The sequence below is a fragment of the Opisthorchis viverrini genome (assembly GCF_000715545.1).
Source record: "Opisthorchis viverrini unplaced genomic scaffold opera_v5_73, whole genome shotgun sequence".
Lineage (NCBI taxonomy): Eukaryota > Metazoa > Platyhelminthes > Trematoda > Opisthorchiida > Opisthorchiidae > Opisthorchis > Opisthorchis viverrini.
This window is the reverse complement of record NW_008751729.1, coordinates 429,192-501,280: the sequence shown is the minus strand read 5'-3', so window position 1 is coordinate 501,280 and position 72,089 is coordinate 429,192. Positions and strand designations below refer to the sequence as shown.

Here is a 72,089-nt window from a genome sequence, read left to right as displayed (position 1 = left end):
ACTCTTGCTCTCGAAGTCCTGGGGAAAAGAATGGAGGAACAGTAAATGCATTTGGAGAGAACACAAGTATTAACATATCTGCGGATGTAGTTGAGGAGAACAGAAATACTCCTCAGTCTCATAGCATAAACAACTCGACTTGGAAGTCCACTGAGCGTTGCTTAGATATGCTGGGACCAACTGAGGTTAACTGATAGGATCACACCCAGATATTTCACATCAGGGGTTCCGGGGAACTGGATGCTGACGACAATAGGGACTGATAGTTACTGAGTAGGTCACTGTAACGTTGACCGGGCATATAATGACAGTGAGCACTGACGACCTTTAGGCAATTACATCATGCGAGTGTACAAAATATCCCACCTGTACACAATGTTGGCGAACGTCTGGATAACTGATTTAACAAGACCTTGAAGACTGTGTGGTACTGGGCCACGAAGTATCAGTCTTGACACAGCACCATAATTTCAACGTGATCACCTAACATTGTCACAGAATGCAACTTACGGAAGACTGCTGGTCAGCAGATCGTTGGTCCACTCGTAATTTTCGGGCAGATTGAGACAGCTCACACATCCATCACGTATCATATTGGTCAGGCTGGTGAGTGAGTCCATCACCAAATAGCGTAGCGTGTCCTGCATGCAGTATTTCACCAGTTCCATGAGCTTTTTCAACTTGGACTGAGTGTACACGTAGAAATCCGTTTCGTATATGTTAAACCATCCTTTCCCACTGTCCCTCAAACAAGACCGAATGTATTTGCGCAAGTTGTCAATCCACGTGTCCTGTGTTTGGTATGATATAGACAGGGATAAAGTGGTACGAGTGCTTGGCAGTGAAAAAGCCACAGGGATTTCGCTAAATCGTCCTCACCAAGCAGTGGTTACATCAAGATAATTTGTTTTCGCAATAATTTCAAAGAAATATTAGGGGCCGGTAAGCCCAGCAAGGTTTCTACGTTCGAGTTTCGATGTACGCGGCACGCATGTTGAAGCCAGTGTAGCTTACGATTAGCTATTTGTGTAGGGANCGAGTGCTTGGCAGTGAAAAAGCCACAGGGATTTCGCTAAATCGTCCTCACCAAGCAGTGGTTACATCAAGATAATTTGTTTTCGCAATAATTTCAAAGAAATATTAGGGGCCGGTAAGCCCAGCAAGGTTTCTACGTTCGAGTTTCGATGTACGCGGCACGCATGTTGAAGCCAGTGTAGCTTACGATTAGCTATTTGTGGAGGGAAACACCATAGTTACGGTTTTTTGCATGTATTGGTGAATGCACTGTTTTGGCCCATGAAGCCTTTCTTCATTGAACCACGACTCCACAATGACACGACGTTTTTTACTTTGACCGGAAGTTGTGGATTTTTGTGTTACATCAATGTAACCTGTATACGGTTGTGCACTTCAACATCACACCATCAGTCCCTCCTAGTGTTCAGGGAGGCTGAATGTAAAAATTTTCTACAACGAACCTATCAAAAAATTGGGCTTGTAGGAAGGCTATTGAACGCGTCAGCATTTCCTAACTTTGTTCAGCAGACACTAGATAAGAAAAATGAGCGGATCAGGTTGACCATTAGTAAGCCTCTTGATGTACAAAACAAACTTCCGATTTCTGTAAACGGCATCTCGAAGGATTAGGACGCTTTAGTATATCATAGTGAATCAGTCTACTGGAACTGCAACATATCACTACAAGCCTAGTAACGTGGATCAGAGAGCGCCTAACATTGGTTCTTTAAACAGCCTTTGGTTGCAAAACCTTCCAGTCTTTACTCCAAACTATCGGTTTGTTTGCGAGGTTGCTGAGAAGTTTAAAAATCTCTAATCTTGCTCAGACTGACAACAATTATCATGATCTGGTCAAGAATAGAATCACGTGTTATCTAAATGGCTTCCATAATCTAGAGGCTAGAAAATTGGGTTAGATAAAACGCAAATGAACTCATATACAACCGGTTCTTACCTTCAGGAATACAGCCACTTGATTTGTAGTCATCGATTGCGTTTGTTCAAATTCCTCCAGTCTTGTATGTTTTGCCATGGGTACATGGAACATCAGTCTGGATCGTGCTTCCAGACACTCAAACTGTGCTTTGCAAAGAGCCACAATCGCCTCTGGCTTGGTCAGCATCGACCGCGAGGCAAACTTATCAAACATGTCGTCGAAGTCATAGCTTGGAATATCAAGCGTTCCTTGAAAAAGGGAAAGCGGGGTGTAAGAGCTATTGTACGATAGTCGGTTGATTTGCAAATACCCTATTCTCGTTCTTTCGGACATCTCCTTGGTATTTACTACCTAAATTTGAGTGGACAGTACGGTGCTCCTGTTCAGTTTGTTTGCTTGTAGTACTGATCAGAGTAATACGATTAGCACAAGGACGGCCAAAGCTGAATAAAATACGGAGTTGGGGAGATTCGAAACCCAGTATGCTATGCCAGTGCATCTCATAGCTGTTTGAACGTAAGGTGTTGGTCGTAGGCGTACAGCCACCTGCCATCGATGTTCCAATTCCCACTTATTCTTCGAAAGAAACACCACAGACGTTTGGAGGTAAATGTCCATCTGTTTCACTCAAGCCATTGAGACTTCTTGTTAGACACAGCTTTCTGCGTCCCGAAAGTAACTTATTCACGTGCAATGATAAAAACGAAAATAATCATCATGTCAAACGCCAGGCTCCATGGTGGATGCATCAAAGTGCGACTGACGTCTTTCTTATTGCTCTCTTATGTGCTCGTCTCTTACTCGAATCTCCTTCTGTAAACTCTCCTAATTAGACGGTGAAATTGAAATGTGCCAAGTCACTCGTGGCCACGCCAGATGAGTGAGTCAGTTGGTATTACAACCAGGAAGAGTCGGAAGCATTGCTTCACGTCTCATTAATCAGTCCGTATGTTTGACTAACGTTCACCCTCCGAGGCAGACACGGCATCGAACCGCAATTGCCTCGCTTGACAGTGGTTTCTTTTGCTTCTGCTTTGTCACACCTGTTGTTAAGTTGACCATTGCAACCGAATGTACAAGACTGTTGAGAAAAATCACCGAGTAAAGATGGCTTTGATCGGACGTCTATTGACGCGTTTGGAAATTTCGGAGTGAAATGCTGATAAAATTGGATAGATAAACAGAGACAATGCGTGTTTACGGACGAAAGGCTTTTGCATGATGCTTCCCACGGATCACGTCAGAGGTTTGAAAAAGCCCGGAACTATAACACCTGACAGTATTCAGCTCAAGATCAAGCAAGAGCGGTATACTATTTCGCGCCGGGTGTTAGTATGAAAACCAGGAAAGCTAACAAAATGCCTGTGCTGATTTTCAGACTATTTTTCACCCTGTTAACCGACAGGCCAGTTTACTTTTGACTGGCAAGTTTTACACATTTGGGAGTTATATATATGTAGCTACGCTTCCTCGCTCGTTAAATGTAAGGATAGATTGATTGTTTGAATAAGTATTCTGGCAGTAAGAAGGTCTATTAGATTTTTTCTCAGGAAAACCCGACAAATAGGTACTCTTGCTAGAGTCGTGCAAGCGATAAGTAAGTTCATAGGGGATGTTAGTTAAACCACTACTGTTCGGTGAGAGGACGGTTCTCCACCTTCCCGCACTCGAGGTAGACACAAATCAAAACGTGGAAGTAAAAATTATTTGGTCAGGGAAGAGTTCCTTCCTTGTGCAAATGCGATTTCCTTCAGGGTAGTCGAAGCATTGTACCTGCAGAACTAGATCGAGAACAATTCAGGGTTGGTCACCGAAAATCATGAACAAATGTGAGATTTTCTAGAGGGTCTTGGAATAAAGAAGGCTATTTGCTGCAGATGTGCGTGTTTGCGGTAGCGGAAGGTTGGAGGACACTATGAATATTTGGCTCATGATGATTATGCAGACAAAAGCAAAATATATCACACCAGCGGAATATTTTGTTTGGAATGAGTTGTGCAAACATTTATTTAGAAAGTTGTTTTTGGAGACTCCTAGTAGATGGATGTTGCCTGGACAACACAGCACTCATCAGTAAGCCGTTTCTGTTCAACCACAGATGGGTGTAGTGTCCTCTTGAGTCATTATAACCTGCACAATTTCTCTCCCCATCGGTCTGTGAGCGGTGATAAATATTGAACGATATAACACAAACAATATCTAATCATGTAATCTTTGAATCCATACTAGATTTCCCGTTCATATCTAGCATAGGGTGCGCAACACTAATAAGACCCCTGTTTCTTAACCATTTTGTTCCCACTAAAACTAGAAAGTACATTTTTCCAAGTAATCACTCGAGGAGGTTTCGCCTGCTGATTTGATTATCAGTGTTGAGTTGGTACGCACCAAACTCATACGAAATTACGCTGCATGCTGAGGATGTGCGGAAGACTTATAGGGTCACTCCACTGATTCGCGCTCGCCTTCCAGGAAGGATACCGCATGATCCTCAGTGTGCCTGGTTGGAGACACTACAAGATATGGCTACCAACCGATGTCAGTGGCGTTCTCGTTTCCAGTTTCTATCCACATCGCCTGAGTGAAGGCCTGGAGATATACAGACTTCGGAATGATTGTGGTAAGCTAGCACTAAGTCCCTTCCCAGTCGACCTTCACTCTTTTCTTTCCAACAAGGCTTGCAAATAAATCATGGTTGTACGGCAGTGAAGCATCGGTCTTGAACACTGATGTCATGCTGTCGATGATGATGATTGATTCGCGTGATTAATGTACTTGGGCTGCATTCGAAATGCGCTAGGCGTTATCAGTCATATTCATGATTGCAATGTTCCCATTCTTGATTACTAACAATTGAGGAGATATACTGCAGCTATACGCACAGTGTTACTACAGTTGCTTTGACTGAAGGATAGCAGTCCTGCTGTCTTTATCGTTGGCGCATACATGGATCACATACGTCAGTGGAGGTGTTGGAAGAAGCAGCTTATACACCAAAGTGACAATTCCCGGATGAGTTTTCTGGCTTCTGAGTCTGCGTCGGTTTTCGGACAAACCAAAAAGGTTACCATAAACTCTGTATGGCAATGGCAAGAAGAGCGGTGTACAAAAAACTATGTTTACCAGAAGTCGCCTAGTTTAGTTGAATTTAGTTTATGTCCAACAAGTGTTCTGAAGCCCATAAGTGAATCTGACGGAAACTCGCAGAGGCCTGCTGAGCCGACCTCATCAGAATGGCACTAGAGTGGGCACTAGCAACGCATTGAGCGATGGGGTTCTCGTATCATCGGTTGACTAAATTAAGCTTCTCTGGCTGTGGAACTACTTGGGGTTGCAGGTTTGATGTGTGTGATGCGAATTAGACGAGTAGAAATTGGACGCCAAAGAAACCACTTGCCATTCACGATGTGCGAAAAAGAAAACAGTCTGATTAGCGAAATACACTCATTTGCACACCAATTTGGTTCTGATTAGAGACTCACCTGAAGCCCAGTTGAATCTCTCGTTTGTGACGTTTTTAACCCAAATAAAAAACTACCCGATATTTTTGCTCAAGATTAACTGCACAAGCCATCAGCCAAGCTTTTTGAAATCAGTAAGGCTTGAGGCGAGCCTAGCGCTAGGTTTTGCAAAAGTTGTCATTCAGATAGCAAATGACCTCGCTGGCAAACACGGTGAAAAACAAACATATATGATCTAGAAACCAATCACAATGTTAAATTCTGAGCAATTCTTCAGGTGTCGCCTTCAGAGTTTCCGTCAAATTATTGGATAATTTCATATGGAGAAAAGTTATCAGTGAACGTTTGTGATACCCCTGTCCACTTCGCGTCGTCTACACCATTATCGCGTCGGTATTTTGCCGCCATTTCTCAAACATGTGTTTTTGTTACAGCCGACTGGTGATCCGAGTTGCGCTTCAGCCGCACTCAAACGGCATCACTTCTTGCCGGTCCACTATCAGTAGAATCAATTTACTTCGGAATTTGACATTGGGCAGGTGCTTCCTCCAGTTCCCATGTCCCATTGAGCGTGACCTACGGACGCTACGCGTCTGTGTGATCTGAGACAATCACGGATGTACTTGCGTCGTCCCGGCCGTCTACGCAGAATGGCACGTGAGATTGGGGCACAGGCTTCCCAGACCTGGAGGCAGCTGTCATGCTAGAGTACACTGGCTATCGCTGGCCTGGTTTCGACAGGCCTCTTCGCAGTGGGCTTGTCGCACTCAGTTGACCATTTGCAGACTTCAGAGAATGGGCGTTCAACACCGTCGCACAATGCTCTTAGCCGCAAAGCCTTTGCAGGTGGAATAAAACTTTTTACTTCAAAATGCTGCATTTTGTTGTGTATGTGCTCAGACCAAAAACCACCATAATCTACGTTCGTATTTTTGCAGCCCACCAAATTTCACTGTCCACTGAAGCAATCATACCTCTGACGGAAAAATCCGGGTAGAATACATTCTTAGCATCGCTGGGACACCTTGGTTCCTAGGTGGGGGCTCAAAAGTTTGGACTGGTACTCTGAACTCAATTGCCTGTCTGTTTTAGTCCATCAGGGACACGTTGTAGCTTTCGGAAATTCAGTTCCATTGTGTGAATACTGGGCGCCCTTTGAAAGCGCTTGCCACCGGATGTCTTGTTGATGTTCTGGTTACTCAGGTGCGCGCACATCGTGGTCCTCGAACTGCGCGTGCCGACGATCTTTTACTGAGAGAACTGAGCATCACGAAATAACATGCTCCGTCTACTCCCAACGATGATCGAGATTATGAATGCGTTTGGTGCCTCAATGAGGCACAATAAACAAAATTTTTAAATCTTATTTTAGATTCACGCCACCGAGTGCTTCAAGTTGGAAACTGTTCGCACTGTGCACCCAATCGCTGCGGTCTTCACTCACGCTCCCGTTCATCAGAATGGGATGGTTAGAATGATTTAAATAGCTGCCAAAGTAAGGTTTATTTGTAGAGTTGATCAAACTAAAACGTAAAACTACTTGGGGCCTAATAACAAAGTATGGGGGTACAGAATATAATGATAACCAGCTGATTTTAGGTTTTTGAGTCTGTTGCTAGGTTAACAAACCCAAGCCGATAAAGATGCATAGTAAATAGGGTTATATCTAAAACACTGTTTATGTTTTTCGACTACTGGGTACTCAGAACAAAGTAAATTTGCTTTGTTGATGATTGATTTGATTGTAGTGTAGGTTATACTAGATTCAAAACAAGGCTCAGTTAAAACGGTGCGTCACAAGCAGTGTACCTTAGAGATGCGAAATACCATCAGAAGCATCAATGGTGAATTAACGGAACCACCGCCCGGTCAACAAAAACGGTGATTATCATTACTTATAACTGAAGCTCATGTGCTGAGTGATGTTCGGTTGACAGATCCGCTTCAAGGATAAATGTGGATGGTGAGTGATACTCTGTCGGTCCCTGTATCAAGAGCGGGACAATGGGCCACTTAGTTAGGCAAAACTGATGTTTCACTGGGAAGCCGGTGTTTCATTAGGGTCAAGTATTTGTCCATAAGCACTCGGAACTTAATACCCACAGGATCGTCAAGAGAAAATGATCTCGGAAGATGCCGTCCTTACCAGATGAATTTAACGACAAAGATGCATTGGGTAAGATTTCTGACACATCGCGGGAACAACGTCCATCTGCCACCTCAGAGTGCTTTAAGCTTACAGAGATCCCTTAACTTAAAGACAAGAGTGCAGCACGTCTGACAGCTAACACGGTATGCACCATATCCGAAATTTACAGGTGACAAAAGTCCCTTGCGTAAGTTGTGAATGTGTCCAAAAGAGAATAGACCGCACTATCTGTAACTTTTTTTGTAAGCATGTGATTACTGGTGACGAAAGAACTTTAGCTTGAATGGATCTGATGGAGCAGCGTACCACTACGGGACACGAAAAATATGGTTTTGGAAGAGACGGTTCAGCGGGGGGGGGGGGCTAAGTTTTCCGAATTACAAAACTCGGTCGATTACTCTGAAGTACTGCAAACTTTGGGCGCACAACGTCAAGACAATATTTAAACATTTTCAGAGAGAACGAAGTAATGTCAGGTGGATGATCAAAGCAGTGGTTAAACCAATAAGCCACGCTTTTCCCATGGGAGAGAGAGAGCACTGTTAAAAACACAAGAAATTCTGAGTGGTGAAATCAAGTTGTTTAACAACTTTAGGTTGGTCATGCTGATGAGAAAACGACGGATGGATTTCGCTATCCACTGCGGATTCCAAAAATGGCTAAACGGTATCAGCTAGTAGAGGTTGAATGTAGTGGGACTGGAAAGCAAGGAAATAAAATCCATGGGGTTTGATACGCTCTTCAGGTTTGAGCCCTCACGCATTTGGAGTCAGTCTCTCCTAGAAACCGAGAAAATCCAGCACCTAATTTTACGTTCACATGTAATTCGCACTCAAACGGGCATATATTATTTGCACTTTGATGAGCCATTAAAACTTGGCCAATCAAATAAAAATGTCTTAGCCAAGCGCTTCCCGTTTAACCATATGTTCTCATTTACTTTTGTTAACCGTAGCTTAGCTTCCTAGTTTTATAGAACAGGATAGTATAGTATAGTACAGTACAGGATAGTACAACATCGCGTGAGTGTGTTATAAGAAAACACCCAAAGGCAACAGGAAAGCCGTCAACTACAGACGCAGTTCCTGATAAGAAAAGCATACCTTTCCAGGGAACTTCTCGCTTTTTGACTTCTACGGGCCGTATAAAACTGTACTGAGCCTTGTTTTTCTCGACCAATTCTCGAAGGATCAAATCATTCATGCCTCTCCAGAAATCAAACATCACCTCTTTCTCCAGTGCTTGTGTAGCTTCTTCCAACCTGAACGGACAGGACAAAAAGATAGTCAAGCAAAAACAGGAAAATGTTTGCTCACCCTCTGTAGTTTTTCACTGTGCAGGTATCATTCTTTGCCAAATGGACTATGCGTTTCAGAACAGGGTTACTGAGTTCCGCAATGCCCTCCGTAGGCATACAGTCCAAATAAAGATGATAACGAAGTCCAGCTTCGTGGGCTTTTCTGTCGCGATAGGCCGCAGCAATCCGTTGGGCAAACACATCTGGATTCTCAGCGATAAACATAACCTGAAGACGTGGAATCCAGTATTGACTGCTTAGTTCAGAAAACGTTCCATTGGGAAGTAGTCCTCCGTTGACGATAGGATTACCGTACTCATCCAATAAGCGTCCGTTCTCATCTACCTTTTGAACCAGCCACAATTTTGACTTTTTATCATAGTCTAGTACGCCAGAAAGTTGCCACTTCCATACAATTTCCGGATCACGAATGTCAACTGAAAGGACAAAAGCAGGTGGTAATGTGGTGAAATATTGGTAGCTCGGGTGAGTTTATTGGTTGTTGATCAGGTGGCTGCTGATCAACAACCAACAAAAGCAGGTGTTTATGTGGCCGAATGCAAAACAAGTTTGGAAGTTATACAGGATATCTGCACAGAATGTGCACACTATACTTAAACTGGGGTCAGTGTATTTGACTCGGAGAGTAGAAAACGTACTTTTCAAACGTACTTTCGTTCTTTTCTAAGAAGAAATTCTATAATAGAGTAGACCTTTGATAGACACCCATACTGAGTCCTAATATATTACTCCTCAAAATACGCCATCAAGATAGGAAATCTAGTGACCCCCAAAGAAAAACTACTCAACAATAATGGGCCAACTGAAAAGGTGATCTTTATTGGGAGATGGAGTCCTCTATTATTCGTACGAGCTAATAGTACTCTACCGTATTTGGATATACCCAAGCAGTTGCCAAGACGTTTTCGTCTTCGTGCTCAAACGAAGGCCTATAAACGTAAGTGCCAAGTCTAGAAATTTGGCTGGTCGAGCAATGAAAGAAAAATTTGACTACCCCTTTTTTACTTGTTTTGTTTGATGGCTAACAATCCAGAAAGGGGACTTTATGCGTTACGAATGTCGGAGATGAGCCATGATGTCTAAGAGGTTTGTGAGTGGCGGCTCAATGATTTAGGATGCTCGTTGAGTACTCAAATGTTAATTTAACAGATTCTGAAGGCTGTATGATGAGTACGCCAGGATTTTTGGAATAGGCCAGTCGGTTTGCTTGTCGTGCCAATTTGGAGTTTAAGCACACCCTAGTTGCTGGTTTGTGAATGCTGAGATGTTTTGAGTGAGGCTTACCGGGTGTCGTTTAGTTCCGGTCGTCTGTGGAAATGTGGGTATAAGTGAGAGTACTTGGGCAAAGTTTCTGTATTTGGATAACAGCCCATTGATCTAAAGGCTACCTTCGTGTTGGTCTTCAAAATACATTTTGAGTTGCGCGGTGTATTGCAGCAACCATCTGGAGATACTTGCTGCCCGTTACTTGAGTGTTCAGTACAGCATTAATTTTGAGAGTTTTGGGGAAGTTTCAGTCACTGTATCGTTGATTCTAGTTAACCGAGTGGTTGTGGCACAACCACTAACCCGCCGCTACGCACCACTACGTTCCCCAATAACGCACTGATGATGTCATCTCGATTGGTGATGAAACGTTTTCAATCAAGTTGTCCAGCTCAGCTATCATATATACGTTGACATGGTAGGTTTCACCTTTCGTCTTACTACACAATGCATCTGAAAAATTATGGAGCGATTGATTATGGTATGCTCGAGCGGGAATTCCAGTGACTTGCATGAGTTTCTGCATCAGAGATAGAGTCTGAACTCTATAAACGTAATTGTTTAGATGGTGAATACCACATAGTGGCGAATTGCAGTCTTGGAAATGAGAAATCCAAATACATGCAGCATAAACATGAAGTCACATGAAGTCTGAGAATGAACTCAAATCACCGACCTTCCGGTTACTGGACGGTTGCTCTGCCAACTGAGTTACAGGAATGCTTGCTCTCCATAACGTCTACGAACACGAACTACATAGCTAATTCATCGCAACTCTGCTCGGTGGGCGAAAAGTTAGTGACATTAGTGATCTTGTGGAGTGGGTTGCACATCTGGCTGGACGTTGATATCGTCCGGGTAACAAAAAGACCTCAGCTCACAGGTCACAGTGACGGGCATCCATTGGATAGAGCACATCGGCTGTAAGGTTTAGGTGCATGAATGTGACGGAGGATGATAGCATTTGACAGCCGGTACAGCACCCGCCCGACCAACCGGAGGTCAGTAATCTAAGTCCTTCGCATGTACGTCTTTTTGTTCATGTTACATGCACTCAAACGGTTCATCTAATAATCCATCAAATCGCTTTCTGCTCATCATGGAAGTGCTTTATGGCTTGAATTGGTGAACTTTGTGATTATTCTGGCGGGTGACAAATTTATGTGCCTGAGATTGGTGGGTAGTCAAAGATGGACCAAACGCCCGGGAGGTAGAAGTCATAAGATGCTGAGGAACAGATAAGACTAGCGTCATTCAACGTAGGGAATGAAATTGCCCTTCGGAATAGGCCACTGACGATAGGATTGTTTGGTTCTTGTCCCGCTAGACATGTTTTGCGATAGTTTGCTGTGTGTTCACATAAACTCATTTGGAGTTTACCAGGAGCAGCATGGAGCCATTTACAGCAAGTCTTCCACTTGTTCTCCTCTATCATTCAGTATAAATGGGACGATCTGTTTGGGTTAGCAAAATATGAGTTTTGGATTTCTACGCCATTTAACATGAAAAATGCTTACTCACGGACGAAACTTATACCTAATAATGCACATTATTGTTTGCAATGGTGTACTGTCGACCAAAAAACCTCCGTCACCCGTGGAAATTTCTGCTTTTTAGTGGATTTTGTGAGACATATCTTAAACTGATAGTTAAATTCCCTTTCTTTATTCTGATGAATCTGAAGAAAAAGACGAATCAGCCATGGTTTAAAAAGGTCTTGAGAACAATCAGTAGCCTTACTGCTAGGAAGAACTTTAGATTAGTCGCGTCAGAGCATTGTGTACGAAAGAAGTTGATCATATAATGACCCAAGTTTGGGTAAAGCGCATGACAGTGAATACCCAATTAATTTGAGTAAGTGGCCAATAAGAACATTAGCTATAGCATCCAGGCATAATAAGAAGAGGCAAGAGTGTTTGTCCATACAAGGCAGGAACATCCGAACGGTCCTAAACAGAGCCCAAACTAGAGGGTTATTATAGAAAGAAAAAGAGTTACGCTCAGGTTGGGTGCAACAAAACGGTGGCTATTCGGTTGAAAAGAGTAGAATGTGTATATGGAGCCAAATATAATGACTGCGCTAAAGTCCGCACATAAAATACAGTCAAGTGAAATCACACCATAATTGATGAGCACACGAGGAGAACAAACAAACAACAAAAACGAAAGTGACTATTAGACGCTGGCCAAAAAGATGGCAATGACGAAACGAGCCAAACCTGAAAGATGTAAAAGTTCTAAGATGGACAGTAAGCTTTACAATATGGCAGTTGATGGTGGAGACAGTGGGAATTGCTAAGCATCTTAGTGTTAACAGAAAACATGAAGTTGGTCATCGTATGAAATACGCCTTTGACCAAACGGAATGATGATGTGCGGCCATCAGTCAAGTAAAATTATCATCATCATCATCATCATCATCATCATCATCAGTCATACCCAAATTCAGGCAATTCTTCTCGGTTATCTATTTGTCGGGAGGCTCACCCACTTACTTAGGTTAAAAAGAAGTGCGGACGACAATAAAGAGAAGTCCTCAAATAAAATTAGCTGAAAGAAAAACCCAAGACCTGGCCGAAATTCATGTGGATTTTCTTCTATCCTACAGATAATAGTATCTGCTATCTCACATTAAAATTTTTTTTTCTGACGTCAAACATTAATTTGGCTTATAGGTAAGGAAGTTTGCCGATTTGTTCTCCTGCCATAAAACTTCACCGGTCATGCAAGCTAGCCGCTTGGCTAGACAAGGCTTTTGTTAATAAGGTGAAATTTTTTCAGCATTCTACCAGTTGCCTTCCAGATGATTTCATAGAGAAGACTACCGGATAGGCTTCAAGCGCTTTTTATTCGATTGAGGGATGAGCCAAAGTCACAAGAGGTTTCAATCTGGCCTTGACCTGTATAACAACTCAACTGTCGATAGACACCATTCATAGAGTTTTGATTAGGTGATGTGCTTAACCTTTGTGACGGTTTCCTTAAAGATAAAATCAAAACAATCCATAATTAATATGCGTTTTTCTCTATTGTTTGATAAGTGACTCAACAAACTAACTGATAAACTAGCTGGCTATGCTTCTTGGGTGTCTGTGATAAAAACATCGTTAGACAAGTTCTTTTCCAACGAAATTTGCCTGTAATATGTTTAAAGCCTTTTGCACTAAGCCTACCTTATGACTAAGCCGACTGCGTGCCTCTAAGTAACGGAATTAGGTGCGTGTTAAAAAACAAACACTCATAAAACCACTTGTCTCTTTTCAACTTAACAAAAGTGAGAAATGATCTGACAAATCACCCAAAAGAAAAAGTAAAACAGTTCACAGTGCCATTTGATGATCGCATCATTCAGGTAGAGACTTATTTAACCGAAAGTCGGAGTTCTTCCGTCAAAAGCTTTTGACACAAAACTAGTTTAAGCAAGTATTTCAATAATAAAAAAGGAAGAAAAGTATCTGAAAATGCCAAATATGTCATTTTCCAAACAACAGTTAGATAACTTGTAGGAGTTTGTGGGCTGGAAGACGTTCTACTATCTGTCGTACAGTCAGATTATCGATAAGGCAATGCATCGTAATTCTTTTACATGCTATGTGCAATCAGGTGGCCACAGGAAAAAAATATAAAATTTGGTAATTAAAAGGCACCCCGTGTACATATAGCTGATTGCCAAATCAAATTAAAGAATAATTGCTGTACAAGCCTTAGTAGAGAGTAGAAAACATCTATTGTAGATGTAGCCTACCAGATAGACTTGGAGAGGGCACTTTTTAAAACACATAAGGCAGCTACTGCAATCGCAACATTAGCCAAATGCACTCCGCACCTAATGAGTCAGCGTCAGAACAGTGTAAACAGTATAAGTTCGGAACCAAAAGAAATCCAGATCACAAATGAAGGTTAATGTACCATGGGCCTACGGAGAACGTCGTAAATACTAACGACACGCAGTGAGCGTACTGCGTAATTAAGACCGACGGTATTGAAGTATGGTCTAAATTATTTTGATGTTTCTTATTACACCAGTGCGTGAGAATACTGCTTTAAATTTTATGAAAATGTGACATTTTCACACTTTGTTTAGAGTAATCCTTCGAAAGCAAACAAAGCTGATAATTTGTTACAGACACCGTTTTACACCAGTATATGCGTAATAGACTCCATTAAGCCGGGGATCTCGAAAAGCAACTTTGCCAACGAAAATTAGGGTCATTACCAAAGACACATATCTTTGAAGGCGACCAGTTCATATATGTCTAGACTAGTTAACGGACAAAAGAGTGAAAAAGATCCGCATTCGTTCTGAACAACCAAGTAAACCACCTAGTCTAGCCAGAAAAAGCTTTCCTGTAATCCTCCAAAATACGATAATGTGACACCCCATGCCAGTGAACGCCCAAGCATTTGCATCCTCTTGGATAAACTGACTGGATTAACCGAGGTCATACAGCAATGGGTTGTTATTTTGGAAACGTAGCTCAATCAAAACGGCAGGCGAATAAAGTTTTTCATTACCGGTCCCTACGCGACGAGTGGCTGTAACCCAAAGACATTCAGTCAACCGTACCATGGTCTTACTACAGCCGTACCAAAAATCTTACAAAGGTACCTGTTTATTTTATCAAATTATCATGAAAATGCAGTAATATAGTCATCTTACTCGTACAAACCCTTGGATGTCACAACGTCTGTTGCAAAGCATCAATATATCTTTAAATGTTACAAACCTCCCGGGTATTGTCTAGAAACTGGAACGTCATGCTGGCCAACTGGCTATCAACAGCATCATGAATTCTCAGTTAACATGAGAAAACATTTAGCTTTCTGAGATCAAAGGGAAACTTTTCGAGTTGTTATTTACAAGGGCTCTAAGAAACCCGGGCTTTCTGAATGTATTTTCGTATATCGGAAATACCAATAATTATTTAACACAATAAAGACGGATATTGAGTGCAATAGGCTGCCAACTCCAACATAATAAAGATGCAATACTCCTGACAGTCAAGAGTACTAAGGAAAATACAGGTGCAGACATCGTATAAAATAGATTTAAGCACAACAGCTTCAGACAAGTTAAACAGTCACCAAAATCAAGTGTACATTGCAGGTAAATAAACTACAGAGACTATGATGATGTGGTCAGGCCTCCCGGAGCTCGCTCAGCAAAGTTCCCGGTCAATACAAAATCATACGGACCCAAACCACAACCGCCACAGAATGCAAACACGACCTACCTGAGTGGTAGAGGGCCTATTCTTCCCACAACACAACAAGCAATGAATTCTGTTATGTGAGTCAATAATCCACAAAAATTGCGCTTGTCATGATGAGTCAGATTATTTTCTGATATGAACAGGTGAGATTTCCTGGTAAACTTTCTCTCGTAGTACTTCATTCACACGTGACTCACGAAACGCCGTCACCAAAGTAAACCAATAACATTTTTCTTTTATAATATAATATTTAAAGTATCCACTACGAAGAAAACCCATTACAATTAAGTCATAAAGCACCAAGGGCTACAGAATATCGTTCATATTTGAGATTTGATGGATTTCCTTGGTTCACCAGTAAACAATCTGCGGTTGGAAGGATCCATTAGCCAGTAACATGTCTGGTGCGCAGGCTGCAATTTTTAACCATAGGATGAGATGACTGCTTCAAATATATTCGCATCGTGAAGTGATTTTGTCCGGTAGACTGCATTTTATTTTGTCAAAAGTAGAACTTGAATGAATAAGGACAGCAAAATGGGGCATAACATTAGTTAGAAACATTGTCAGGCAGCATTGTCACGCTCTTAATGATGCTCTAAAATTTGAGCTGTTGAGTTAAACGCATAAACCTCTCCATATCACCCAAACGAAAAGTTCACAAACACCACTGTATTTATGCATCAATTATATCAGTTACCACCTGCAATGCGTGGCCATCCACACCTCCTCCCCAAATCACTGACAGACAGAAATGTGACAGCCGTGACCATCGTACAGCAAGCACGCGGGTTTTTATATATGATGATGGAGGTAACACCCTGATAAAGCGTATTTTCTACCCCAAGGCAAACCTTCGAATTTCGATGGACGAAAACAAAATGACCCGCTGTCACGAATATTCACAAAACTACATTTCCCCCCACAAAACACATTGAAAACCTTCTCCTTATCTGGTGCTGGGCTTTGCAAATTAGCTACTTTATATGGCTTTCCGGTTACCTTGTGGATAGTGATGCACACCCGAAAGCCGAACAATCTCCATTACCTGCCAATGATCAATGTTTCAATACTACATACAACTTTACAGTAATAATGTTGGTAGTCGTGGCGATAAACAGGAAACAGAATGTACTTACGATGTTGTTGGTCATCTCTCTCTGGCAAGAGACAGAGTGCTGGCACGGGCTTGCGAACTCCGTCTTCAATACCCATTTCCAACCAATCTTCTGGAGTTCTACAGTCGTAAGTTTCATCATCGAAATTCTCCAAAGGTAAGTATGTCGTCCATTCACCATTGGCATCCTGTGTGCCATCCAAGAACCTAGCTATCAAATCTTCCGTTCGTATATGGTACTCATTTTCCAGAATTCTCTGTAGTGAGAGACTCTGATACCTCCGTTTCCGTCTGCGGGAAACACAGTCAAGTAAGCATTAAGAGAATCACCTCTCAATCTGTAGCTTGCGAGGGCACTCAGTAGGGGGAGTATAGAATGGTACCTGAACCTTCGGATCAAAAGAGTGGCGTGGAAAATCCTGAGGATTGAAAATAAGAAAACTCAGACACATACAATTAGGAAATTGACCTCGCTTGTTGGTCCATGGGCCGCAATATGATCCGCTATGTAGGCCGGAAGCTCAACGTCAACTGCACTCAAGTTACAAGTTTTTAGAAAATAACATTACCATTTGGTGTATACTCCTCTCTTCGCAGTAATGAATCAAATGACTGCTCCGCGTATGGAGGTTTGCACAAATCCTAAAATAGGTATACTCAAAGTCATCATACGGACACAAAAATACGCTGTTCGATGCAGATGTGTCCCCAGTAAACCTCTCTGAATAGTACCCAGGAAGTTTTGATTCTGCATATTTCCCTTCCATTTCTAATAATCTTTTTACACCCAGACTGGCCTTTCCATTTGCTGTCAATTCAAAAACGCTACTATAGAATTGCTATGACGACAGACAAGAGAATCTGTGAACTAAATGACACATTGAAAGTATTCACAGTTCATCTGTTCGGTTCGTCAATTTTACGGGTTCGAGAAGTGAAAAGTTTCCCTGGATGCCCGACAACGAGTTCCTTCATGTTTCTAATAACGCGAACAGTTTATTTTTTGCCCACAATGGCACGTGCGGTAGCACTTTTTATACTTTTTATACCTTAACATCAGTGGGGACTCTTTTACACCAGATTTTTTGGTACTACAAATCAAGGTGGCATCAGCCATTTATTCCTTTCCGGACTTCATATTTTGCTGGTCCAGGAAGTGCTTGCTTTTTTCCATGCTGATGTAATTCCCGGAGACTAATGTTTCCTTCCTCAAATGACAGGTTATGCCACTTTCATCCTGTTTCATTCACAGTATTATTCCTGTGCACAAAGCTTGTCTATCTCAGGTGCCTTCTCAGGTTGTTAGGTGTCGTTTGAAAGTTTTCCCACCACTAGAAGCGAAGCAAAATCGATTTCGCCGAAACTACCGGGTTTAGAGTTTGGGAATTTCGCGGAGTTTTTGTCCATCTCTCCTGCATGTTTATGCGGCCGATCCCGGGAAGCACATACCAAAATTCTCTGAAACCGTAATTTGAATTAAAGGAAGCAATGCGTAAGGTTTTCCACATTTAGTGGTATCTATTGAGTACCCAAAATGCTTTCGGTAATTTCCAGCTTCCCGAAATTCTCTTAAATATACTCACGGAATACTGTGCATGGAATTCACAATTCTAATGGCTGCCGTGGTTTGGCATGATAAATCCAAGTGGACGGGGGGAGAATTCATGGAAAAGTTGATTTGTCCATATCTTTTTCCCCTTGTATCGAATTTAAAAATATTTGGAAAGTGTATATGAAAAATAATTACGTCGTCTTTGTTCGGACAATCTCAAAATACAGCATCCTTTCGCGACCCGTGTAGGAATGTTTCTTATCGTTGCAGAGGGCATTCCTCTGGGCGAATCCAGGGAATTTGACGCAGCCGATAAGTTTGGCCGATATTCTACTATAACACAACCTGTATAGGGGACTGCAAGATTTTATTGTTACCATTATACTGAACCCCCGATAGAGCCGTTTGAAGAGTCAGTTGTTGTGCGGGCAGCACTAGCAGTCGCTACTATATGTCGGACAGTGCTTTGGAGCTGTGCCACAAGTTCGGTGGATTAAGAGGTTATTGTGGGCTCACGTAGCATGCTCGGTCAGAAATATTAAAGACCAGGCCAGCTACGAGCAAGACAGACTGGGCATGGCAGTCGCGGTAGTCAACGTTACGTCTGACTTGGGTCTGTGGACATATTCGTATGTGAATACCTTGGGTGTCATTTGGGGTTGTTGTGAATGTTATGCAATCCATGGAAATCGGGACAAAGTGAACTGAGCACAAGCAAGGAAGGTAGTCAACGTTACGTCTGACTTGGGTCCGTTGACAGATTCGTACGTGTCAAAAGTTTCTTCTGGAGTGCATTATGGTTCGAGCTACGCTGCAGCCTGAAAAAAAGGTAGCTAAAAGCGATTCATTTTGTAACTAGTGTAGTGAGGCGAATTTATTGTATTTAAAAAACGATGATCAATATTCAGAATGTAGTATTTTGGAATAGTGCGGTGCGGTCGTTGGGAACGGGTGCCGTCATTTGGGAATGACGAGTAGCACTGAGTGCTGTTTTTCGTGCCCATTTCAGAGTGACATAAGGAAGTCATAAGGATATGAAAGGGATTTTTTTGTGCTACTCGCCTTACGGAAGCGCTCACGCAGGAAGTGTGCAGTGGAGCTTACTGGAAGATAGATTGCCAGTGCTGTTTTTCGTGCCCATTTCAGAGTGGCATAAGGAAGTCAGTAGCCAGATCCTGACTTGGCATAAGGATATGAAAGGGGGTACAAAACTTTGGATGCTGTTTGTGCTACTCGCCTTCCGGAAGCGCTCACGCGGGAAGTGTGCGATGGAGCTGACTGAAAGTTAGATTGCTAGTAATTGGCTGAATCGACCAGTGGGTTATCGGCTGATGAAGTGGATGGCTTTCTGATATCCCCTAGCACGCTGGAAAGGGTGCTTACCAACTCTGAAGGTTGGGTAAGTTTTGACGAATTAGTAGTTCAGAGTGTGCAGGGACGGGAGACGGACAAAAATGCGAGGTCTACCGCTGGGTCGCATGTTCGTGGGACGAGGTGACCCATGCATGGCGCACTACAGTCTAGGAAAATGCTTTGAGGCTTTGCAAAACGATGCACTCCAGAGGCGTCACACCATGCGAATTTGGTAAGTCTTTTAACTAACACGTTAGTGCTAATTTTTCACTCTGCTGTGAACCAAAAAGGCATCACGGCTGAACGAAAATATTAATTATTATCTTATGCCACAACCTCCCCGAGCTTGATCCGAAGTCGGAAGTGGACGACAAAAGCTTATTACCCTCTATTTTCCGTCCCTTTCATTGCAGATGGAAAAGGATGATCAGGGTGTTTTGGGAGGAGGGCAGATAGTTGAAAGGATGGATGTTGACCACGTAGTCGTACGCATAGTTGGAAATAGTAGGAGAGAAACGTGTAGATGTGGTACAGGAGGGGATTGTGGATGTTCAGGGCTGGGTAGCAGCCAGCGAGACCTACCTGGAAGGACCGCTCCGGATGGCCAGGCAAGACGTACTGATGGGATAGACGATAATTGGTCAGAATCCATAGGTAGCTTAAAGCACAACGACTGGATTCGCAGGAATGTGGCAAGGTACGTCGCTTGTATATGGGTTAGAAAATATTTTTTCGTGGAGCAGTGTGATGAGATAAGACTTGCAGTTCCTAGTCATAGAATCATAATCGGAGACAGATCGTATGCAGGGCCTGATAGAGCGGGCAGCCCTCAAAATATTAGCCGTGTCTGAGAGTAGAAAGCTTTTTAGATGTCACCGGATGATGAGCGGAAACAACGGGACAGATGTGCGTTGTCTAAGAACGTCCCGCCTAGTCGAAGACAGTACTAATGCGGATGGGTATGAAATTGTTACAAGTTATGATGAGGACGGCAGAACCGTTGTTTCCAATGGGCTACAGGGTGAGTGTGGGAAGCAGGAGTAGAATGAAGTTAGGTTATAATTCTTCAAATGAGGAGATTTGACGCCAAGTGCCCGTTCACTCGCTGTGGCTTCATCCAAGAATAGACGCTTGTAGACACATGAGGTCCCTGAATCATAAGAATCAGCACTTCAGCTGGCGGCTGTGCTGTATACACCTTTTAAGCCATAGCTTCGCTGGGTCAGCGTACATATGCCACGCCTTGGAAGCACAATGCGTTTTTCTGAGAAACATTTGCAGGCGAAATAGAACTTTTTAACCCGAAATATCGCGTTTTGTTGCGTACGTGCTCGGACTAATAATGGCCCCAATCTGCCACGAATTTTGGAATTTGTTTTAGTTTTCCTCCCCCTTAATTTTTCGCGCTCATTTGACTTTGAACTGGCTGTGCAATAGCTTTGGAAGTGGCTTCGCATGCGTGTGTTGAGAGATTTGGGGCCGTATCCATTTTATTATTCAGGTTATTGTAGAAGGCGTTTAATCAACATATAAATAGTAACTATATGATATTTGTGCGTTAATCCAGTATTGAAGCATCAGCGCCGTTTGGCGCTATGAATGGGTGTGCTATAAATGCAGCAGATGATTTCCATGACCAACGAAGAGTAGGGGACCCGGGAGAAGCTAGTAAGCTGAGCGTATATGCTAATAAAAAATCAGTACGCGAAGCACTTGCTATCTAGTGCGGTTTTGTCTACGTAGGCAAAGGAATCACCTGGTAGTTACCACTTATTTTCGTAGTCACAGACACAAGTCGCCAAACTTTTGTACGATCGGCTTCCGGTTAATCGACGGCTAACCGAAGATGAATTAGGCACCTGCAGGGCCCTCTTGAAACATGGAACGCCATGATGTGAGGAGTGGCAGTTTGTGGCGGGTGAATTCTGCAAGATCCTTTCCATTCAGGATATACGCAAATACCACCGGAGTTGTCGACCGCTTCTCCTGAGTAGGTGCCGCACATCTGGGTTTAATCGTGACAGACGATGTGCCTTCGGCCCTGGCAAAACTTCGGGAGGCCGGGTCAGTGATCGTGTGGTAGTAAGAGGAAGGTAGCGTCCCTCCCATTGGCAGAAGGCAATGTTGTTTTAACACTATTCAGATGTGGAACGCAGGTGATAAACCGCTTGGCGTAAAATTTTTAAAGCATTAAGATTCCGCTTGTAGATACAAGCTTGACGGGCGGCATGAGTACTGGGATTCCGGTTGTGTGAGTCCACAGAAAGCTAGCAAGTTGCCCCTGTGCTTCAACTGTCGGACTTATCCAAGGAAATTGTGGGATAGGTGGTAGGTTCCATATGGTCAGTCGATAAGTCATCGTGGACCTCTGGTCGTGTGCGTCAACTGGGGTTTTTCGACTGTCTGCTATGATCGACGTAGGTTCCACATGTGGCTATTTGATCAGCGTCATGCTCTTCCTGGCATATTCCGCAAGCTACAATGGAACATTGGTGTTTACCAACAAACTCACGATTTTTTGCCAATACTAAAAGTGGCTTCCGCAACTGTAGTTATCCAGTGAAAATTATCCACAGGAGTGTCACCTCTGCATAATTTGCATCTACAATGATCATGTAGATCCTGGAATGTAGGGAATTGGGTGGGGAAATATTTCACCTGGAAAACTCTCTTAAGGTTCCGTCCACTGTAAGCAAGCCACCTTGTTATGTGCAACAGTTATTTCCACTCGTTCCTGATACCAGAAAAAGAACTCACCTAAAAGGAACACAAAAGCTTTATTGCAACAAGCGAACGTGTGCGGGTGCGAGAGTTACAACGGCCCCGCCTTATTTAAAGGACACTTTCTGACATTGATTCAGACCGTCCCATAGGTGTTTAGTGAACACTCATCAACATTGATCGTGCTTCTATGAAATGCCTGAACGCCTACCACATTCGGTTATGCTTCTGTGGCATGCATGAACACTCATTGGCTTTCGCTCGATTGATTGAATGAACGACTGGCCTGGATTCATGCCGGCTTTCTGACTGAGATCCTGGTGGAGATTTAGAGCACCAGTAGGTTCGGACGTTCTGGGGTTAATTTCAGTAATCCGACCTTTCTCATACTTCTTTTGACATAATTCACGGTTTGTTATCACTTCAGACGACATATTCACAGTTGGTGGTGTTTATATTGACCTTGAAAATTCAATCACTTAAACAAGCACCAAATAGACTATCTGCAAAATAAATATACATATACATTATACTTGGACATTCTACACTATAAAGTAGCAACCCTCAAAATGTCACAGCTTTCGAGGAATCAATTCCGTTGTGCAACTGCTGGGCGGCGTACACATACGGTTTTTTCATCATCGACTGTAGGACTGATTAAGGTGGAAGACGCTTGCCTGTATAACAGTAAGTTGTATGAAAATTATTATCGAAGTCACAAACGAGATTAAATCGAATGTTCACATTTCTTTTCACATTCATCGCTGGATTTACCTGCTTCAAGGAAAACGAAACTGAGTTCCTATCCAGTCATTTCAATAAACAGAGCACATTTTCCCAGTGGCTGTTTTATAGTTTTTAATCGCGGGCATGGCGTAGAGGCAACGCTCACAGTTAGACTGATGAAGGCGGTAGTTAGTCATTGTAGTTAGGTTACCATCCCTTATTCAAGCCTCATTATCAGCGTCGCGCACAGCCACGGACACAGCAGTTATTACATTAGGCCAGCGTGAGTGAGCGGATAAGTTTATGATGAGGAAGGGTTGGTTGTTGATCAGATGGCTGTTTATGATGAAGGGTCGTCAGTGGCCATCGCATCAGAATATCATGCATGGTTACGGCCCTATAATCAGCGGCCAAATGTTTTACCAGAAGTAGCCAACATAAGCGACAACAAGAACAGGTATCAGCATAGGTATGGGTGCGCAGGGTCGTTATTGGCTGTTGAATTGGGCTACGATGCATAGTTAAGGCCTCGGTTGGCGTCGCACACAGATAAGAGCCTTGCGGTTCGGAAAATAAATCGGGTAGGCGATAGCTCCTGCAGACATCATGAGGAGATGCAATGTTTGACAGTTTTTTGGCGATGTCGTTGGGGTCCTGGCGTATTGCGGCTGAAAGATGTCACTGTTTCAAACGGGAAAGTTATCTGTTTTGGCAGTTCACATGACCAGCCGTGCATATCTCAGAATGGGTATCACCCACGAGGGTGCACGCTCGCACTGCTACTGCACAATGCATCAAACTATTCTTTGATCATATGAAACAAAAGGCGAATTACCCAAAATTTGTTTTGTGACGAACAGCTTCATCCAGTTTGTTACGTTTTGCCAGCGTGACGCATACAAACGTTATTCAACTGATTGTGTTGATGCAATTTGCATCGGATATTCTCTGTAAGGTAGATTCTTTTAAAAGAACCCTGCGGAGCATTAAAATATGGTAAGAGCTGGTCTCTTTCTTTACCTCGTCAAGTGAATCGGCGGTGGTTGTTGACCTTAAAATTTGTTCACTCAAAAATGCTATGAAGAACCTATCACTAGAACGTTCAAGCGGGTTACACTTACTCCACACAGTGTTCGATACTTCAAAAGCCCAGTAGTTAAGGCAAATTATTTTCAGTTTCCTTCCATCGAGCGCCATTTCGGCTGTATTGTTAATGACTGTTTGTTCGTGTGAGCAAACCTTGAAATACGCCATACGTTGGTGATTCACAAGTAATAGCCAAGTTACCAAATAAAGCAGAGGACTAAATCGTGGAATATTTTAATTGTCTACTGCGCTCATAAAGTTGGAGATTATGTTTACATAATTCCCAATATGAATTCCACGCAGGCAGATGACTGAATAACGCCTGGATCCGTTTTACTCATCTGATGCAAAGGTTTGGACGAACTGTCTCACAGAAGTTTGGCACAACAATGTTGTCCGGAAAGCTAGCCTTGGGTAGAAAATGATGAACTGATATAAATTGATTGGTTGTTTAACAGTGATGTGACTATGCACAGCTAAGCGTGATCCCTACTCTCAATTACGACCTACCTGTCGGGAGATAATGCAGCTTCTTTTGAAAATCTGCATCTGAGTTGTGGCCATTCTCGTGTGGGATCTTTTGTACTAGGCAGCATAAATTCGGTATGCTCGATTACTTCGGGAAGAAGGGAGCTGGAGCCAAAGGTTGCCATTCGTAACCGTAAATACACGCGTCATCGCTCACCTTGGCCTCTTATCGTAAATCATAAACCCGTGCTATGCAAATGGTTACCTATTTGACGTACCAGCAAGTTAAAATTATAAAACCATGGATGGTGGATTGTGCTTATACTCATTGTTTTCACCGGTAGAGTCCTAGTGGATAGCAATACGGTTTTGCATGTCGGAAAGTGATTGTCACTAGAAGAGGATCTTGAAATGAAAAATGTGCAATCAGTCCAATCTTGTGTATATCTAATGGAAAGTGTTGAAGGCATACTGACTTATCGCCCGTCCCCGCACCATCTATCACGAAGCGGCAAATTTTATATGCTGTAAAAGAATTCGCCCAAGAAAATTTGTGCCGTTGGCAGTTTCAAAGCCGGAGTAGTATCAAAACAGGGTGCTTAAGACTACCATAGTGGGATCCATCACCATCAGTCACACATTTAAAACGATCGTCGACCTATCGTCTACATTATCAAGAATGACGAACATGACAATAAAAAGATGCACCTGACGTATAGTTGTTGATGAGTTCGGTGGTCAGTGCCTTTCAAAATTCATATGCAAAGCACTGTCTTGCTTATGCGGACAGTGCCCCACTCATCGGTAGCACATTACACATGTTCGTTTCATCAAATATCAGCTATATGGTGACTGAAGGGTGACAACAAAAAATCTGCCTGTGGGGTCATTGGGCTCAAATAAAAAGGAAGTTACCATCAATTAGTCATTATACCAGGGAAGAAAATCTCTCTGGGCAGTCAAAAAGTCAGCCATTGTACTGGCAAAATCATTACAGTCATTAAAATATGAATCACACGCCATGAATGGATCTTCGATGCGCTCAAATAAATTCACACATAGTTGCCTGGGAGGGCGGCACACTAGAAGGAACGCCACCGCTGCTAAAACCACATATACAGGTTCCGTATTTCAAACAATGGTTTAAGAGAAGTTTGGGGTATACATTTAAAGACCGGTCGAAACTCTTACCATGCATAACTCGCGTACAACTTACGCACGCTTTGATGTTTTCTGAGACTAAAAACAACCTGAACATGGAAATTCAAGGTCTTCAGTTACCATACCATAACAATAAATTCTTCAGCAGCTGCACTCTGCGGCTGCTGTTTCACTATAAATGGACACTTTCGCCACAGAAATTATTCAGCATTCTCAATACGTAGTAATATATCGGCCGTGCACTATTCGCTAATGAAGGTCTCGAAATCTGCGACGTTTTTGAGGTTGCCACTTCGTAATGAAGAATATCTATCTGTAATGAATTATTCTGCTCTGCATCTGAATGAGTGTTTTTTAAGTGAGTGAATCTCTAAGGTTATCGGTTACCATCGACTGGTAAGACCTAGCTTAACGTGTCAAGATATCGCGAACTGCGGCAAAGTATGAATCGCTTTCAACGGACGAAAGTTGCAGGCAGTTCTGCAGCTGAAATAATTCACTGGGTTATCAAGGAACTAAATAACCCTTGCGGATTCAAAGGATGCGGAGATGCCGCTCCCGCAAATGCGTTTTGCCCTTTATATTTGCTTGACTGTTCAAATACCTAGCAATTCGTTCGGGGATCTCCATAATTGCTATTCCGAGTTGAATTCGCGGAATCCGCAGCCATTACTGTTGAATGAATCGTCCCAGTTTGGAAGAACTTAAGGCATGCAGCTGTTGGTGGCGTATGCAAGTTTGTTGTCAAACAGCAGAGTTCTGGCACAATACGACAGAATGATGCAGGGTGCACATTTTACTGTGGCACCATCAGCAGCCGCTTTGTTGTTCGCTGCTCTGGTTTGCAATAGTGAGCGCCGAGCAACGTCAGTTCACAACCACCTGAATTTTTCAGCCGTACGCTGCTAATGACACTCAATGAAAATGAAACGGCGTTGGAGTACTTTCCGATTTTCCGGCGTCGACTGGATTAATTTACAGGATTAAATTTCAATTAAAAATCCCTGAATTTTCTCATACTACCAACAAGCTATAGGCTGCTCAGAAGGAAGAGGAATTTACACGAAGACCGAAAATTTAATTCCAGAAGATATTGCTCCCGAGGCAGTCAAGATTAAGATGAGTGGCATCAGTGGAGATGAGTGGCATTTTGTCCATTCCGATGCGAGTTTGTTGGCTGCTTGTGATTACTTGATCCTGCCTGACTTCCTCTGTTGCCATTTTTCTAAAATAATCCAGAATGGTGGCTTCAGATAGGATTGGTTTCCGAATATTTCGTCGTCGAAGAGAACAGTAAAATGGGACCCGCCTGGGTTCTTAAAATGCCAGAGATTTTTCCCGAATGAATAAGGCCATTCAAGCGTTAAGACCCGTAGTATGCTGCGCAAAATTCTGGTACCGCGAGGGTCCCAGTGCGACGCAGTTTGTTCATGTAATCTGCCGGTTAACTGCAAAACTGCAACAGTAATGGCGAATTTCATGGTTTCCATAATTGCGATATCATTGTTATGGTGTATCACACCCGACTTACTTGATCGCGGAGATAAATTATTTTTCCAAACCGGTGAAGCGATTGCAATTACTCGTGCTCAAATGGGTTGGCGGGCTTGGGTGCGCACCATGTCCGGCCTTGTCGGGCTCATCTCTTTGCGTACACGTAAGTTGATGTGATGCCCGCAGATAAGAACACTCGCCGGCGGCGCGGTGAGGGGGGTAGTGAATATCTGATAACAGCACTTTTGTGGAAAAAAGTCAATATCATACTGGCAAGCAAAGCATGGTAGTGATGCCGTATATGATTGATCAAACGAGTGACGGATCCTTAGACGGCCTTTTAATTTACATCATCCTGCGTGTCATTCACATGGAGAGGATGGCTGGTCCGCAAGTTGCGGAATTCCCCAGCTTAGCTAAGTGTTACTTAGCCACGGCTATGTAGGCCAAGATGGATGAACGGACTTGGCTTGAGTATCTCAACTCATTGTTGACAGTAACATATGTTACCTGAGAAATGCCTTCTGAGAGCAAACAGGCGCTGCTAAGAAAATTGGTTTGAGAAAGTAGAATTATTTTTGAAACAAACTTTGGACGTTCGTGACAGCAGTCAGAAAATTTGAGAGTGGAGTAATGAAGAATACCACAACTGCGCTGTGGAGTATGTTTCTTTCCGTATAGATGGAAACATTGTTAGGCAGAGCCAGAGTGCAAGGGTGATATGCAAGACCACAGAGAGGAATGACTGGTCCTGAAAGGACGAGGGAAGGTAGCCGTAGAGTGATGGTAGAAGAGAGTAAGTTACTGATACAGAAGTGGTAGGTTAATAATGCTATTAAAGTAGTAAGAGACGCTGGGCATCTGATAGTGGAATAATGATGTGCCCCCTTCAAAACTCGTAGATTGGATACCGTTCATGGCAACACCGCCGTGTTACACTAAGACAACAGATGAACAAGGGAATACTGATTTTGCGGAGAACTAATAGATATGAATGATAAATATGAATAATAACACGCCGTAAACTGAGAATAAAATTCTGAGGTGGAAAAACATCTCTAGCGCGGGTAAATTGGATGTGGAAAGCCAAATAACTGAAAAGGCTGGGGGCCAAACGTCTACGAAGAATAGCGGTGGTTAACACCGACCGTTAAAAATGCTAGCAGAAGTGGTGAATCATGCACATCCACACGCAAAACTATCGGCTTACATCTTAGTTCCAAGATGTGTGGCTCTCCTTATTCGACCCAGATTGACTGACATTCCGACTAATGAAGGCCCGTCTTCGGTTAGTCCGTAGCTCGGACGTAGCGCATCCGTCCAATCGATCTGATGTTCAGATACTTTTGTTCCCTTGGAGGGGGTGTTCAGTTAAATTAGGTGTGGCAGTGTCTTTCCACAATTATATTCGCACGACTCGACGCCTTAAGTAACTCGGGCGGTAACGGATGAAGGGTCTTGATGACTGCGATAAATGTCTCCAGTTCTATGGCCAGGGACTTTTGCGGCAGCCTAGGACGTCACCGTGAAACTCTCGTGGTATTGAGCTCAGCTAGAGGGCTGCCTGGATGGCCAGTGCAAATCAGACAATCAGCACGTCAGGCGGGGCAGACAAGACGAGCGGACAAGTCAACCAAACAGGTTACAGATGGAGGAGGGAAGATCAGTTGGGTCTGCTCCATGATTACATACTGAGTACCACGGTCTATAAATAAAAATTTCAATGATCGCCACAGCCAGGAGGGCGACCCCAAGTCTTTAAATGAACTTAGACAGGAGGTAAGGTAATTTTAGCCAAACAGAGGATCAATGAATGGCTCCGCTCAGTAGCCTGCTACGAGGATGTGAACAATCCAAAAAGTCTGCTTTCCGAAGTCTTTTATTAGAAAACATCAACCAAGCAGTGACAAGCTTTTGAGCAAGAAAGCAAACGTCCATATTGTAGAAGAACGTTCGTATATTGTGTTGTAATCGTCCTGTCCGAGGCTGAGTCCGCGATGGAATTTGATAGGATAAATCTTCAAATGGCCGAAACCAAGACTTCACTCTGTTAACAGTGTCAAGCATTTCAACTTACAACTGAGTTGTACAGTGTACAACTCTTGAAAATGTGTCACGCCGACTACTTGATAGTCCTTGCCTAGCCTTCAGAAAGCTGGAAACAGCTAGAGTCTGGATTGCGTGCGTTGTCGACTTCTTGACGGAAGTATTGAAGCCCGCGCAACAAAATCTTCCGGCGGCTGGGAATGCACCGCAAAGTTCACCTGGTAGCGGGTACCACTACCATATAACGACGAATCATTTCGCTCTTAGGTATTCGTCATCACCGACTTTTCCAGGCCGAATTCCAGCTAGATGCTTGCTCCCCTCCATGCGGGTGGCCACTTTGTTGGCGTTTTAACACTCGCGTGTATCGAATACCCCAAATAACCTTTGAAATGTTGACCACATTACATTAAAAGCCATGGGTGCCATAGAGGTCGCTGCATCCCTCACTACCTAACTTCTAGGCTAATTGTAACGCAGTGACGCCTCCGCTGAAGGGCCCCCCGATTCTCCCCAAAAAGCCCTGAGAAGTTCGTTTAAATAAATCCGTTAACCGCTACGTAGCATTCCGTGATTAGCATAATTTTTGAGACCTTCACCCGTCCACGCCCCACGACCAACCATCCTAGGATTGCTGATCTGGTGGCAGCCCTTCTTATCGGAGCACAGACGCATTCGCAACTACGACCCCTTTCTTAGTGCCACCTTTCCGTTGCTCAAGCCACGCTACTAGGCCAACCCTTATTTGCGACACTAAAATTGCAGTATTTCTGGGATTGTAGCACTTATAAACTGCTATTTTTCATGCTCACTATCATCTTCCTTTTCCCTATCAACACCAGTCGCAGCGCTGTACAAAAGTTTGTTTTTACTGAAATACAACCGTAACCGCCCGCGTGTTGTGCCCAACATGACTTTGAGGCTTTTGCTGAGCGACTGCCGGTTGGCTATAATTGGCCGCTACTAACCCTATACGTGAACAAAAATTTTAGCTGCAAACGGTGGACTAATCTATTCACGCCTGTGGATTATCATTGCGATCACAGGAGAATCGAGATACCAGGAAGGTGGAACTTCTTTTATTGTGGTGGTTAAACGGACTACGGAATCTCCTATTTTGAACTGTCATCAAGATTTACTTGGATTTTTCTCCTTGTGACTTTGTATCTGGCTTACTTTGTTAATTTGTTCTGTTCACCAGAGACTCCTTAGGGCCGTTAACCACTACAAGACTTTTATCCTCCTTTTAGAGCATAACTCTTCTCCGTCACTCGGCCACGGCCAAGGCAGTGGCTGTCTTACCTAATCCAAAAACGTGCATTTTAAGATCCGCCTCTGACCACATATTTGCCAAGGGTTTCCATCCTTAGCTATGGAAGCCTAGCCTTTGCACCATCAGAATTTTCTTCCACTTAAGCATCTGCTGGTGTTTTTTTAAACGTCGAAGTTTTCTTCCACAGGGCCAAGTAATTTAATTCAAATGTAGGCGATCGTGAGATTTTCCAACGCGATCGAGATTTCTCTAGACAGATACATGTAGAGCGACGGCCTCAACTAGCTGAGCACCACACAATAGATGCTATGGCTGCTTACTTTGTCTGTCACTGGGAGTCTGCAGGCTCCCGCTGACATTTTCATGGTGGTGATCATTAGATCTCTACCCGCAGCCAGATTACTCCTTTTGTGTTTACACCCCTTCAAGATTTCCTTGAATCCCGTGGCATCTGACTCCCTTGACAGCGCCTCTGTACCGCTAAGCTGGGGGTATGTTTTCCAGTAGACTTCACCGAAGCACGACGGGTAACTTTTTAGCCAAGCTTCTCAATCCTGGAATCACTCAGCCTTCTGGCGCCTGGAAAACAGGGTGGCTATTCCTCTGGGAAGTAAACCATGATAGTGCTACATCCCCTCCCGAGGAGCGGGTGACTTCACCTGGTTTTCAAAAGCACTAACTGTTACTGCTTTTTGAGCTTGAGTGAGGCGCATCAATTCAAGAAAGGACCAAGAAATCCTATTTCAGATGCCACAGTACTCTCGCAAGGATAATAATGCACATATTCGACAGACCTTAATGGAGTCTCCTTCGCAGATACCGTAGGAGTTACCAAGCAGCGCCGCACAACCAATAGCCTGAGGATAAATCGAGGGTCAATTCAACACAGAATCGATATTGTCACTGCATCGCACAAAAAGCTTAAAAATTACTCCCACCCAATCTCCCTGAACTCAGTTGCATAAATTCAAATGCCCCGCCCAGCCCTGCCTGATATTCATTGACATTTTATTATTACCGCATCATCCCACTTCTATCTCATCCATTAAAACATTGCGTTGCACAAACTATGAACATGTTCTTGGTTCCTCACATAAACCGTATTATTATTATTTGTTTAAATTCACATTTTTAGCGCTTTCAGAATTGGTTTCTGACGCATAATACTCGTCTCAGTGTCTGCCGTTCGTCTAACTGTCGGTTGATAACTATCAAGGTTTGTTGTACATTACTTGATTTATTGATGTTTTGTCATATAGTACAGCACATTTTCACCGGGGTCAATTTCGCTTTGAATTCGGGTCCGTTATTCAGTGCTCGTTACTCAACTTATCGGTTTGGTCGCTTGCAGTCACAAGGAAACATTATTGACGGTGAGCAACTACAAAAACTCAACGTCCGACTTAAATCTGTAAGTTATAATGATAATTCATTAGAGGAAGAGGGTTTCAATTCCATAGATCAAGGGGAGTATGGGAATCGGCTTTCACATAAGGTGGGAACTGAGCGCGTTTTTGATAGGCTGTCTTTTACATTGACAGCACCCAGTAAGCAGTACAATCCCGAAAATCCTCAGCTGACCATTCCAAAATGACAGACGCTTTAAGGCAATTCGAATACTTTCAGGGTCAGCGGAGTCTGATTCTGGGTATACGGGACCCGGACGGGGCGCAGCTTTAAAACCTTCAACTTCTAATTTGCCATCCGTCAGATGCCTTATGACGTCTTTTCGCCCTCCAGTATGACTCCCTGCTGTCTTATAATTATTGAACATCAGATATGTCCGTTGGTAATGTAGATGCCCTTTTCATACACGTACAGCTAGGTGAGCCGACCCTGACCTTTTACTCAGCATCCATGAGCCGTATGGCTTTTTGAGCGCGTACGATAGCCCATTCAACCCTGGAGTTGGTGTTTGGGACAGATTTTAACTGCTTATCGGTACATGTTTAACCAAATATTGTGGTGGTTAAACGGACTACGGAATCTCCTATTTTGAACTGTCATCAAGATTTACTTGGATTTTTCTCCTTGTGACTTTGTATCTGGCTTACTTTGTTAATTTGTTCTGTTCACCAGAGACTCCTTAGGGCCGTTAACCACTACAAGACTTTTATCCTCCTTTTAGAGCATAACTCTTCTCCGTCACTCGGCCACGGCCAAGGCAGTGGCTGTCTTACCTAATCCAAAAACGTGCATTTTAAGATCCGCCTCTGACCACATATTTGCCAAGGGTTTCCATCCTTAGCTATGGAAGCCTTTGCACAGCTCCATCAGAATTTTCTTCCACTTAAGCATCTGCTGGTGTTTTTTTAAACGTCGAAGTTTTCTTCCACAGGGCCAAGTAATTCACTGGCAATGTAGGCGATCGTGAGATTTTCCAACGCGATCGAGATTTCTCTAGACAGATACATGTAGAGCGACGGCCTCAACTAGCTGAGCACCACACAATAGATGCTATGGCTGCTTACTTTGTCTGTCACTGGGAGTCTGCAGGCTCCCGCTGACATTTTCATGGTGGTGATCATTAGATCTCTACCCGCAGCCAGATTACTCCTTTTGTGTTTACACCCCTTCAAGATTTCCTTGAATCCCGTGGCATCTGACTCCCTTGACAGCGCCTCTGTACCGCTAAGCTGGGGGTATGTTTTCCAGTAGACTTCACCGAAGCACGACGGGTAACTTTTTAGCCAAGCTTCTCAATCCTGGAATCACTCAGCCTTCTGGCGCCTGGAAAACAGGGTGGCTATTCCTCTGGGAAGTAAACCATGATAGTGCTACATCCCCTCCCGAGGAGCGGGTGACTTCACCTGGTTTTCAAAAGCACTAACTGTTACTGCTTTTTGAGCTTGAGTGACGCGCATCAATTCAAGAAAGGACCAAGAAATCCTATTTCAGATGCCACAGTACTCTCGCAAGGATAATAATGCACATATTCGACAGACCTTAATGGAGTCTCCTTCGCAGATACCGTAGGAGTTACCAAGCAGCGCCGCACAACCAATAGCCTGAGGATAAATCGAGGGTCAATTCAACACAGAATCGATATTGTCACTGCATCGCACAAAAAGCTTAAAAATTACTCCCACCCAATCTCCCTGAACTCAGTTGCATAAATTCAAATGCCCCGCCCAGCCCTGCCTGATATTCATTGACATTTTATTATTACCGCATCATCCCACTTCTATCTCATCCATTAAAACATTGCGTTGCACAAACTATGAACATGTTCTTGGTTCCTCACATAAACCGTATTATTATTATTTGTTTAAATTCACATTTTTAGCGCTTTCAGAATTGGTTTCTCACGCATAATACTCGTCTCCGTGTCTGCCGTTCGTCTAACTGTCGGTTGATAACTATCAAGGTTTGTTGTACATTACTTGATTTATTGATGTTTTGTCATATAGTACAGCACATTTTCACCGGGGTCAATTTCGCTTTGAATTCGGGTCCGTTATTCAGTGCTCGTTACTCAACTTATCGGTTTGGTCGCTTGCAGTCACAAGGAAACATTATTGACGGTGAGCAACTACAAAAACTCAACGTCCGACTTAAATCTGTAAGTTATAATGATAATTCATTAGAGGAAGAGGGTTTCAATTCCATAGATCAAGGGGAGTATGGGAATCGGCTTTCACATAAGGTGGGAACTGAGCGCGTTTTTGATAGGCTGTCTTTTACATTGACAGCACCCAGTAAGCAGTACAATCCCGAAAATCCTCAGCTGACCATTCCAAAATGACAGACGCTTTAAGGCAATTCGAATACTTTCAGGGTCAGCGGAGTCTGATTCTGGGTATACGGGACCCGGACGGGGCGCAGCTTTAAAACCTTCAACTTCTAATTTGCCATCCGTCAGATGCCTTATGACGTCTTTTCGCCCTCCAGTATGACTCCCTGCTGTCTTATAATTATTGAACATCAGATATGTCCGTTGGTAATGTAGATGCCCTTTTCATACACGTACAGCTAGGTGAGCCGACCCTGACCTTTTACTCAGCATCCATGAGCCGTATGGCTTTTTGAGCGCGTACGATAGCCCATTCAACCCTGGAGTTGGTGTTTGGGACAGATTTTAACTGCTTATCGGTACATGTTTAACCAAAAATAGTAACCCCATGCCCCCCCCAACGCTAAGTCTTCTCGAAGAACAGCTGTAGCTGGCTACCAGGAAACCCACCACACTTTCTCTGATGCCTTTGGGCGATTTAAACCAGCCCAAGTCACGAGCCCGTTTCTTACCATCAAGAATTGGTACTCGACGAAACATACTTCCTGATGGTCCGGTTCTGCAATATTACACATCAACTTCGCAACAAAGACTCGCGCAAATAATACTGATGGGCGCTCATCCTTGCCACTTTTACTGCGGATCCTTGTATTCATCTTTTTTTTGCCGGAAGGATTCAGAGCAGCCCATGCTTTAAACTGGCTTTTCAAATTCGCCGGCTAAATCAACATCAGATCTCCTCAAATGTCCTTTCTTGCTAGCTTGCTGACCACAACTCACTTGCAATTCTTCAACGCTAAGCCGCTTCACAACTATTCTCACTTAGAAATACACCCTTACTGGCGTGAAAAAAATATCCATTTGACTTAGGATCAGTATCTATTGGCCAGGCATTTGTCTGTGCTTTCGCTCACCATCCAGTTTAAAGTAGACTCTACTCAGTTGCTAACCTAAAGTGGCTAGCGAGGTTCATTTTGCGGGCAGGTCCCTAATTCGCCTTGTGATAGCATTCGCCTCGCTGAACTATTTGTTCTCACTTTTCAAGTGCATTTTGACATTATTCTGACAAGACGGCCGATACTAGTCTGAATATTACGCCGGTAAACCGACGTTTTCTACTCACCACAAAATCAACTACCTTTGTCTTGAGAACAAAAGTAGCCTTTTGACTCGGACCCATCTCTTACATTGATAACTTCAACTCCTTTGCTTTGTCATCGTGTTCACAATGTGTTTGAGCCACGCCAGTGGCGTTTCTCCTGAACTAACTACCCCTAAGCAATCCGTTATGATTTTTTAAGACGTGATCGAATCGCGTTCTTCAGTTGATTTGCGTCCAAAGCAGGTGGTCCCACTGACCAGTGTCCTGACCTGTTGCTGCAATTGACTAACGTCACTCCCTCCCTCCCTTACATTTAACTTGGACCACATGCCTGCCCACTCACTCTGGCTAAGCACCCATCAAGTCTGGCTTTTCTGACGACGGATCACGGTGTGCAGAACTGCCCACGTAGTTGGCTCCTGGTGCTGTCTTCTGAAATGCACTCGGCATCCGCCACTCACCGGGATATTTGACGGTGCTTTTTTAACTCACCAAACAGAAGCATGTGATGGCTCTCACGCACAACTCTGCAGCGAATAAGCCTACATCCATCGCCTTCACAACTGAACTTCCATTTTACCTCATTCACAAACATACACTCTTTGTATTCGAAATCCAACAGGTACCTTCCACTCATTAGTATCTTGTACATTTGTCACAGCATCCAGCCATAGGCTATACACAGTCCGACTCAAAGCTGAGGTTTTCAATATCACCGACCAGCTTATTGAAGTTCAGTAAGACAAAGTCTGTCCCAGCGAAATTTGTGGGCTGCCATTTCACTAGCAACAGCAGATCACCTGTCGACCATAATCGTCGAATAATAGCTGTACCCAGTAAATCTGCAAACCTTGTCTCCATGCTTTTGATGTGGTTCACCCAAACACGCATTCTAGTGATTGCTTACCTTGACATTTTTCTTCGCCTGCTACCCGCCTTACGTTAAAGTCTGGAGGAGGGAGGGTACATTTATTGTTTTAATATTTTGTACAGCATAATACGACGAGATTCAAGCCTCGAAGGTAATCCAAAACTCCCGTCATCACTCGTACTACGGCAAGATCATGTTCAATATAAATTCTGTTTCTTCATCCATTTGTGACCCTTTTAAATTCGCATCCGAAATCAACTAGCTACAAGCACTTGGATTCAGAGGTTGCAAAGAAATTGCATGGCACAAAAAGCTCAAGGTGTACAGAACGTACACAACAAGGGGATGGATTAACTTCTGTTATCTTCGTGTTCTGTATAGTATAGACCAGAAAATATTTTTTTTGGCCACTAGGTTGCACGCTGCAGTCCTTCTTACTTACATATGGATTACCAATAACAGATGTACCTCCCAGTTTGACGATATTACACTGTGATACCAAAAAGGTGGCGGGAAGCGGAATAAAGTAGTGGAAATCCCTAACAATCATATTACTAGCGAGATGAGAGTGTTGCCAATATGAACATGAAAGATGAAATGACGTTACCGATCTAACCTAAGAATGCTGGAAACGAAACTCAACAGTTCCGAACAGAAATTTATACGCGGCATCGAACATTTGGGTGACAGTAAAACTGAATACCGAGGATCGGCCGACAAAGACAACTGGGAGCCTAAATGTGGAAGGACTTGGTGATTCCGAAACCTCTCCCAAATAAACAAACCACTGTTAAAGAGAAACCACCTAGTTACGCCGACCAGGTTTAATACTCCCACCAGTCTAGATGTGGAATGCGCTATAGGTCCGGATAACTTATTTTCTGCCCAGCCTCAGCGACTTCCGCTCGTTTTCCTGATTTTCAAAGGTCAACCCCCCTCAAATGGCGGCCGATAACAGCAGCCGTTAATTCGGTTAATTTCGCGCTACTACGTCATCCGTTAATTTCGGCCGGTCCCTCCGGCAAGCCATAGCGTGGTAGTTACAGACCCCATCCAGGTACCACAGATCATCTAGGGCCGAGAAAGGTAAAAACCGATAAATATCATCCCAACTGATTTTGTTCTGTCTACAGCCGACTGTGTTGTCATGATCCACTAAGGGGCTTATTCGTTAGGTCATGAAATTGTGCATTCAGACTGTATTGCGTACACACTTGATGCACTGCCTTTTTTCTGTGTCGTTACACAGCTTCGGACACGATTCGTTCAAGAATGACTGCTGACTTTCTCTACCAGCCACTTTAGATCTGAGGGTGCCAACGGACGGAATACATCTGAAGAGCTGCCAGTGCTTCAGACAGCACCTCCCAAAAAAGAATTCCTCTACAGCAGAAATGCGTGGAAGAGTATTATTCCACATGACGAGTGGTAGCAAAGGTGCGATCAGAGTAACTTAAAAGGTCATAACAAACATCACTGCACAAAAGCATTAACAATAATAGGTTTATTTCCCAACCTCTAGGGAGCACATTAAAAGAGGCATGATCTGGCCGTTACAAAAATAGGTGCTTAAAGTCGTAACCACAAATATTTGACTCTGTGTATCTTTGGCTACTTGTGTCTTCCCGAAAACCCCTAAACTTAGGTGATGTACCCAAGGACCTGTAGATTGCAACACCCCGCTAAAGAACGCTTTGCAGAAAGAATGGGTCAAAGGTCCACAGGAATTTAGACGACGGAGGTACTGTTTAAGCGATGGGAGGATTGTGGTTCCGCGATCCAAGCAGCACATGGCCGCAATCTCACTAGGTGTTGCGGGGCATCAGCATCATCATCAACAGCACATCAGTGTTCAACACTGATATTTCGTTGTCGGACTACCATAATTTATTGGAAAACTCTATTGTGAGGCGAACAATGGACCAGGTGCTAGTCCACCACAATCATTATGGAGTGACTCATTATTCAGACATTCTGGATAGAAACTGACAACAGACTACCATAACTTATTGGAAAACTCTACTGTGAGGTGAACAATGGACCAGGTGCTAGTCCATCACAATCATTATGGAGTGACTCATTATTCAGACATTCTGGATAGAAACTGACAACAATAACGCCACTAACATCGATTAGCAATCATATCTCGCAGCGTCTCTAACGATGCACAAGGAGACCACATGAAACTCATTCCGGAAGGCAATCCATGGAGACCACCTAGAAATTTCATGTTTGCTGACATGGTCAAAGATTGACCACCTCTATGTTTGTCCCATTGTGAAAACAGCACTCTTTGTGGCAAGCAACGATTCGATGCACTCAATACCTGACCGAATCACCACAGATTCTCGCAGAGACAACTATCAACGGGTATCCAGTGAAGCAAGGAACCTTACGCACGGTGATGTAGGGCGATACCATCCCCCGTACATCTTGCTATAGGGACTTCTGGGTCGCTAGAGGTGTACAGTTGGAAGCGAGCGGAGGTAGATAAGGCAGTTAGTTCAACCACTGTGCTTACATCGTGTAGGGCGATATCATCCCCTGTACATGTTGCTACAGGGACCGCCGAGTGGCTAGAGGTGTACAGTTGGAAGTGAGTGGAGATAGATAAGGCAGCTAGTTCAACCACTGTGCCTACATCCTGAATTATTGTGTCCAATGTACTGTACGCATTAGTTGCGGATAATGTTGGTAGCTCAGGCAGCGTAGACGGTCGTTTGTTCGCCGAGCTGGACAATTTGATTGCAAACGTTTTATCACCAATCGAGGTGACATCAACAGTGCGTCCTTAGCGATGGGCACAACCGCCGATCCATCGCTACGCGCCAAAAAACGCACTGATGATGCCACCTCGGTTGAGATGTCTGCATTCAGATTGTCCAGCTCAGAGAACAAACTAACGACTAGCAAACATCAATATTAAGCGGATTCAATGAGAGCAACAGCGACTTGCCATTCTTGCTTCGAACATTAAAGGTTTTGATACAGATTGTATGTCGAGGCTTGAAGACAGATTTCGAGATATCTGAGGCTGTTAGCACCCGCTGTTGCGCAGATACTGTGGCCAAAACGGGGGCAAGATAAACGGGGCTGTCAGTCCTGGCACAGAACAGAATATAACGAGAAAAAGTAAGTGAAATACAAAAGAGGAGTCTTTACGGGGCAGCCTTCCGTCAAAAACCCATATGCGATAAGAATGCATCAACACGAATCAGGTGGAGCCGGGGCAGAAGAGCAATGGACCGTTAACCAAGCCGTAGCGGTCAATATCAGCCCTCGTGTTTCAGCTTTTCTGAAAGCATCCCCGCCATGGAGGTGATGGTTTGTGCTACCTCATCAAGGACTGTATGGCAACAAGGTGACTTGGGAGCATTCCAGGGGGGCGTGAAGGACGGCGATACTCGACATAGACCGATGGGCATGACCAGTCTGTCCCAGTAGGGTCCTCTTTGCAAAACGTGCTAAGGTATGTGGGTGATATTAAAACAAAATGGGAGAAGTGAGGAGGTTTCCTGGGTTTTGGGGGTCCTCTTGCTCGAAAATCACCTCGACGAAGGCGAGCACGTGACTGTCCGTGTCAACGTTCTTGTGCATATGTTGGCCAGCATTTAAAGCCGTATGCGGTTTTTCTGGGTTATTGTGAGAACCAGATATACTAAATTAGCCAACTCAATTCACAGTCAGTGTGTAAAGTTAAGTGCTTATGACGCCCTTCTTACGCTAGATACGTACCACCGCTCGATAAGTTTTGCATCGAGGAAGGACTAGAGAGTCTCCACTTGGTGTAGTCGGTGTTGGAAAGTCAACAATACAAACCAGACGAATAACAGATCCCAGGAGTGTTACTCCGTCCCACTGGGTAGTGACAGTTTCCTGAAAATTTGACAATACAGCAAATTGACCGGCAAATGCGACTAGCCACTATGCGAATAAAAGACAAATTGCCAAACACACGCTGTATTGCTTTCTGCTCATGGTCTGTAAAACCAATTCGTGCATGCATCACGACTAGGGTAATTAAGAACCAAAGACGGTTAGAACCAGGACGAAGGTGATTTCGTGTCTGGGGAACAGGCAGTCGCATAACGACACTTGCTTTCAGAAAATCTAAACAAGTTAAGAGCCCACACCCTAGTCTGATTTTCCGGTCCCTCCAATCAGTTTCAATTAGACGAGAATTCTTAGCGACGAATTCCACAAGTGGTTGTGAAAGTTGGCCCAAATAAACCGTAATAAAAACTCATTGGAAATGCACCTACTCCACACGTAACGTTTCGGAAAGTCGCAGCCTCAAAAACTAGTTTCCAAAACAGCTATTTCAATTATGAAATACTGAGCGGTCCAAGAAGCCGCCAATTTACGCACTAGACCACCTGGTCAACAATTTTGGGCAAGCATCATACGATATGGAGCAGAGTATGTAGATTTGGTCGTTACGATCTTCTACATCTACCTAGTTGAAAGGACGTGAAAATCGAGGATGTTTAAGAAAATACATGGACCGGAAAATGCAAAAAGTATTTGGGATAACAATTTTGCCGACAGAGGGTAATGCAAAGACACGCTGAGAATTGTTTAGAGGAATGGAACCAGCGCGGTCTTAGATGGATCGAAGAAGAAGAAATAAGGGATCATACTCAAGGGGTAGCAAAACGCCACCATTTAAGGAATGCATGCGGGGTGCTTCGAAAGTAGAGTAAATAGATTTTGTGTGGAGAAACTGCAACCAATGCAGAAGGCGTCAGGTTGGCAGGTTTTTTGCCAAAAACGCCTCCACCGCAATATTGCAGCACACGGTTTCCGACAATTACTTAGGTTGCAGGTGCTCAAATAAGTATGCATGCGGACTGAAGTAGGTCTTCCATATTGATCATGAAGCTCATGTTTTTCCACAATAATCAGAAGGCACGGAGCTGCACCAGGGTCGTTTAAAACTCATGAAACACAGGACAGCTGGGGGGAATCAACATCCAGTTACCCATTAACAATGCTTCTGTGTAGTTCGCAAATATTCAAAGCGAATTTTTACAAATTCCATGTGAGATGGTAGCGGTGAGTTCTAGATGAACAGTTTGGCCTGGAAAGAAAAATAAACTGTAAACCTTTCAGTTTTCGTCAGGGCAGGTAAACACGCACGTAAAAAGGGGTTTGCAAACATCCAGAATAAAAGGGTCACAGAGACCCAGAACTGACCTCTTGAAAAGTAAACGTCCGGTATATTCGACAAACTGGGCCACAAAACGTCGAGTGACATCGGCGACAGGGAAGATGACATCCAGGACAGTCTTCACGCAGACAGTCACATGTATCGACCAGAGATCCTAGCTTACGCCCCCGCGAATCGTAGAGTGGTGGCGACGAACTGAATGGTGATAGAGACAAGATAGTGATGTAGATATCTTAGGTTGCGATGACGAGAAATTTGCCCGCAGCTCTGGTTAAAGTCACTGACTGGTCCAATAAATGTTCATTAATGGTAAGTTAACAGTCACATATATTTCTTCTTTCTGTTCTTTCTAATTCGAAGGACAGCAACACCGTCTGGAGATAAGTGACAGAAATAGGCCCGCCGACAGTCGAGCTGTATGCTAAACACAATCGGATACTTTCTGACCAGACAGAAAGAACAGAAGTTGCACGCCGCTGTTCTTCGGCTGTACCAATACGTGTGAGAGCGTTAACAGAGAACTTCAACTACAGAGAGGTGAACGAGGAGCACTGAGTACAATCCGGTAATTTGGATTTCATCCTTGTCTTGCTAAACATGCCCATACTTGAAAGACAAATTCTTACTCTTGCAACAGAAACGTGTGCTTCCAAAGGTGCTATTTATACATTTTTCTTCCAAGTACTATATTCGTGAACTTCCTACTCAAGAACTCTTTTTGATAGGTGGCCAGGAACCTAAGGAACGGCCACGTTTTCTCTTTCGGCGCACTGCTCAGTATCGTCTTCAGACGAAACAGCAGTGAAAATAATGAGAAGTGAGGGGATACTTTTGGTAACTGTGCATCGTTTGATTGACACAACGCATCCAAATCAATTCCAATTATATTTAATACATTTCCGATGCACTAAGTGTCCATCCTTCTCGGCTAACCCGAAAATTTCCCATACAAACGTAGCGACTGAAGTGGAAGAACGTGAAACTGTTCTCATGTCGTTCACTGAATTATCTTTTCATATGGCGGTTTATCCTAAGACCACAGCATGATATCCAGGGGCAAGCACATACGTCATCCAAGGAATATCTTAGCTGCAGACTGTTGATTGGGTAACTCGTTACAGGGTATGACCGGTATGAATGTTAAGTGTCCCCGCTACTTTCCAGCTTCATAATTTACCGTTCAAAGATATGAGCAAAACGTTTGACTTGACTGTGGATGGTGGGGTGCGCCACGCGAATGTTGATATAATTAAAAAACAAACCAATGAGCTGAAAACGGAGCTTCACCTTCTGTCAAAAAAGTTCCGGAACCTCAAGCTGGGAATGGATATCGTTCCCACATTCGAAACCAGGCTGACTGTGGACACCATTTGCTTGCGTATTAAATCAGCGAAATCCAAACGCACCACTCCAATGGCTTTTCAAGCGACGGCCAGGAAAAAAACAGTGATTTCATAGGGGGTTGGAATACCAATTGTACACTGACCGCAGGCAAGAACGAGTCTTCCAAAGCCAGCGTGGGTATAAAGTCGAGTGATGGCTTTCATTCTGTTTATTCTAGGATTCAGTAATTGACGTCAAAGTTTGTACGGCATTACATCATGGTATCCTAACCCTAAATTATCCAGGACGATCGGTAAAGCATAGTTGAGAGAAAAGGTGTGTTGACACACCTTGCTGCAGCGGAGAGTCATGTGTATTCTCTTGCGAAGAAATAAGATGCCGGGTAGACTTGAAAAAATGGAACTTTGCCGCCAGTTGAAACGAATGTAATTACTATCTTCATCTTCCTTACTGATTTTTGTGTTGGGATACTAGAGGTGACTGAAAGCCTGTTTGGTCAAAAGATTATGCTGGCATGTAGGTTATGGTAAAAGATTATCCAACAGACACGGTGGCTCAGCCTTGGGGGAGATTACCACTATGGACCAAGATGGCTTTTGGAGATTCAAATACAGCGAACAATGGATGGTGGTCTGTGTGAAAGACAACCTCAACCATGCAGCAGTCTGCCGAAATTCTTAACAGCTGAAACTTTTTTCAATCTCATTGGAATTTCCCTCCATTGATCATTGTGAGCTGGACAAACCGCGTTTTTCGGACGGCTTGGAAACATGTTTTCTGAAAGGCTGGTTGTCACGATGCTGCAAATTTAGGATTGTAATTGATCCACAAAGAACCAGACTTGAGTAGACGTTCAATGAGAGATAAAGCTGTTTGACAAGCGTACGACCAATCTATCTGATGAACGACAGTGTGTTCGGAACAGGGTATACGGATTTGAGTCCCAATGTACTGCTGCAATTTGAAGATCTGAACTGGATGGTAACATCTATGGATTTCAATGGGCGATGTTATGAGCTACTTCTTCGAGTTTTTATAGGATGACATACAAGCTCATTTCAACAACGTGAGAATTTGCGGTGAAAGATTAATTTACGTCCAAACTAAGCATCAGGAAGCAAGCATCAAGAGTAAGTCCCACAATTTCTATTACCGTGTCCGTTCTAACAAGCGTTGCTTATATACGCAATGTGCACAACACCAAACACATTGTCGTGTTTTTAACATCGAACTGAAAGGTGAAAATGTAATCAAGAACCGTACTGGGGAAGGCTGATAAATTGTGTATATATGATTCTGTGGTTCTGCCTATATTTGGGTAGGATGATCCATAAAGTACGAGTAACAGTGAAGTCCGGTTTTGAAGCCTCATTGTGTAACCATGCTGATAAATATAGCTAGTCTATGCTTATATTATACAGTGAAAGCAAACCGCATGCAGTGGACGTATTAGGCCTGTATCTAGACAATGAGTAGTCACAAAATGCATTGTTTACGGGAACGCTGTTTGTCGAGACCGAGTGTCATCGCACATCTAGGCGCGAATTACAATGCACCGTAAACTGCGCGATATATGGTTGAGTGCTATTGCGGAATTAGTGTCACAATGGTCTCAGCCATTCATTTTGCACTCATAATTCGTTGGTGTTCACCGCACTAAGAATCACAAATTCATGTGCGACCAACGGTACAGCAAGCTTGAGTGGGAATAGCATGGTTATACATAGCAGGCAACGCGTATCGGTCGCTGGGTATTCACAGAGTGCCGGGTTTCGAGAGCACGATGTTTTTGTGACTATCTATTGATGTCCACGAAATTTTTATTATGGCATAGTGTTTACAGGGCAACTTGGAAATTAGTTTGCGTACATCGCTCTATCATTGGTACATTTAGTTATTAATAACAAATTAGTAGTGTGGGATCACATAGGTAGTCACTCAAAGGCACACATAACGCCCCGTTGGCGTCCCAGGCGAATAGATGCATCGTTGAAAACAATTCAACCGAAATCACTCTTGGGCTATACAGTAAAAGGAGAAGTGCACAAAATAATGCGTCAACAGACTACAATCGGTTATGAAGTCATCTTCAATTATTTGGTAATCTGCCGTGCACAAAAGTAGCTTCGTGCTGTTACCCATGGCAAATTAGCATTGCCTTCAGTACAATATGGCAATATTTGGAAATAAGTAAAATTTGATGATTCGAAACAAGCAAATTATGCTTTCGTTCGGATCAGAGATGTTCACGCCGTCAATGACCTCCGACCGTCGCCCCAAGATAAAATGACGCCCTCAATAGACCGACCTACATCGAGATAAAAGTCCATAGACTTGTTAAAACACCAAGGGAATCTTCGTGCTTTGCAACGGCACATTTTTCCTATTTCAGTTTCCATATAAGGCTAGTGGTTGTTTAGTTCAGGATGCTTGCAAACCTGGTAAACCATGACAAATGAACGCTTTAGTTTTTCAGTTATTTTATGCGCATCAATCAGTTACTGCGCACGCACAAATTTTCGGCTTGGTCTTCACAATCAATACAATCACATAAAAAAGCTGAACCATCATAAATATATCCTATACACTTACTGTCGAGCCTCGAAGGAAGCTGGATGACTACAGCTAGCCGACGAATTGTATGCGCCTGCTTGCCCTCTTTCGCTGGCAATATTTGCGGTTTGTTTGTTTAATTCCAAAATTGACTGTTGAATCATTCCCGTAATAATCGGAAATCTCTCATGGACGTAGTCCGTTTTGTCTACTTTGTATATCTCGACTGACTGTGTCGACCTATAACCTCGTTCAGCATATGGTGACCGCTTCACCGATTGTTTCGTACTATTCTCTGCAACCTTCCAAATCACTGCACTTTAATGCTACCGAATACACGTTATTCTGGATTCTTTACATGACAGAACCAGAGCAAAGCCTACCACTTTTCGATTTGTCATTCATCACAGTCCCGCGGTTTTTACCAAACCCGCTGTTCCTATTGTCTCTTCCAATGATCAGAGTTGCCCAGTGCCCATAGAAATGAAGAAAATCGTTCAGCTGCGTCTATCTGCCATGCCACCTGAAGGAAGCACGAGGGCTGGGTTACTGACAAGTTGCCCAAGCCTAGACAGGGGAAGTCGAGAGGCGGTGGTCGGGTTCGAACCACGGACTTTCCGGCCAGTAAATTCGCAATCTAACCACTTTGGGCCATCTCGCAATTAGTTCTGTTAATCGCGTTTTAATTCAGTTTGGCAAGGAAAACTCACCGTTCGCTCCCCACAGAAATGAAGTCACTACAGATCTTCCGTATAGCTTCAGGTACACGTGAAGTCGAGTGGCAGCTGAATCCCCTTCAGTGTAATCCAACACTGTTTCGGAACAAATAACCAGGTCGCCTAAAAATAAGTCAGGTCACCGGAGATGACGACCATGACATGGGCTCAGCGTGTTGCTACGGCCACAAACATGCACGGATACAGAACACTTGAGCCATAAAGAGAAACGCCCTAACAAAGTTGAAGTAAGCCGTTGAAAACATCTAGGAGCAACCAAAAGCTAGTGCAGAAAGTCTCAGGAGAAATTACTTTCCGAGGGCATACTTGGTCATCCCATGAATGTGGGTCCTCGTGAGCGGACTATATCACTTGTGGATAAGTAAAGTAGAGAAAAAGTTGGCCGGGAATACATGCTATTCCGTATTCATAGAGAACGGCGCACAAATTGAGAGCTTAATAATGGCAACTTCACTTGTTGGGTCACGCGGGAAGCTGACTTAGTCCAAAAGTCTTGAAGCACCCTAATCTATCACTCAAATTTTTTTTAGTAGTGTAGAAAAACCGCGACTGACAAATAGTGTGTTCTGCGTTGTTGACAACAAACGAACGAGTGTAGCGAAGGTACTGAATGGAGGTGGAAGCCAAGAAACGGCGAAGCGATGTGCGTTTACTCTCCAGAGCTCGTAAGTGTACAGAATGAAAAGAAATTCACAAGAAAGCTTGAACTATCCCCGTCAACATCATATCAATACGCAACGTCAATTTACATACGTGTCACAAAATCAACTGGCAGGTGCTGCAAGCTGAAAAATCTGAAGAAGTAGAAGAGAGAACCATTCTGTGGTTATTGTGGGAGTAGCCATGTGCGTATACACCTAGTGGTTGATATACGGTTCCTCAGCATGGTATTTGTATGGTACAATACGTTATTTGTGGTGGATTTATTAGGTATTACGAGGACAGAGGTTCTTAGGAGAGTGGTCACTCCAACAGAAAGCACGACAATCCGTGGGGTGCAAAAAGTGTCGCTGAACGCGTTGGACTCAGATTGATAGGCACAAGAGATGTTTGCTTAGAATAAGGGCGTGACTGAACTCACTTTCGATCCTTCCGGTAGTGTCTGGAAGCCAACTGCTTACGGAAGTTGCGAGTCAGGTTGCTTTCACGCCATGGAAACTGCAAATCTTTCATAGCTTTACCAGGGTTGCTAAATTTGAGTCGATCGAGTTCGCGATTCTCACCAGAACCAGTGGATCCCGAACTGCCGCACGTAGAGGGCGCCGTAGACTTGCGCGCTTTCTGAACATGTCTGTCCTTTTGGTTTACTGACGGATCCGAGGGCATTTGGTAATAGAACTATCGTCTTACAAAAAGCCGCAGAACCGTGATATACAGATTGCGTACCTAAAAGAGTAGGGAATCACGTAGTTGTATTCAAGTAGGTAGAGAAGCGCCAAAACACATAAAATTCATTGCCAACTGAATTGGTTGGAGACATGGGGAGCAATCTCCAGGGCTTAAACGAAGATTCTAATCCGGCTGGTTAACCGGCCTGAAAATAAACCAGTGATTCTCAACCTCTCAGGCTGAATACAGCTCTCTCCTCTCTTGGATGTTGTCTAAATCCAAAGGTTCACTTGAATACCATAATAATACTGACACTTACAAGCAATTTCAGTGACCGACAGGGATACTGCTTTCTTCAAACAGAAAATAGGACGAATTCAGAACCAGTTCGATTGAAAAAACTCGTCTTATCCGCTCCTCTAATAGTTGGGTGCTGTGCGAATCACCCTAGAAATTGTCGAAAGGAATACTGCCGATGCATCTTAACGCGGATTGAAAAACTGCCGATGCTTCGCCGCTTTTCAGCGTGGGTTGTCTTTAGCTGCAGAAAGAAATCCATACAACCGAAAAGCCTAACGTGGTGGAGAATATGGCTACGCAATACTGGAGAGTTTGGGAGAAGATAGAACAGCCCATCTTTGTGATGCGTGATTACCGTTGTCCTGTTTACCGACGTTATGTACAGGTAGACCGAAAACGACAATGTTGAACTGTCGTGGAAATAAGCGCTCGTAAATCCAAATACTCTATTGACAAGCATACATTTAACATGGACAGGCGGCGCATCTGTGACATGGCTATTCCGCATTTTCCACGCACAAAAGGTTGTCAAAGTATTAGTAAAAAGGCGGGTCGTTAGGTTGTTCAAAATGGAGGGAAAATAAACATCATGATATTCTGTGGTAAAGGGTTAAACCCATAAGAAACTACCAGTTTATGTAACTGGGTGAAAATTCACGTATTTGGAACAACTATTAACACCTACTGACCGGTACAGGAACATGAATTCATTTCTTCGGATGAATAGACTAAATAACATGCAAACTAAGAGGCATCTTGTAATTGCGGAACGAAGTAATGTTTTAGCCAAGTGGCAGTCCAGCAAGCCCAACAACCACAGCAAACAATACATCGAAAGCAATCCTCTCCTTTCTTAACTCAGGATGAGATGCTGTCCAATTTGGTCATCCTATGATTCGTTCTACAATTTCGGTTTTCAAGTGAGCAAGATGACCACGTTGGACGTTATCGGTCCACGAGGACCTCACAGATTATTAGGGGGGACGATTCACAGATTAGAAAGTGGGCTCATGTTTGGATAGTTGGCATATCGAGACCAGCCTTGGTTTCCCGCAGGTCATGTCGAGACCTTCGAGTTATGCGACCGCTGTCCGCCAAAGAGTGGCATCCGAATTATTACTATTGATATCGTGAACGATGAATGGAGGCACACAAGAGACTTATGCAGATTTTGGTTTTGAGACTTGCACTGCGCATAAGCTAAGCTAAAGGTGCTGAAAAACTCCTATTGGGCGGAAGGAGAGACCTGACATTTAGGTGCCTGTGTGAGCACTTCGGAGAAACAAGCCAATGGAAGACTGAGTATTCCGGGGCCAAGTATAAGCTTCTGGTGTGGAATCGTGCACTCGGTATTGGGGACACGTAACGCAACAGACTCGACTCGCACAGAGTGCACTGTGGAGTCCAGACTAAGTAAGCAACTGTGATCGTACTTCGTTCATGATTGTGTGCGGGTGTCCAGTTTTCCTTCAATAAACGAATGGGTCAGGCAGTTTCGATGAATCGGTAACATCTATATGAACTTCCCGCCGACGTGGGCTTATCAACTAGCTCTGCAGAGAATTCTGAACATAAAAAACCTAAGGAAAGTGCTTACCGAAATAAACGGCGCTACCGCCAAGCCGAGTACAAGTTGGATCAATCGCCCGTAACCGTCAGTTATGTTCAGGCACAGTAAAATCGCGGAACTATACAGCTTAGGCTTAAGCAGGCGTGAAGTGACATACGCAAGTTATGTTCAAACAGCGTGTACCTGTACTTGAGACCCCATTACGAGGATGAGGCTCAACACGCAAGAACTTGTATATGGCCTGCTGTCTGCTGGGACAACAAAAACACACCAGTTGCAAAGCCCCATACCAGAGCATCAGACGAGTGGACTACAGAAGGAAAAAAGCGCTGTAGAAAGATTATATTTGTTTCACCACAGCCATGGTGTTTTGATCAAAATTAGTGGTGACTTAACACACGATCAGCCGTATCACATCGTCGGATACCAGACAGCAAGATAAGCGTAGACCTAGACAGATGAGGGTCAGAGGGTATACGGGACGGCACAGAGAATTACACCAAGTAGTGTCCTTTGTTAAGCAGTCTCGATAGGATAGAAAGACGAACGTTCGATAATCTTGCGGAGCGCTCAAGACATATTGAAGTTATGCGTATAGTCGTATTCAATTGTCGGGATGACCGCCTGCACAAATTTCAGGAAGACCATCATATACTGATGAACTGCAAGCTCAGCTCCCCCATCTGCCACAATTGCAATCAATTTCTTCATCACATCGGCCTGACGGCATGGGTGAATGGAAGGCATTGGGGGGCCGGATAAGTGAGGATTTTGTTCCATTGTCACTGTTTTCTTGGCATGGTCTTGGCTGATTGGATGGAAAAAGTGAACCAAAATAGCATTGTGTTAGACAGGGCCAGAAACGGATGTATACAAACGATCTCTTCAAATGATGAACCCAGTCTCTTCTAGATATCAAAAAGGTGACAGTAACAACATGAATCAAGGTTTCTCAAAAACTATGGGTAGTTCGTCCTCTACTAGATTGGCAAGAAATATATCAACTTCATTCGGAGAGTAACAATTGTATCGTGTGCGGGTGACCGTCATCTCGGAGGAAAAAATATTCTGATATTACGCATCAGAAGCACCCATAAACGAGATGGCGAGACGGCCCAAGTGGTTAGGGCGCGAATTTACTGACTGGAAGGTCCGTAGTTCGAACCCGACCTCTCTCGACCTCTCGACTCCCCTGTCTAGGCTTGGGCAACCTGTCACTATCCCAGCCCTCGTGCAAGCTTCGGGTGGTATGCCAGTTAGGCACCGAAAGGGTGCTACACATGAACATTTTTTTATAAACGAGACCGACCTCGTTTGGGCCTGAACGTGCCCGCGAAATACTCAAAGGTGAAGCATAGTTGGACTAGCTCTTTAAGGGGGCTACAACACAATGTAAAATTTATGATGTACTGAAGAGGTTGTAGGGGGCGACAGTTCATCCAGTCACAGTTAATCGCACCTGTACGCCATGGGTATCGGAAGTTTGTTCGAGAAAAGGAGCGCCAAGTGTGGTGTAGTATTAGTGATAGCGTTTGACCAGAGTCTTAAATAAGACTGGGTTATTTTTGAAAGAACTCGGCGGCATGGTGACAGCGACACCAGTGATAAAAGTCAACGTTTTACTACTGTACATCTGTCTGTTAAAACAACGCCTTGCATGTTTGTTGAGAGACAGCAAGAGAGAGGGAAGCTATCTGGTGCTAATCCAACATAAACATTTGAGCTGTCTGGATACACACTCAAACAATTTGGATAGACACTGATAACGATATTTGATGAGAAAATATACAGAGATGTTCGTGTGACTGGTGAAATGCTTCATCCTTCACTCTTTTCGTCTTTGTGAAAAGAGTTAAACGGCATTTTAGAATGACGAAGAACCTGATTTAGGTCCCGTAGAGGCTATGAAGTCAGATGACACACATACTCACGGAAATACCCCATGTGATTGTGTGAAGCGTGGATGAAGCAGAAATCAGCTGATAATCGAATCGGAAAAATAAGCAGCACATCAAGAATTTCGACAAAGATTGCAAAAGGTCGTACAAAAGATACTCGGCAATCGACTACCATGGAATTCTGAAATTTGAGAATTGACAGCACTCGCTATTAGAAAATGTCAAGAGTTATGCTGATACAGTAGGTTAGTGTGTGGTTGACGTCATAAGTTTGAGAATGACATTCCGGTGACCATCAGTAGTGGTTAACATTAAGTGGTGACGTTATGTTACCGGCAGTTCACAATGATAAAACGCAGGTCAGAGCGAAATTCGAACGAAAGTGCTGTATACCTTTTACTTTGGATAAGAAAATACCCAGCGTTGATGGGCGCCAGCTTCGAACAGTCGTACAAACGTAACTGTATCTTAGGGGTGGACATTGTGGAGGAGAACTCACAAATAACAGTAGGGTTAAGGCCCAGAGCCACCCAAAAAGAACATATTCACTTCCTTTCACTCTGCAACGCTCGCGGCTTGAGAGACAACCTTAATTCATTCCATAAGCCCTGATCTTCCTCTACCCCATGTATTCTACTACTGACAGCGACCCGAAATCCGGTAATAGGAGACGTGGGTCATCGCGGCAGTCGGCAGTTTCACATCGATGGCTCTTCACGTCTTTCCTTATTCATTCTCATGTCTACTCTTATGTCACGCCATTTCTTCAAGTATGTGCCTTAAAGCGTGATTATGCGTGTTCTGGTGTCTTACCCAAGTGGGCACTTGGATGGCTCCTTGCTCTTCATATCCCTCGATACAATGGACATCCGTCAGCGACTACTCGCTTTGCTTGAGTGAGCCAGGAAAATCAACTTCTTTCGACAGTAGTCCCAAGATCGGTTGCTTCCCCACTGAAGCCAGCTCCAATCCCTGCTAAAAATTCTCATTCGGTGTAAGAAGAACAGATGGGTTTATGAACATCTTTCCGGGAAGTAGTTCTTGCACCATAAAGTTACAAAGGCTAAGACAGTAATATTTGACAAATTCATGAAAACAGTGAACCAAAAAACCGAGGGAGAGATGGTAGTGACTACCTGTCAAGTTCAAGTAACCAAGAGCATGACCTGGGGTTGTCAAAACAGGTTGTGGTGTAGTAGCACTGACTGTGTGTGTGAGGGGAGATGAGTTAGACCATGGTAAGTCCAACTCGCGAACAAAGCGTTTCCGTCGACAAAAAAGCCGGGTTGCAATCTCGGATGGTGAGAGCCTAAGCCACTGCGATTGTGCGGTGCTGGACCGAATCCGGCCGTGCCCAGTATCATGCGACATACAGCTTTTGAAATTTTGCACGGTCTGTCACACTCTCGCAATCGTGCACCCGTCCGGTTGATCACCCAACGCTTCGTTTGGCTAAACATCAATGCCTGGTTTAGCAACGTCGGTACATATACTGTTCGGTTCTTGTATTCAGTGGCGTGTGTCAATCGCTTCGCTCGTTGGCAAGGGAATATCCCCAGTCCCCCAAGTCCCGACCGAGACTGTAGCTCCAGCGTTCGTTGAAAGCAGGGTAGCGAACTATGGCTGACCCGCAACAGAGACAACTGCGGTCCGAAATTCGAATCTTCATTATTTACCTGGGATGTCGGATATTCATAGGAACCGATGACCTACGATCTTGCTGCCAACGACCTCGTAGAACACTTCTACCAACAGCTAAGAGCTTCGCTGCTTGCGTTTGGTCTCACTCCGTCACGGATGGAAGCACTACACTGAGTAATCTTAGGCAAAAGGAAAAGGACTGTCAGTGCGTACGGCACAGCTCTACGACTTCCAGTAGAGTACGCCTCACCTGAAAAACAGAACCGCATACTAACAGCTCGTACTATCACCTGTTAGCGTTACAGCGACGCCTACACGCGAACAGACCCGTTGAGAAGAGACTGGGTCTTATCGTGGTGCGGTGGTTTTCGTACCTCAGTAACCCAGTACCCAGTTATACTGGAGGATACCCATAAAACATCCAGTCTCTTAGACCTGCAGGTGGGGGGTTGAAACAAGTGGGGAGATATCTTATTCAAGACACGGACTGCCTGACTAGCATCACGTTGATTACCGCTGCCATGTGGTAGGGTTTTGAAGCCAAAGGCTTTGGTTGAGAACCCTAATCGTCCTATGTGGTAGGTTTTGAAGCCAAAGGCTTTGGTTGAGAACCCTAATCGTCCTCCTGTCTACACCTCGGCAGTATCTCAGTTCACAGACAACCATGAAATTTACAGATAAAAGGATTTTTATACCATATCGGCTGTCGCATGGTGACATCAGCCTTATTCGTTGCAAACGGCGGATAAGCGAAAACCGCTTTTCATCTTTTTTTTAAATTTTTTTTCTCATCTCTCAACTCCCGTCCTGTCCAACTTGATAATCACCCTTTAGTAGATCGCAGCTGTAGACACGCCGGTCAGACAGGGTGAAAGCACACTGGGAGGTCTTCGAAATGATTACATTAAAATAGTTAACAAACAATCTATCTAGTTCCCCAACCACAAATATTCATATGTAAATATGGCCAGATAAGTCTAAAGGGAGGAATAATATAAACTTGCCTGAAGTCCTCATACATCTCATCTGCCGTCAAAGGATCCCCGTGTTCATTATAGCCATACAACCACATGCGCGGAGTCTGGTAATATTTGTCATAGGTGATATATAGATCATAGGTACGAGTAGAAACAATTGTATCTGGATCGGATCCGAGGTTGTGCGACTTTGGGATCGATGGACAAACGCTAACAGGATCAACCTAGGGGGAGGACATAAAGCGGTACACTGAAAAAGTGCCGGTTGGACAAGCACTTCCTTGGCCAAGTCGCAATTCCGTTCACGTAATGGCTCACAGCAAACGGAGGACGAGAAAAATTAGCATTTTCCCACTGAATACAAACAATGGGAAACACAATTAAAAGAATACTACCAGCGCTCACAGAACTAGCCACAACGAAGACGACATTCAGGAGTGACAGGTATAAAGTTCCGGCCGATCGGCAAACGGATAGTCTAACTACGGTGTACACTGAGCAGCCATGAAACATCAATCAAGAACAGAAGAGAGAAAAAGTAAGCGGGGAAATCATCAAGGCGGAAAATGTAGCACAAATTACGCCGAACGCTCAACTGTTCACGACGAGAGGATGGAAGAGTTGTGTAGTACACACGATGCCTGGCTACCCCTTACTTCTACCTATCTCCACCCTATCTGAACTCGGGATCCTCAAATTTGTGAGCAGCCAAACCATCCCCAGCTAGGTGCTGAATTCACGTGAGCAAATTTGTGGAGGTACTAACCAAAAGTTATGTGAGTATGCAAAATGACCAAAACAATTCAGGTGATATTGTGGACGCAGTATCTTCCCATGAGTAATGCAAATGATGGGGCTTTAGTTGAAGCTGGGAGTCTCAAGTTTTGAAATCATGAGCAAGAAATGATGCTCACCAGTGAGATGTGTTCTTGAACTGAGTTATCCGATAGTACATTGAAATCAGTTAAGGAATAGCACATAATTCATCATTGTCGGAGCTTGGAAAAGGAAAAAATGTTGACCTAAGAGCGGTGGAAATAAGTAGCAGATGGGTTATGTACAAAGTGAACCAACTGGAAACGGCGGTCACTATGTTTTTTGCCTATTCATCAGGATTGTGTTTGAAAAGGTAATGCAATAAATTTGATCGTAGCATAGGAGCTACGTGTTTCCAACAACCATTGCAACCGCTCAACCGCTTGGCGTACACGAGGGTGGCAATGGGTACACGCACAACAAAGCGTTCAATCCACATCCATTATAGACTGAATCAGATATAAGGCCACATTCCTTTGGAGAGAAGCGGAAAAAAGTACCATACAGTGGCGAGAAAAAGCTCAATTTTGAAGGTTCCAACGCTCAGCGTATTACCAGCATGACCTAAGTGAAGAACAACGTTTTTATCGCAAGTATTCAATGTAAACGCCGTGATGGTTCGGAAGGCCAGCTACGCAAGGGTAAAGAATCATTTGGCAGTAACGGACGGGAACTGTTAGAACGTTTGAAAACCACTAAGAGCTCGTATCATGTAGAGTAATTCCCCACTATTGATTGCGGTTATAAAGCTAGGTGGATAACACGCCATTACCCCGGAAGGATGTTTGCTGCTGGCGAACCAGTAAGTTTTCACGCTTCATCGAAGGCTGCATGGGCATCAGCATCTGCATCAGTATTACAAGAATGTATAGACGTGGGGAAACTGAATAAATTGCCATTTACAGGCTACCAAGAGAGAATTATCTCACAGTAACAAGAGCTTGATCTCAACACGGATTCAGGAAATGGATACAGTGAAGGGTGTTGAATAAGGACTAATTCGAAAAAGCGTGTTTGCATCATCAGATAAGCAGGAATCACCAGTCTGGATGTCACATACGGAAACCTTTCCTCTTGGCAACAGAACAAACTGTCCCACATTCCGCGGTACATTTTAGTACTGGCGCGTTTTTTAACCCGTATTCGAGGAGCATTCTAGTCTAAACAACCGACAGAATGCCATGTCCGAATAAGACGGTTTCAATGGTAAAATGATTTCCAAATATCAAGCAGCTAACTGTTTGCGGGAGTCATCTATACAAAAATGCTACCAGAGCTTGAGGACATCAGTTTACCCAGTTTTCCAGGTAATAAACGCACAAGCCTTACACACCAAAAAAGGTCAAGCAACAGTAAGTGATAAGTACACCAAACAGAAAGTACCTCATCCAGCATTCCACGCTGCATGAACGCCTCCATATCTTCAGCTTCCTCTTCTTCGTCTTCATCCTCATCTAGCCCAACAGCGTTGTCTCCGACATGACCTGGTGCTATACCACGTTGGTCAGTGGGCATTTCGGCCGGCTTGTCTGTATCTTCGGCTGTACAGAGAATACAGAAACCACAACAATAATGATGAGTTGACGAAAGGCGATACCGGAGGTTGGGTGAGTATATAGGTTACCTACTTCGAATAAAATATTCCTCAGATGCTACTGTGAAAAACCTTAAATGGGGGGGGGGGACCGAAACAGCCCTAAGTACAAAGGAGCCCTTATCAACCGGTCTTATTATACGGATTCGGATTTCTCGCACTACAAGAGAACCGTATTCCTATACCACAAAAAATCTAGCCTGGTGGTGCACGCTCAAGAATTAGGCTGGAGAGCATGCTACATAAGGGTGGGCTATTATGTCAAACACAAATCACGACCTGAAAAATACTGAAGTAGACATCCTTGGCTAGATGCAGTTCCCAAACCTAGTTTACTGGTTTCAGGACATCGATGACGCATAAGCTATAATTGCTGACATATGCTACTGTCAAAGACTCGTTTTAGCGCAGTGAGACTACAGCCAGCGAGTTGAGAATATGTTATTAATAGAACAAAAGACTGGCTTGACAACCATGGGTATCGACATGTACGAATGATAAACGGATATCGTGAAACTTCGGTTATAATCGAGTGACTCGGAATTTAAGTGGAACATGTTTCGTCTGATGCTGCTGTAGTTTACCAGAGGGACCGCCTGACGGGGCTGGCCAAGATGGCAAATATAAGAGGCAAAATATGATGTTAATGTGTGGATGAGGCTTTCAAAGAAGTCGATGCATGAAACCCTAAAGTTCTAGGGTATTTTTTAGAGTGAACGATCCTGACTCTTGTGATCAGTAAATCCGAAGGACACAACACATTGTAACCATTGTGGTAGGATTTAACCCTAGATATATGACCACGATGAATGCGACACGGTACTGCAAAGCTGCTAAGTATGCATAAAGGCAAGAACGGTTTCCACAAGCAAAAACAATGTCTTAAGTAAATCCGAAGGTGTGGAAATGTTTCCACTCGATCGGAGTTGAAGATCATACGACACTGAATCTTGGTGACACAAGAAATGGGATGTGATCAAACTACCCAGCTCAGCGAACAAACCAACGACCACCTTAGACTGCCTGAGCTACCAAAATCTTGGTGCACAAGAAATGGGATGTGATCAAACTACCCAGCTCAGCGAACAAACCAACGACCACCTTAGACTGCCTGAGCTACCAACATTCTTCTCAATAGAAAATGGGATACTGACGCAGCCAGCGGCGACGCCTGTCAATATATCAAACTCAAGATTACAGCTGACGCATTCAGTTTGCGTTGCCCATAAAACGAACGTCGAATGTGACTCAAATACTTCTGCAAAACAGAAAACACCTGGGGACATGTCAGCAAAACGACGTGTGTGACAGTCAAACACCCTTTCGGTGTTACAAATTGTTTTTAGGTTTCCAAGAGGGCTTTCTATTCCACAAGATGTCCAAGGTCATGTACATCTTGTAATGCATTAGGGAATGAAAAATTAACCGATAAACGGAGGATTACTGTGTGGCGTGTTTATGGAGAAGATTGGTTTGCATACTGAGTTCAAGGTGGTTAGGGTTCAGAGCTACTGGTCGGAAAGCCCGTGGTTCGAACCCAAACCTGATTTCTCGATGGTTCCTGTCTAGGCTTGAGCGAATGGTAGTACCATAACTCCTGCGCTTCCTTCGGGTCACAGGACAACTATGCATCGAAAAAGTACCACAATTCAACTATTATTATTGATTTATTTCGTTTACTAGCACCCTGGTGTTGCAGACAAGTGTAACCAGTTGGCTTAGTGTTTCTAAACGACGAGCTCTTGGTAGGATACGGGGGGTATGACGAAGATATAAAACTCACTATAGGCGGAGGCATAATGATGAGTATCGACCCAACCGCCTTCAACTGTTTCTTCCAGGTCTTCGTTATGGTTATCCACCTGTTTCACCCGTTTGTAGCAGGGAACGTTGCGTGTCAGAAGATACTGTTTCGCCACGGGTAGATAATCTCTTGGGGGTTTGTCTCCCGTCATCCATTGCCACGTGGGACAGTGGTGAACCAAGAAGTCACCGGCAGCCACAAATTCCTCCGGCGTGATGACTCCCGTCTCCTTGAACTTGGATGTGCGTAACACGGGAACAACGTATTCCGCCAGACCTAGGGCAGTTCGTGTCACAGCTTGACGAATGGAATCCATAATTGAACAATTTCCTCGTTATGCCAATCGACTGGTCAAGCCAAAAGGGGTTACACAATTCTGTGAACAAAAGACACATTAGGTGTTAGGAATAAAAAATCACACATGGCACTGCGTGATAAACGAGTGCTTGTACACACAGGCAAACTTTCTAAAGTGAACTACGCGGACGTTAATGCAGTCCTTTTTCAAGTATCAGACGAAATTATATATATATATATATATATATATATATATAGTGGTGATTCCATCTTAAAAACCGGTTCACGAACATTACAAACGGACTGGTGGACACGATACCAAGCCCCCTTGAAGTGACGGAGGAAGTTAGGTTATTCAGCCCGTTCTACGCTCCAACAGGGACGGCCTTTTCAGAATAGCAGACGACAAAAACTGTGGCGTGACAACTGATCTCCGTTTGGTTGTGTTGAACCAGAACAGACAGACGTTAAGTTTCACTATGTTAAATACCGCTGGTGGGTCATCCTGGTAGTACCTAACGAACTTGATGGCTAGGCTTGAGGTATGGAATGGTCCCACGGTTTGTGCATACGTTGGTGCAGCATCGGATCGCCTTAGTTGTTCCGGTCAACACTAAAAACGCAAAACAAAAGGAATTGAAATGAATTGCCCACAGATGGTGCCGTTGTGTGGCTGCTAAGTTAGTAGTCCAAGTCCTCAAGTAACGTTGTGAGAAAATGCTTAGTTAATCCAAAGTTGTAAATGCAAGGATGAATAACGAAAAAATAATGGAGCCACAGTGGTTTCCCCTGCTGTTTTTTTCCTTGTGCGTTTATTATTACTTTTAAACTTTCACGAATAATAACTCCGCTTGTCGAGCCACAACTTCTCCTCCAGTGATGTTAAGCCGCTTCTCAAGTCCAATCCAAATCAACCGAGAGTTTCAGTTCAGCTGCAGCACCCTTTCGGTGCCTAACTGCTACGCCACCCGAAGGTTGTACGAGGGCTGGGATAGTGACAGGTTGCCCAAACCTAGACAGGGGAAGTCGAGAGAAAGAGGTCGGGTTCGAACCACGGACCTTCCGGTCAGTAAATTGGCGCTTTAATCACTTAAGCCCCAGTGCAATGGCATTATGGAGTATATTCAGCCATTAGTCATATCATCTACAATCTCAAACTGCATTGTTTTCATCCATTTATGGGACAGGAATCGCACAGCGAAAACGTCACGTGACCGCACTAAGAACGCAGTCGTTTGCTATCAAGGATTTTAATACCGTCATTGTCGCTGAACCTGATGGCAACAAGGTCAGGGACACGTTAAAGTACGGAACAATTTACTCTGCTCATTGTGCAAAGTAGAGTGGAAGGGTATTGAGACAACACGCCCTACTGAAAGCGATGATAAGGCGAGCAGGGTAGGTGTACCGTGTTGCAGAAACTGTGGTAGTGGTCAGCCGACTGCGTTGTAGCTTAGAAAGCGCGTGCAGAACCGCCCTGGTATGAAGGCCGTATGTACCTATCCGACCATGTTCATGTTTGCTGCACGGAATAAGTTCGTCAGCCATGGCATAATGAAATATACACGGTTCGGATGGTGTTTTAAGACGTAGCCTTAATCTGCAGAAAAGGTCACTGAAATCCGGTGCACTCTTGATGCTACTGAGTGCACAATGTTAGCTGGCCATTGTCTTCATAAATAAACCAAATAAATGGGGAAACAACAGGTCACGGGTTTGGAAAACGCTTGGAACTGATTGAGTAGTCATCATTTTCGCAAAAGCTTGGGACTAATCGGTAGATTTATTGCTGGGCAACATTTCACTTTTAACACAAAGGCTTGACTAGGTTACGAGGTCGGTCGAGATTTAAGGGAGGAAAAGAACCAATCATGTGAGTCAGGTTAGATCACTGTTAGGTGTTTGCTAAGGAATTTTGTTTGATAGGGAAGCACGCCACGCTCAGTTTTGGTACAACTGAAAGATCCCTTGCCGGTTGAAAGGATTAAGGACCGTGTGTATAAGCGTAAACGCAACGATTGCACGAAGGTTTACAGAGGACTAACAGCTAGGGAATTTTGCACCATGGTTAGCGAGCACAGGATAGATAAACCATCGAGGAATGCAAATGAATACAGGGCACTGGTCAATAACTCAACGATGGCGTAGGACATAGAATGGATCTGAAGAATGTAGTGGATATAAAATCGGTACTGCGAGTCACCCCACAGCACTGGAAATCAAAAAATGTATGGAGAGTGGTCTTCGATAAGCGGAGTTGAGACGTGACGATGTGGAGCTGTCAATGAAGTAGAATCATTAAAAAAGATTGGAACTCCCAAATCGACCAAAGTTCACAGGATCCCTCACCCTTGCACGACTATCGTAGCACTAGCTCACCCACAGAGGGACAAAAAGTGCAAACGACGTTCAAGATGATATCTTCACGTGAAGCGAACCGGAAGAACCAGACCCTAAGCTGGATTAAAATCCGAGTGGGTTCCCCATCGGACTTAACACTTGATAACCTAACCTAACAAACAAAATCCCATAACAGACGCCTAACACTGATTTAGACTAACTTACCTGATTGGTTCACCTTCCGCCCTAGGTCTCGATCAACCTCGTAACCTAGTCACTTGGCCTGACGAAGCCTATGCCAAAAGTGAAACGTTGCCCAGCAGTCAATCCGCCGCTTCGTAACCTAGCAACTTGCCTGACGAAGCCTATGCCAAAAGTGAAACGTTGCCCAGCAGTCAATCCGCCGCTTTTTTCCCAAACTTTTGCGAAACTGATGACTACTAAATCGGTTCCAAGCGTTTTCCAATCCTAAACCTGGTTTACGTGACCAATGTCTCGTGGACAGATTGGTTACGCATCTAGATGGATGTATTTATGAGTTCTGTGAACACACATGTGGTCCGGTGAGGCTGTTTATACCCTTTCTGGGAATGGTCACAGCAATTCGACCAAGTGGACATACTTTATATGAAATAATATGAAACTCATGCATTCTTCAGTGTTAATGTCCTCGAGAGGAAATCCCGAAGTGAGCGTTCAATGACTGGCTACGGGCAGCTAGGGACAATCTTTACATAATTTCAGTAACAATACTTGAATATTTGACTGAATGGTGGGAAACTGTCTCGCAAGGATATCTTGAGTGTCTACTATTGGAAGTCAGGTACATCATATTACACGTGCCAAGGACTTCCAGACTATCGAAACAGAAACTTCACGCGTCACAAATCACACTCGCCAGTTATGGTAAGGTTTTCAGAGTGCTAGTTCACACCACTGCGGTCATTCACTGAGAAGTGTTCACAATTCGGGTGAGCAAATTTTATGTTACAACAAAATCTCCCCGTTATGCCATAATCATTTGATGCGTTTGATTATTTTGCTACCTAATGCTGTTAGAGATGATAGCTACTAGTTCATTGGGCTAAATAGCGGTCACTTCAGCTGACTGACATCATCAATGCGCCCTTGCGTAGTGACGCTTCATGTGACCACTGTCGCACTGCTCCGGTCTGCTACACAAGGACGCATTGATGATATCACCTCGACTGGTGAAAAGGTTTACGACCAACTTGCCTGACTCAGTGAACCAACGAACGAATATACATTATACCTGAGTTACCAACATTCACCCCAACAGAGAGCTTTCATACAATACCATTAGAAGTGTGCGCATTATGTTTCCCCATTTGGACAGCGCCAGTGAGGATGTGAGCTTGAAAAGGGCTTCCAGGATTAAATCTCTTTTAGTATTGAGAAGCTTCATATGGTTTCATGGCATCTGAATGGGTTGTGGGTGTTAACTGTGACTTCAAACAAAGATGGGGGTATTGAAGAGGATGTAAGCAAATACATCAATTTGTTTCCGTCGAGCAGAGTAGTCTGATGTTTTCTTCCATTTCTATCGCTTTTGAAGTATAGGTGAACAAGCTTGCTTCTACCTGTTCGCAGATTTCCTAAACAAATGGACATGTTTTTACCGTAATAGGCGATCACCACCCCAGTCACCGTGGAAATAACTTGAGAGGTGGCAAGGACCAAATAGCAAGCTAGGGATCCTGATATTCTAAATCCACTCCGTCCTCTTACTTCAACGTTCTCGATTCCGAAAATATTAGGGTTGCCATTAGAAAACTAATTGTGTGGTACATTTTCTGGTGTTCTTAGTATTAAAGATACATGCGCAGATCATGTACTTCTTAGGTCGCAGATCGCCACTAGGGGTTAACCATAAGCTGGTTTACATTCAGCAGCGATGGTCTGCTCAGCCTAAAAAGCAAGTTAGTTTGTGGTGACCATTATCTAGAAAGCGCAATGCGGAGTCAACATACCACCAAGAGAAATTCTTTGTGACTCGGAATATATAAATAAAGTAGTGCTGGTTTATGAGCGCACTTACACAATCTGCATACCATAGACGACTGACAAACTCTGCCCAGTCGATTGGACTTAACTTTTCTCCAAAGTGCCAAGTTATGGTTGGTAGAAACACTCGATCTTACGGACACAGATCTTTGTCACCTATAAAAAGGAAGAGTAAACAGCCAAGCAATCAAAGAGCACGTGAACGGCGCGTCGCAGCATGCCATCCTCCCGCACTGTTTTTTGGATGGGCAAGCTATCCAAATGTGCGTTCGGACAATCTCCTGATGTGCTTACTTCAATAAATTACAGACCACCGGTAAGGGCGGTTTTTTTCCTTACAAGGAGCACAGAACTTGAGTCCTCCACATGGCAGTCCAACGGTCGGTTGGGTCCAGCTGTCTCACCTATCCCTAATTATTTTCTTTGTCTATACCATTCTGCCATGATTGATTCGGCTGGTTGGCACGTATCTTAAACAGCCACCTCGCCTAAATATATTTTACACTGGATAAATTTGTCTAGGTTTGTCATAACCGAGCTAACAGTTTCTCAGTGCAGCAGTTATCGTCGCGTGCCACTCAAGGGAAGACTAGTGTAAGCCGTACTCGACACTCTGCGGGCTTTACAAGCTTGTATGCCTCAGTATACATTAGTTATCTACCATGAGGCATATAATATCTACGCTGCGCCAGCGAAACAAATGTACCACTCTTGTCTTGAATCGGAATTAAGTCATAACAGACATTTGCATGGAAAACGGATACTATTTTCGATTCCAGCACCAAAACAGTGCTTACCGTCTCATGGAACTTGAAAAATCGACCTTGAGGACCCAATAAATGACAAACTAATGGAATGGTGGTGGTGAGGAACAGTGGAACGTTTGAACACTAAACACGTCGTGGCAGAAACAGAACGAGATTTTAACTGTGCATTGGACAGACGCTGAGGAGCACCGGACATATAGTTTTTTACAGCACGGACCATAAAGATCAACAGCATGCAGGAGGCATGACATCAGACCGGCTGAAGGAACTTACAAGTGGTTTATATTACTAGCTGGCCTGTCGTAGCAGCACACTGTGGAGTGATTTTCCGAAGGCACAGGTTCGTGACAACTTCTGCGGGTAGAAAAGAAGAGAAAATAGTGAGCCGAAGTCTAGTAGGCAAAACCATGCGAAACAAATAATTACTCAGAAATTAATTAAAACTGCGGGTTTTCTAAACCACAATGGTCAGATTTTCGACCACGCAGCTCGATGTACCACGGCCTATGTGAACCCGCCGATGCTAGTGGTGTGGTGCGTGAGACTGCTGAGCGCATGTGCGGAGGTTGCTATGTATGGGGCTGTGACAGTCTTTATATATTTGAGCGATGTGCTAGCTGCAAGCTACGTATGCAAGAATATCGAACGAGATGCTGTGTGGTGGAACCACCAGTGGAGGGTAAATGTAGAATGTGGGTTTTGAAAATACCGTGAGGTAGTGATTCTCCAGGGGCGGGAGTTCAGTTTCAGGTTGGTGACAGCATATGATCTGGTCTGTGTTGATAGTATCCAGCAGAAAAAGTTGCTCGTAAACATGACGGGCATCCGGATTCAAAGCGGTAAACCCGCAGCCTTGCGCTCACACATCCAGGAGACAAAGTTGTACGAAATATGTTCGTTCAGTGCCATTACAAAGAACACAAGCACAACTATTAGACATTCACATTTAACGTCCACTCAGCACAAAAGTGGCCAGCGCAGGATAATGCTCTCAATGGACTATTACGCGACGGTGGGTGTTAGGGTATAAAAATCGACGTGTGACGAGGACGCTCGGCATGACTTTGAAATAGAGAAGTCAGCATAAAGCAGCGCGGTCGAGCGGGCAAACGCTGCATTTAAGTCTTAAAAACGATTGTTGGTCGTCCATACGTGGCGATGTTCCAGAAGTTCTCGACAGCAATGCACCATCATCATCGTCATCATCATCAGACAAAAATCGTTCAGCTGTATCACCCCAGCTGCCATGCCACCTGAAGGAAGCACGAGGGCCGGAATACTGCCAGGTTGCTCAAGCATACACGGGAGAAGTCGAGAGGCAGAGGTCGGGTTCAAACCGCCGATCTTCCGGTCAGTAAATTCGCGCTCTAACCGCTTCAGCCATCTCGGGGACAGCAACATCTGTTTTGATACTGATGGATTACCACCGTACAACCACAAAATTCGTCTAATTATATTTCAAGCCTTAATATGAAAAGAAGACAAAAAGGTGGGTGAGCGATGGGACCTGGTGATGGCCTATGGCAAGAATACTGAGGTGTCTACACGTCCAAGCGCCCAGCCGGACAATCTGGAGGGAGACTGAAGACATGAAAGCCATTACCACCGATCAACCGCCAAGCGCACGAGGGGTCATGGGGGCCCCATCTTTGGAGGTGTACTGCACAAAAAACACCCAGCTGTTTGTAATCTTTTTAACACTCTTCTGCCAAACCATACGTTGTCCAGCTCGCAGTTTCCACCAATCTGAAGAAAGCACAGAGAACAACACTGGTTCCAGTAGACGATGTTTCGGAATGTGTAGCACATGACCGAAACAGCGCAGTTGAGGGTGCTGGGAGTTTCCCGCGATTGAAACACCGGCTGAACCACCCAATACCCGTTTACTAATTATATCGTTACGAATTTGCGGACGCCACCCGACCCCAACAACATCCCCTGAGGCATCAGTGGTGCAAAAAAAACTTGAAGACGCCTCAAATCATCTGTCCTCAGAGGTGATGTTTCGCAACCATGCAACAACATACCCCTTATTGTAGCTTAATATACATGACCCTTGTCATCATCATCATCATCAAGGACAGCATGACATCAGTGTTCAACAGTGAGGCATCGCTGCCGTACAATCATTTATTTGAAAGCCATATTGTGAAGAAAAGAATAATCGTGGATGAGAAAGGAACTTGGTGCTAGCTTACCGCAATGATTCCGAGGTCAGCCCATCCAAAAACACCTGCACCTTCTCGTCCTCTTCAGAAACGAGAACAATATCGTCTGCATATTTCAGGCCGATAACGTTTTCGTTGGAGGCTATTAGAGGCCTTCCAGAGTTCGTCCCATTATTTCATAGATCATCCCATCACCATCATCGACAGCGTGAAATCAGTGTTCATCACCGATGCTTCACTGCCGTACAACCCTGATTCATTTGAAAAGCTTATTGCAAAGAAAAGAGTAAAGGTGGGTGGGGAAGGGACTTAGTGCAAGCTTACCACTATCATTCCGAAGTGCCTACACCTCCAGACATTCACTCAAGCAATCTGGATAGAAACCAATAACAAGAACGCCACTGACATCCGTTGAAAGCCATATCTTGCAGCGTCTCCAACCAGGCCAGTGGGGATCACGCGATCCCCATCCTGGAAGGCGAGTAACACCAACAGCACCCAAACGTTTCGTTATCTCCTTCGCGCCCATCTGTCAGGTCAAGGGTTGGTCACCTCTCTGCTTCCGCCACTCTGAATTGGGCATGGAAAACAGCAATCTCTACGACAAACGATGGTTCGGAACACACAACACATTTTCCAACCAACGCAGCTTCTGGTGCCGGACACATTTTTCAATGAAGGTACCCGTTGCACAATCGAAAACGCGCTTTCTAACTGTCTCATTACGGATTCGCCGACACCAACCCACACGAGCTATGGTTCTGAGACAACGGTTGTCGAACACCTGAAAACGTCTCAGTTCCGCTGCTCGAATAGGCCAAGTCTCACAGTCATACAACAAAACAGCCCGTACTATAGCTTGATACACACGTCCCTTCAGATTCAGGGATAAACCATTCTGACTCCATAGGTGTCTCAAGTTAGCAAACGCGGCTCGAGCGTTGCAGATTCGTGTACTCACCTCATCTACCACACTGCAATCAGAACTAATACAACTTCCAAGATACGTAAAGCGCTCCAGAACTTTCAGTGCCTCTTCCTGGATTGTAAGTGACATGCTCAGTGACTGCACGTCCACGGACATGAGCTTACACTTTGTGGGTGCAAAGTGCATGCCAAACGATGGGATGACTTTGGTCAATCCATCCAGAAACACCTGCGCCTTCTCCTCCACTTCGAAGACGAGAACGATGTCGTCTGCGTACCCCAGATCGACAATGTTTTCGTCGTAGGCTATTTGAATACCAGGGTTTTTAAGACCTTTAGGCATTCGTCTCATGATTTCATCGATCAAGAAGTTAAATGGGAATGGTGAGAGTGATCTCATAGATCAGGAAATTAAACAGGAATGGAGAGAGTGGGTACCTCCGACGGACATCACTTTGTGTACAGAAGCTTTTGGAGAGCTCTCGATCTACTTTCACATGTCCGGAAGTATGAAATCACAAACAACTTATTATGTTTACAAACTTCCGGGGAGTTCCCTGATGAGCCGGTGTATTAAGAAAAACGGACCGGTTAACCGAGTAGAATACGCCTTGGAAATCCAGGACTACTAAAATTGTCTGCCGTTTGTACGTACGGCGCTGTTCTAACATCTGATTGTGTGTGAACATTTGGTCAATGCAAACTCCACGAGGCCGAAGCCCTAATTGTTGCTCTCTAGTCAGTGTCTCACGAGCCACCATAAGGCGACGAAGCACAAGCGACGCCAGCAGTTTCGTTACGTGATCAAGCTGGTCACTTTGTGGTTAGTACACTCAGTACGACCCCTTTTTTAAAACAAGCACTATAACCGACTCAACCAGTTGTCTGGGACAGTTTCCTTTTCCCAAACACAGACAAACAGATCAGATAAGCCCTAACTGAGGACTTAACCACCATCTTTGAGCAATGCGGGGTGAGGTCAACCGGACCAGAATCTCGGTGGCGCTTGAGGGAACATGTGCAGCCACAAATCTCCGAGGTCCTCAGGGGTTCCACGTTCTCCAGAAAGAGTGGGCGTCATCATCATCTACAGCATGACATCAAAGTTCAACACCGATGCTTCGCTGCCGTGGGGGATTGAATATTGACTTAGAAATGTCTGGGGATTTCGGCGCCGAATGAAGCGCAGATGTTGCTTGCAACACCGATGCGGGACGAACGGAATTATCAGCCTAAGTGCTGGGTCTACAAGAAGAGAGTTAGTAACGAAGTGGAGAGAGGGAGAAAAATTATGTGAAAGGGAAGGGAGGTGTCAGTAGTAGCATGTTTTCGCTTACCCGATCTGCTGTATGCAGAGAGCAAGGCGACACGGCTGACGGAACCACGCGAGGGTCGATGTGGCATGAGTTCATTTGCATGCGTGCAATTTGTGGTTGTATGTGAGCTGGGATGCCATCAGGGCGCCCACGCCCATACAGGAGGAGGACTAGGGTCGTCAACCAAAATCTTTGGCTCAACAGCCTGACCACAAGGCAGCCATGTATGGCACGATATACAAGTGTATTAATGTTTTTATACAAGTCACCAAACACGTTCCAACCCCCAACCTGGAGGACCAGAAGACTGCGTTCACCACACCCCTAACCATTGATCAAGCTGGTATGAGAGGCTGCCAGTGTCGCGCGGCTATCCCCCAGTATAGCTCAATCGGTTGCGTGGGCGCATAAACCATCGCACCATGATTAGGTACCGTCTCAATGTGGGGGTGTTGGTGAAAGGGTCCATAATACAGCACTGTCCACCGTTACTTTACGGTCGTGGGGGCCGTCCACTGTGTCGAAGACAGGAGAAGGTTGGTTGCTTTTGGACCTCGTAGGAACGTATCATGGGGAGATGAAATTACCAATGCTTGAATGCGATGAAGTTTGCTCAGCAACAATCAACTACTTTTTCACCAGACGAGTTGAGTAGTCTGTGCTAACTACGCCGGCTGCGAAAACTGTGCCGATTGATCGATGGCCTCGCCGTGCTGCTTCTGGGGTAAATTCCGACCGGAAGATAAAAATAGCAGAGAACGCGTGATTTAGAAGAACAGCATGGAAAACACAGAGGGCCCTGTCTACTTTAGTGCATGCAGTCTACTGGGTTGGGGTATTGAAGATCCACCAGATTAACGGTGCTGTGTAACCAGTGACAATTACATCCATATTCTTGTACTTAATCATTGTCCAGTCAATCGTTTCCGCTTTGACTCTGCCTAAATACTTCCTACACCCACACTTACGCAAAAAAACGGTTTAGCTGTAGCAGTCTTCTGGTGCCCAGCTGCCACGCCCACCGAAGGAAGCATGAAGGCCGAGGTACCGCCAGATTGCCCAAGCCTAGACAGGAGCAGAAATGCAGATGTCAGATACAAAACATGGGCCTTCCCGTGAGTGAGTATGTTCCCTAACCACTGAAACATCTGTCATACACTACCTCCAGCAATAAGTTGCGGTGATCTGAATCACCGTATCTGCGCAGGTGATTAACAGTTGTCAAACTGAACTGATATAGCGGTACACGGCAGTTCCCGGGGTCGAAAAATGGGAACCAACATCACGAGCCAAAATCCACTAAACAAGACTGTAACGCACCAAAACTTACCCACAAATCACTCAAGAAAGCACCACACACCAAACTGGCAATCGAGCTTCCCAAGCACGCGCCGCTCCGAGCGGGCTACGCGAGCGCCAAATAAGCTTGTGATTGGTCAATTCTCGGTTCAATTGATTCCTGAGTTGGGAAGGGCATGTCGCAGGCTCGGTTTGGTCTAGTGCGTATACTGGATTCCGGGTAAAGAGGGCTGAAGGAAGGGCAGACTAACTAGGCCTCACGAGCTGGTTTTCGTGGACATGTGGTTAGTGGAGCACGCTGTACGCTACCGATCTTACAGTATTACTAAGAGTAACAATGGTAGTCAGGGGTTCACGGGTTGATACATAGGATCAGGACTTTCGCCCAAAGTTACCGGGTCAGGTTTATACTTTCCGTTCAGCGGCTTTCGTTCGCCTGATAGACATAAGCGAAAAAGGTCTAGCGCCGGTCTATAAGTTCTCATCGTGGGGCAGAAATCATGCCGGCGTGAGGACTTAACTAAAGAAGCGTCTAAACGTGCTTTGAACTGGATGATAGGTGCGGCATGAACGACCGCTGGAGGAAGGTGATTCCGCTCACCAACTACCCGAAATGAGAGAAGTCGTTGCCTAATAAGTGTGTGCGCTCCCAACCTGAAAGCCTTCCTACTACGTCCATCCCTTACGTTAGTTGGGTCAGCTTTGAAAACACTGCTGGCCAAATTGTTCAAACACGGAATAGAAGAATGTTATGCCCCCTTGTGGGCGACGATGCTCCCGGAGAAGGAGGTCAAGCAATGCGACACGAGGCTGGTAGACCACGGATTTAAGGCCGGAAAGCGTTTTCATATCAGCTCGTTGGACAAGCTCGTTGACACTGACGGCCTCCTCGCTGTTGAGTAGATAGCTTGATTGACATACTCAAGAAGCTGTCTGATATATAATAGAGTATCCGGAAGTCCGTGCGACTAATACGGGGGAAGATACGCCTAATCGTCCGTGGAATGGCGATTGTCTTTTGGGCAGATTTTTCACCGCGGAGTGAGGGGGACATATTCAAGGACAGTCAGATAAATAAAACACATTTTGCTATCTATCCTCGTAAAGCCTTCTGGTCCATTCTCACCATCCACGATGAAGACATTCGCTGAATTTTCTTATGATGACATAATGATGCACTTTTTGCCGTTCAGAGGAAGATTCAAAACCAACGACAACTGCCTTTCGGCTTCCACACCCAATGGGGCACAGGCATTTGAACCCCATGGTTTCAATATTTCCAGCAGTTTCGAACGTTATAGCGAAATGCGTTTGAAGGTGTGGGACGATGTGAAAGGAGGACGTTACACTTAGCGTTTGGATGTAAGCTCTCCCCGCACTTCAGCCATACTTTATTGAGCTGGAATTCGGCCCACGTGCTTCCAGAGGTCTAACGGCCTCGCCAATCAATACGGCCACATCACCCTCGATCTTGGACTACTTTCACTCCCATTACATCATGCTGTATTGTCTTGGTTGACGAAAAGTTCTACTGTGTGCTTACCGAGTAAGGCTTCGCGGTATCGGCCCCGCGTGGTGAACAAGCCGGGTGTGGTTGACATCCAGAAGATACAGCGAGCCGGCAACAGGTGGAGTGCAGAGTTTAGAGGGGGAATGACTAAGATGGTAAAACGTTTTTGTTGAACTTATGGGCTGTCGTGTAGAGAAGAATGACGGGAAAAGTTGGATGAAGCACAGTTACCGGCTACTTTAGCAGTGCGGTAGTACCATATTTTGATAACCGATATTCAGATTGCAGCTGAGCCTAGTTCCACAAAAACATAGTTTGCTTGGGGGAGAAGGCAAGTGACGGACAACCAGCAAGAACGTATCTTCTTGCTAGCCCGAGTAACTCATACTGTTAGGATGGCGTGCCGTTCATGTTGCACGTATATCTGTGTCATCCTCTATTGAGCTGGATATGAGGGAGGGGAGATTTGTATTTTTATCAATATTGCGGAATATATGCAGCTCGGATGCTTGTTGCATTAGAATCTCCTTCCGATGGGCCGATGAGCTTTTATACAAGTCAGGAATCCAAACCGCTTTTGCACCTGGGGAGGACCCGGTGAGCGGGATTTGTTGGGACCTTCCAGAGTTCTCATTATGACATGGTCATGGTGGACGCTTCAGTGTAAGGAAGTGATTACTGTTCAACCATATTTAAGGTGATAAGAGATTATAGATTGGCTTTGTCGTCAAATATGCTGGCCTGGAAGCAGCGATGGAATCTATCGTTCTCGACGGAAATGCTCAACGATGGCTTTGGCAAACCGTTATTCCGGCCATCATACACGGCAAGCTCTATAACGTATTCTTCGACGGAGAAATAGAAGCGATGAACAATCTAACGAAGGATGAAACAACGTTGGATTCTACCAGAAGACTAGAGGCAACTAAAAGTGATCATGGACAAACCGGACTGCACCAAAAAACGAAAGCGCCACTTAACGACACAACCACATATCGCTGCTTGGTACGTGACCAAAGCAAGCAACTGGCAAACAAATCAGTAGAAACTCAGAGAATTCCCAAGATCTCAATAAGGTTACAAAATTGGAATGTAGGAGGGTGAGAACTCGGGATTCAGCCCCTTTCCGCTTCTACGGACTCCAATAAGCACACAAAAAGGCTATACCCATCCGACCGATAGTATCACTCCCGGGAAGGGCTACCTACAGTCTTTCGAATGACAATGGAATAAGTTGAAACTTCTCATCGGTGGATCCATATACTCCATCAATGATGCGGGACAATTTTCGGCGAGAATGAAGAACGTAAACTCGACAAGGATGGAATAATGGGTGCATTTGATGTGAGCTCATTACTGACGTGTGTAGATGTCCACTCTGCCAGTACAGCTGCGGCCGGATTGTTGTTGACGCGCAAGGACCAGATTCTGGGTTACTACGGCAACCACTCAAATTTTCACAAACAAACCTGTATTCGGACACGTCAAACAGGTTAAAACGGGCCGCAGCACAGTAGACTCCAAGAAGAAAGAAGGGAAACGCCTGTAAAAGTTGCTCCAGATAAATGGACACCCAAAGAATTTCATTTGGAGATTGCTTGGAAAGCCAAATGCGACTAACGCAACTGCACAAAATGGAAGCA

The 72,089-nt window shown here is 44.3% G+C and overlaps 2 protein-coding genes across 2 annotated transcripts in view; both read right to left on the bottom strand.

Annotated features, from left to right (window-relative positions):
• T265_04421 (hypothetical protein) overlaps nucleotides 1-16,930 on the bottom strand; it is a gene marked incomplete at both ends in the record, with an annotated part of 108,594 nt that extends 91,664 nt beyond the window's left edge. The window contains 6 exons of the mRNA XM_009169166.1: nucleotides 511-791; nucleotides 1,973-2,202; nucleotides 8,668-8,825; nucleotides 8,881-9,298; nucleotides 16,501-16,769; nucleotides 16,809-16,930. Of these exons, the coding sequence (XP_009167430.1) occupies nucleotides 511-791; nucleotides 1,973-2,202; nucleotides 8,668-8,825; nucleotides 8,881-9,298; nucleotides 16,501-16,769; nucleotides 16,809-16,930 (1,478 nt within the window). The remainder of the gene's footprint in view (nucleotides 1-510; nucleotides 792-1,972; nucleotides 2,203-8,667; nucleotides 8,826-8,880; nucleotides 9,299-16,500; nucleotides 16,770-16,808) is intronic.
• Nucleotides 16,931-40,523: 23,593 nt separating this feature from the next.
• T265_04419 (hypothetical protein) lies at nucleotides 40,524-69,065 on the bottom strand (the record flags this gene model as incomplete). The annotated part of the gene is made up of 9 exons (XM_009169164.1): nucleotides 40,524-41,144; nucleotides 41,261-41,429; nucleotides 46,950-47,206; nucleotides 53,607-53,807; nucleotides 55,783-55,940; nucleotides 57,777-58,173; nucleotides 62,494-62,615; nucleotides 63,500-63,580; nucleotides 68,968-69,065. The coding sequence occupies 6 exons, from the start codon at nucleotides 58,111-58,113 to the stop codon at nucleotides 41,127-41,129; spliced, it is 1,140 nt and encodes a 379-aa protein (XP_009167428.1).
• Between the last annotated feature and the right edge of the window lie 3,024 nt (nucleotides 69,066-72,089).